This window comes from Tiliqua scincoides, chromosome 7 (assembly GCF_035046505.1).
Source record: "Tiliqua scincoides isolate rTilSci1 chromosome 7, rTilSci1.hap2, whole genome shotgun sequence".
Classification (NCBI taxonomy): Eukaryota; Metazoa; Chordata; class Lepidosauria; order Squamata; family Scincidae; genus Tiliqua; species Tiliqua scincoides.
The window spans coordinates 44,380,833-44,436,177 of record NC_089827.1 but is presented as its reverse complement, the minus strand read 5'-3'; the positions used below and the strand labels follow the sequence as shown (position 1 = coordinate 44,436,177).

Genomic DNA, 55,345 nt, shown 5'->3' with positions numbered 1-55,345 from the left:
TGTTAATGTTGCAAGTACAATAAAAACGCAGGAGGAGGCTAGTAGAATCAGCTTTTCTCTCTCTCTGCTTTGAATCCAAAAGTCTGTCTCTCGTCTCTTCCTTGGCTCCCTGATTCTTTCCTGCACTTATCCAGCAACCTAGCCTGGGGGCTTGGTTGCTCCCCCAAGGGTTACTGCAACACTGGACGCCACAGTTGTGAGATGAATGTAGCAATCTGCAAAATGGTGTTAGGGTCAGCGGTAGCTAATAGGTATTGCAGTATGACAGAGTCCTCAAAAAGGGAATTAAGATGGGGTTGAAGAACTAAGCATTTCCTCCTGGCCTCATTGTGGAGCGGACAATGAAAAAGAAGGTGGTCTAACGTTTCTACCACTCGCTGGGAGCAGGGACAAATTCTTTCCTGGGGAGGAGTACCATTAAATCTGCCCCAGAGAACAGCAGATGGAATAGAATCGCAACGGGCCATAGAAAAGGCCCTTCTGATTTTTGGGCATTCCAAAATGTATAAATAGTTGGGGATTTCCCCTTCTTTAACCAGTAAGTGAAAGTGTATTGGTGAACATATTTTATTAGCAGCAGATAGAATATTGAAAGTATGAATGTCCAGGAGTCTCCCTTTAATGAGCCTAAATGCCTCGTCTTGTGACAGATGGCCAAATAAGTCAGGCTGGACTCCCAATGGTTTTATTTTTGTGCTCCAAAATTTGTCTGTAAAATAAAATATTTTTTATGTGCTTCCCCCCTAAAGATGAACTTACTTCTGAGTAGACATGCATAGGATTGGGCTGTCAATCTCCACATCCCCTTCTCCCACATCCCCTTCTTCCACATCCCCTTCTCCCTAGCTACTTTTTCTACACACTGTACAAATACTGTACAGGTGCACTTGTAGCGTGTAGCATGTAGTGTGGCACTACCTCGAGGAGAGGAAGCAGTGAATGGATTCCAAAAAATGGCTTACATGAGTTCCATGTAGTAAAGTTACTCTAAGCAACTGTGGGAGTAAGAACAAAAAGGAATTCTTACACGAGAGGGGTCCTTAGGTGCACATAGAAACAGCTACGTTTGCAAACAAGTGATTAAATATGGTTTAATTCAGGTATCAGAATACTCTGCACCTGTGTCTTTGGGAAGGTGTTTGGCATGCAATTGTATGTTCTCTGCTGCCCTGAGTACAGTACAGTACTCTCAGACTCTCCAGCTGTGCATTGCTGGAGAGGAGCTGCAAACGCTGGCTGGTGGAGGGCATGCTTGTGGGGGAAGGACGAGGAGGATCTCTGGCAAGGCTGGACAGCATTGTACACATGCAGAATTCCTTTTCACCTGCCCTTAGCATGTGAAAACAGGTGCAGATATATATCTCTGCCAGGATTAAGAGCCCAATCCTAGGTATGTCTACTCTGAAGTAAGTCTCATTCTAGTCAATGGAGCTTACTCCCAGGAAAGTGCCTAGGATTGCAGCCTAAGAGCCCAATCCTATGCATGTCTACTCAGAAGTCCACTTTAGTGAATGGGGCTTACTGTGGATAGGACAGCAGCCTTAGAGTCCAATCCTGTGCCTGTCTACTCAGAAGTAAGTTCCATTATAGTGAATGGGGCTTACTGTGGATAGGATGGCAGCCTCAGGGCCCAATCCTGTGCCTGTCTACTCAGAAGTCAGTCCCATTAGAGTCAATGGGGCTTCCTCCCAGGAAAGTGTGGAGAGGAATGCAGCCTCAGAGCCCTTCCTCTGCCTGTCTACTCAGGCTGCAAGGCTATGACACTTTCCCAGGAGTAAGCCTCATTGAACACAATGGAACTTACTTCTGAGTAGACATGCATAGGCTTGGGCTCTCAGGCTGCAAGGCTATGCACCCTTTCCCAGGAGCAAGCCCCATTGAGCACAATGAGACTTACTTCTGAGTAGATACACCTAGACTGCAGATTGGCAAGGGGGCTGCACCAGACAGCTTCCTTCCCCTCCTCCTCTGCCAAGCCAGTACCTGGGTGTTCCGTGTGTGCCGCAGCCGTCTCCCTGGCTGGCTGGCTGGCTGGCTGTCCGTCCGTCCTCCTCCACGTCACCTGGAATGCCTCCGAAGGGGAGGGGCCCCTGCAAAAAGTTGCTGGAACTCCATCCCCCTTCGTTCCATAAGAAAAAAAGCCCTGCTTAGAAGTAAATCCCACTATATTCAATGGTCTTACTCTCAGGTAAGTGTGGATAGGATTGCAGCCAGGCAGCCAAATCCTGAGCTGCCACTGCATCCAGTGTGTCCCCAAAATGGCTGCTGCTACAGGAACATTCCACCCTTTCCCATGAGTAAAGTGAGTAGTAAAGCAGAATTTATAGCTTCTGTGTTGGGCAGACAGGCCTGGATGCCTTTGAAAGGGAACGATTTCTTTACCCAATCTGTGCTTGGTCTGTGGAACTCCTTGCCACAGGATGTGGTGATGGCGTCTGGACTGCATGCCCTGAAAAGGGGACAGTGTCAATTTCGTTACCCATCTTGTGCTTAGTCTGTGGAACTCCTTACCACAGGATGTGGTGATGGCACCAGACCTGGTTGCCTTGAAAAGGGTACTGTCAATTTCTTTACCTAGTGCGTAATTAACCTGTGGAACACCTTGCCACAGGATGTGGTGATGGCGCCTGGCCTGGATGCCTTGAAAAGGGGACAGTGTCAATTTCTTTACCCAGTGTGTATTAGTCTGTGGAACTCATTGCCACAGCATAAGTGATGGCGCCTGGCCTTGTGCCTTGGAAAGGGCACAGTGTCTTCACCCAGTGCGTATTAGCCTGTGGAACTCCTTGCCACAGCATGAGGGATGGCGCCTGGCCTTGTGCCTTGGAAAGGGGAAAGTGTCAATTTCTTTACGCAGTGCATATTAGTTTGTGGAACTCCTTGCCACAGCATAAGTAATGGCGCCTGGCCTTTGTGCCTTGGAATGGACACAGTGTCAATTTCTTTACCTAGTGCGTAAGATAACCTGTGGAACTCCTTGCCATAGGATGTGGTTATGGCGCCTGGCCTTCATGCCTTGGAAAGGGGACAGTGTCTTTACCCAGTGCGTATTAGCCTGTGGAACTCCTTGCCACAGCATAAGTGATGGCGCCTGGCCTTCGTGCCTTGGAAAGGGGACAGTGTCAATTTCTTTACCCAGTGCGTATTAGTGTGTGGAACTTCTTGCCACAGCATGAGGAATGGCGCCTGGCCTTCATGCCTTGGAAAGGGGACAATGTCAATTTCTTTACCAAATGCGTATTAGTCTGTGGAACTCCCTGCCACAGCATGAGGGATGGTGCTTGGCCTTGTCCCTTGGAAAGGGGATGGTGTCAATTTCTTTACGCAGTGCAGATTAGTCTGTGGAACCCCCTGCCACATCATGAGGGATGGCGCTGGCCTTGTGCCTTGGAAAGGGGACAGGGCAGACCGATGGAGGGAAGTTCACCAGAGGGGACCAGCCATGAGGGGATTGTGCAGCCTCCTGGTCTTAGAGGCAGGCTGTCTGAACGCCGTGTGCTCCCTGAGGCGGGTGCTGGGCCAGTGTGGGATGCAGGAGTCCGGACCAGGAGGGCCTCGCCTGATCCAGAGGCATAGGCGAGCCACGGCAAAAAACTACATCTCCCAGCGTGCTCCGCTCCGGCCTAGGGACGCTCTATGAACTCCAACTCCGCTTCCCTGAGTTCAGCGAAGATAGCGCGTTGTGAGAGGTGGCCGGACGCCGGCCTGTGCAGGCAAAGAAATGTAGGAGGGTCTCCGCGTCGCTGAGCGGGCCCGGGGCGGGCCCGGCCATGAGTCGCTTCAGCAGCGGTGGCGGAGCGGCCCTTCCCTCCCTCCTGGACCTGTGAGTGGCCGCTTCTCTGAGAGGCCTCCCTCGACCCCCCGCCGGGCCAGGAGCAGAGCAGAGCAGGCGCCCCCCTCGCCCAGCACCCCTCACGCCCCCTTGTTTCCCTGGCCCCGGTCAAGCCTTCAGCTGAGCCAGCGAGCAGCAGAACAAGGGCGCCTCTGAGCATGAGCAGAGAGCCGCCTCGCATCCCTCCCTTATGCAGCTGTCAGTTTCTCAGCTGGTGATGGTTGGGGTTACCAGATACAGAGGGGGGCAGTGCCCGTGATATGTGTGTCATATGTATCTATATATAATAGGCACTCTGTCACTTTTTAGATTGAGAATCTGTCAGGGCCCACCGGAAGTGATGTCATGACTGGAAGTGATATCATCAAGCAGGAAAATCTGTAACAATCCTAGGCTGCAATCCTATGCAAACTTACCCAGGAGTTAGTCCCATTGACTATCATTGTTAAAAGAATATACATAATAGCTTGTCAAATGTGCAGGTCTGTAACATTTCCCCAAATGCAGTCACATCCCACGATAGCATCAAGTCTAATATATTAAAAATAAAATATTGAAATAAATGGGGACCCATCTGAAATTGGCTCGCAACCCACCTAGTAGGTCCCGACCCACAGTTTGAGAAACACTGCTCTAGTGTGCCCACTGAAACCAAGACAGTCAGCTGGTCATGCTCCGCTGGGTCCACGGAAACCAAGAAGTTGGCTGTGCCGCTTTCAACACAAGAACTCTTCTGGCTGACTGCCCTGATACATGGTTGTCTGCTTATGCCAGAAATAGGGGAACGGAAAAATGCTTGCAGAATTAACCAATGAGCGAAGAGCAATGTAATCAACCAGAGAATGCTATATAAAAATGTGACCCTCCTTTTGTCTAGCGGCTGCTCACTAACCACACTGGAAGAGATGCCCCATTTGCAGCTTTTTAAACCCTTCCATGTGGAGCTGCACCTGACAAAATTCCCTCTTCTATACAATGGATAAAGGTTGAGGCACTCTGATATAAATACTGAGGCTTTCAGTATATGTGTGTGTATGTTTTATATAGGCCAGTGTATCTCAAACTGTGGGCAGGGACCCACTAGGTGGGTCGTGAGCCAATTTCAGGTGGGTTCCCATTTCAGTATTTTATTTTTAATATATCAGACTTGTTGCTCCCATGGGATGTAATTGCATTTTGAGAAATGGTACAGATCTGTACGTTTAACAGGCTACTTACTATGTGTATACTTTTAACAAAGGTAGTCAGTGAGGCTTACTCCTGCATAAGTGTAGGTAGGATTGCAGCCTAGGATAGCCAAAAATTTTCCTGTTTGATGATGTCACTTCTGGTCATGACATCACTTCCGGTGGGTCCTGACAGATTCTCATTCTAAAAAGTGAGTCCCAGTGCTAAAAGTTTGAGAACCACTGTAATGGGCACTCTGTCCCCCTTTGTACCTGGTAACACTAGTTATTGCAGCTGTGCCTCTTAACAATGTTCTGACTTGCAACTGACATTGCAAGTTCTGACACTGGTAGGTGATGAATGTTCATGTTTATGTTGTAAAAACCTGGCTTCTCATTGTTAAGCTGCTGTTCAAAGTGCAAGGCTGGACGAGGCTGGTGTTTTTCTGTTCATCTGCCAGCTGTACCCCTTCTCCGTGTCTGCAGGAACCCCATCTGGGAATAAGAGGCAGGAGTAGGTGGCTTTTAGAATCAAGTAGGATTGACCCCAGGGACTTTTTTGGTTAGAAATTGTGCTTCTGTGTTTTGCTCCATAACAGTTCCAGTTATGGCTTTCGGGGCTCAGTTCTGTGTGTAACTTCTTGGGAGTCAATCTAATAGAATCTGATGGGGCTTACTTCTGAATAAATAGGACTGGGCTACCAGTGGGTCTTCATCTCTCACCCCCACTTATTTTTACACTTCTGCAGGATTCTAATTCCTAATTACATTTACTGAGAAGTGCATGGCATTACTGTAGTTTATAGTTTGTTGTTACAGTACAGTATGTACTGTATCATAACAAGAGACAATCTTTTCAAGTAACAATATCAGATCACTGCGTGGGAAACCTATTCTGGGAAAATTGCCCATCCCTGCCCCTTGCCACTGCTTTTTTCCCTCCAAGGGACTGAAAAAAGACTTTCAAACATTTATCTGAAACACTTATCTCCCTATATTTCCACAAGCTTGCAAACTTAAGCAGCTCAGCTCCTTGCAGAGCGGTTAGCAGCTATCTTGCAAACTGCAGGAGCTGATCTCTTTGCAGGATAATTAGCAGCTAAAGTATCTGATTTTTGGATAGCCTCCAGGCTTGAGGCAATTGGTTATCTGATGTTTCCATCACCCTTTGGCAAGCCACCAAAACTCAGGTCACAACCCTCCAGTGGATCCTGACCCACAGTTTGGGAATCACTGCCCTTGGTCATTGATTATATTAGCCTAGCAACCAGCATTGGGGTTTTTTGACTCATATATATTAATTAGTAGTGCTTTTGCTCATGATACATTAGACCCACAGTTTTCAAACTCTCAGGGAGAGAGCACCTGCAGGGCTCCCCAGGTCAGGGAAAGTGAAACCGAAGCAATTGCACCCTGCTGCGCTAAACCGGAAGTGGGGTATGATCACTCCGGTTTCACTTTCCCTGACCTAGGGAGCCCTGCAGGCGCTCGCAAAGGGCTCCCCGCACCCCTAGGATGCTGCTGCAGGGACTGGTGAGTGCATCCCAGTCCCTGCAGCCCCATCAGAAGAGAAAGTGGCGCAATCGCACCCCACTTCCGGTTTAGCGGTGTGGGGTGCAATCACTCCGCTTTCACTTTCTCTGACCTGGGGAGCCCTGCAGAAGGTTGCGCAGGTCTCCCCACATCCCTGGGAGGCTGCAGGAGGCTGTGGTAAGTACAGCCAAGTCCTTGTAGCCCCTTGAGCCGTGCGATCCTAGGGATCGCGCCACTGCCTCCTCCCTGCCTCTGCCACTTAAGGGGAAAGAGGCCAGGGCCCTCAGGCTGGGCCCTCAGGCGACGCCCCAGTCTGAAAACCACTGCATTAGACCTATAGTATTTATTCATTTAAAAGATTTATTCCCTGCCTTTCCTCAGCCAGAGCAGATGCTCAATTTTAGATTTTAAACACGTAAACAACCACCGCAATATAAACAACAGTAAATGAAAACAAAATAAGGTCATACAGAGGAATAGGAGGGATACAGATGACATTTCACACACACAGACTAAACAGAAATGTTTTGAATTTTGGCAAATGCTTGCCAAAAAGCCATGAGGGAGGGGATAGTTCTTAGTTCCCCAGGTAGGGAATTCCATAGTTGTGGCACCACTACAGAGAAGGCTTGCCTCCATGCTGCCATCTCTGTAACTTGGGATAAAGCTGGTACATAAAGGAAAGCCCCCTCAGATGACCTTAGAGATTGAAGTGGAATGTATGGAAGAAGGCAGTTGCTCAGATAACCAGGACCCAAACCATGAAGGGTTCTAAAGGTCAATACCAGTATCTTGAATTGGGGCTGGAAACAAATGGTAGCAATGGTATAGTAGCAAAGGTTGAGGGATTTAAGATATTGAAAGGAATTTTGGGTACTTTCCAAGTGAGTGGAAAAATACTGCAAAAATAGAGAAGTTAGCCTAACAACCAGAACAGGGAAGTAGCTCACCACAGACTGTCTTCTGACAAACAGCTTTTTTCAGTTAGAAGATAGCCTTCTCCAACCCACCCCTGATATCCCTTTTAAGTATTTATATTCTCTTTCAACCAAAGAGTGACTTTCCTGTATTGTGTGATGAAATGCTACTATATAAACTCATGTTCCTATCATTCTGGGAGACTCACCCAGCTGCCTTGTGCCTGGTGCTTGGGCTCTCTTCTTATGACTTTTATTGAGAAATGGGTAGCCGATCCAATGCTGCCCTGGCAGCCCACACACTGCCCTGGCAATGGCTGTAGCAAAAGTGCTGCTAGTGGGCAACGAGCCGTGCCAGGCCTCTGTGCCAGCGGGATGCCAAAGAGGAGTGCACAGTGGTAAGCATCCCAGCCAAGCAGTGGGGAGGTGTTTTGGGATGAGAGGAAGGCAAGGGAAGGTGGAGAAGGCACGGAACAGGGTGGGGTAGGGCACGCCAGAGGGCAGTTCAGGCCTGGGACGGGAAAGGGGATGGCAGCAAAAGCTTCCGCTGCATCCTGTCACCCCTCCTGAGCCTTGAAGGTGCAGCTCCACAATTGGTGCAGCTCTGAGTATTTATTTATTTATACAGGTATTTATATACTGCCTTTCTTTGGTCATCAGATTTCTCCTCAGACTTTAATCCAAGGTGGTTTACATAGGCAGGCTGTTCTAAACCCCCGTAGGGATTTTTACATAGTCTTTCATAGAACTCCTCTTTCCAGCTGGATTCCTTCCCGGTCTGGTCTCTCTCTGGCCCTTCACCTCCCACGCTCCACTTGACGGCAACTCCTCTCTGCCACCGAGGGTCCGCTCATCAGTATATCAGCGTGTCGTCAGTTCTTGGGTACTTCCGGTTGTTTCGAACTGGCAGATCTTCAGGCATGCAAGGCAGCAGCTCTGCCAACTGAGCCAGACCTCCTGCCCCTAAAATTGATGAGTAGACCCATCAAGGTTGCCGGATTTTTACATGGGTAAGGGAACCAATATTCCCTTATGCCGAGGAGACTTCTGGCTGTTTCTCTGGCCTCTCAGGATACAGTGGTGGCTGTCTCTGCACCACTGTACCACATGGTGCCAGGGCAGCATAGGACTGGGCCCACAGTCTCTTGTGGAGGGTGCTGCAAAACAAGTGTGAGTTCTTTTTCTTCCATACATACTTTCTTGTGACCGTATGTCACTAGGAAACTTGTCTGCTGCTTGTGATCTTTCCAATAGGAAGTCTGTGATAAGTGTCCAACCCAGTGTTTCCTGGAGCACAGCTTGACTATCACTGGTCTACAGAATTATTTCATGTAACCCATTCAGAACGCATTTTAAACATTTTTTTAATTAGAACAGATTTGAAGTCATTTCAATCCATGATGGATTGATTTTGCTGGGGAGACCCACTGGGTCCCCTGTCTTTCTATATACTGAAAAAGCCTCATTTTTTGTGCTAGGTGGGAAATGATACATCCCTGCCTGTTACTTACAATCTAAGAACTTGTGCTTGTGTAATTGACCCTACAAATGGTGCTATCTTATGAGTACTTTCTATTGTTCCTTCTCTCCCCCCCCCCAAGATGTCTTCAATGCATAACAAGGAACATTTCCAGATATGCTGCTGATCTTAAGCCTCTGCCTCCCAACATCAAAGATAAGCTGATTAAATCTCTGAGCGTTCACGGATGGATAACTGATTCAAATATTAGTACGGTAAGATCCTGTGGAGACATTCTTTTGCTATGCTCCCACTATAGTGATTTAAAATGGGACATACATTATTCTTTCCTGCCATCTAACCTCAAGCTTCAACTAAGCTTCAACTAAGGCAACTTGTAAAATCTGTGTGTAAGCCCTGGGGGGAGATACCTACTGGCCCAAAGGTAGCTAGACAGTTTTGGCATCCTTCAGTCTCAGAAGACTATGGTATCGCGCTCTGAATAGTGATTCTGGAACAGAGTGTCCTCTCCAGAGTGCGAAGCCTGGTAAAGTAGATATGGAGGATAGACTGTTTCCCATGCAGCAAGTCCCCCCTCTCCACATCGCTGAAATGGTCCAATGGAAAGGCAGAGGCCAATATGGTTGGTTCCAGCGGCATCGCAGGTGTTGCCTCGAGGTTGACTTCTGAAGCCTTTTCTATAACTAGATGTAGCCACAAGGCAGTGGAGGTTTGGGATCAGAGTTTTCCTTCTCTCAGTTGAGCTGCCTTCCCAGGCTGATGAGTCCCATCTACCCAGTGGCTTTTTAGTCACCTCTTATGACAAGTACAGCCAAACTGAGGGCCTATTCTTATCCCCAGCCCCCAGGGGAAGCTAGACACCAAAGCTTTTAAAAAGACTGTGAGATCTGGCTGTCTTAATCTGGAAGACAACAGCTTCTGTTATCTGTTAATCTGTTGTCTGTTGTCTGTCTGTTGTCTGTTGCTTCTATTGTCTGTTGCTTCTGTTAATCCGGAAGACAACTGCTTCTGCTTCTGTTGAACAAAGGGGAACGACTTAGTTAATGTTTCAAGATGCTAACAATGATGTTGCCAGTGTTTATCTGCATTATACAGATTATGTGCTCTCAGCTTGGGGATGCTTTAATGAAGTAGTTGTCAAAACCCTGCCTTCTCTAAGAAGCTTTCATTGGAGTCAGTTCAGAGTTACATACCTTCTAGATCAGGGGTAAACATAAGGCCCATAGGCCGAATCTGGCCCACCACCCAAAGTATTCTGGCACTCAGTCTCCAGACCATAACACAGCAACAGGTGGCACTTTTCCCCAGGAAGTGGCAGTGGCACTGGGACTCTGCGAGCCTGGGCAGGAGGCTCTGCTATTGGCTGTCTGGTATTCAGCAAATTGAATAGGAAGCTTTGCCACTCGTGCCTGCAATGGAGTACAACACGAGCACCATGCTAGGTGATGTGTGGTGAGCGGTGTGTGCTGGGGGAGGTGGCCTTGTGGGCTGTTGGGTGTGGTCCTGCTGTAGACTGAAAAAACCGGTATTTTGGCAAGCTGGATTGCTGCGTGGCACCCAATCTCCACCCATTTATCATCACTGTTCCCTTTAACATGAAGCCAATATCGATGTGGAGCTCAGTAACTCAGATGACATGATGATGTCATCAATGAATGTCTAGAACAGGGGTGCTCACACTTTTTTGGCTCGAGAGCTACTTTGAAACCCAGCAAGGCCTGGAGATCTACCAGAGTTTTTTTTACAATGTTCGCGCCATCATAACATATAACATTTATGTGTACAATGTATGTTGGTGTACCTTGAGCCCCACTGAGTATAACAGGACTTATACAGGAGTCTAACAGGAGTGACATGCCTAGGATTAGGCTGTGAGGCTGCAATCCTAGCCACACTTACCTGGGAGTAAGCCCCATTGAGTACAATGGGCCTTACTCCCGGCGTTTCCTCCCAGAGGCACCTGAAGGGGGGGTCGGCACTCCACGATCTACTCATTTTGCCTCGCGATCTACCGGTAGATCGCGATCCACCTATTGAGCACCCCTGGTCTAGAAGTTACGCCACAGCACAGTGGCCTGCCATCCACTTACAGACATGGCCTCTGGCCGCTGTGCCAAACAATGTTGCCAACCCTTGTTCTGGAGCATCAAAGGTACATTTCTCTCTCCACCCGCCTAATGGGTACATATAATGTATGTAATGTACCTCATGACTTCAGTCATTAACACCATTGTTTCTTTTTCGTCAGCAAATTGTGTTTATCTTGGTTTTCAGCAGCTAGGGGAATTTTAAAGTTCTTAAGATGATTTGTCTTCCATATTCAGACGTATTAGTAATAGCAAAGCTATTAAAATTGTCAAGCATAAATAAATCCTCAAAATGGCTGACTGGCTGTCCAAGGCAATGGCATAATTAACTACTCATAACTCCAGAATGGTATATGGTGGTTCCTTAAAACCTTGGAACTGGTGCTAGATTTTGCAGCAATAAATACATCCTTTGAAATAAAAAACAGCTCCTAAGAAGGTTCAAATTCGACACTTGCAAGTACTTCACTGGGTATATCGAGAATGAAAGTTGAGGTAACCTACCGGCATAAAATGTGTATTTTTATGTGTATTTCTGTGTATATTTTGTCTATTTTCAAATGTAGGAGCCAGCTTGGAACTCAGTCTGTGGTTCAGAGCTGAGATTCCATTGTTGATGGCTTACTGGAGTGAAAATGCATGTTGGGGGTTGAAGCAGTCTTCCAGGCAGAGATCAGGTGACATCATTACAACTGAGGATAAGACCCCAAGCAGAGAGAAGTCTCTCAGCAGCTCAAGAACCTCACTCAGTTTGCTTTTTGGAGTAGAGGCCCTTGGGGGGATGCAAGTGTAGCTAGTGGTTCCATCATCATAGGGACAAAAAGCAATATTCAGTGAGAAACTGTGAGGATTTTATTTTTATTTTAGTCTGTCTTCTCTCTGTGTTATAAGCTTATTACAAAGTCATTCCAAAAACTGGCTAGCTCTGAGTTAAGCTATTTCTGCCCAATATTGCATATATGCAATAGGGATCAAACATGTACACATGTGGGCTGGGCAGAAATGGGTTAAACCAGGCTTGTGTGGGATTCAGAAGCGTCTCAGCGCCATCTGTTGGCCATTTGTATGATTGTTGGACTGTCATTCTTGACTTTGCTCCAATATTCTTTATCCTTTTTTACAAATTCAGTTTTTCTGGTTCCTCTTCTTGTTCAATTGTTTCTGTTATATCTTTTTTTTCTTTTTGTCAGCATTTTAATCAGCTCTTTGCATATTATCCTGAGTATGCCTTGTTAAGGGAAAAATCAGTGATTGTCACATCTCCTCGCTCTGTAGGCGCTACTGTGAGAGTGATTTTGATAGAGACCCCTGAGGTCCAGTATTGTTCTAGGATAGGAGTTTTGCCCGGGGAGCTCCTCTAGCTAGTCTTTTTTAGGTTGGTGTCAGTGGATTCAGACTATCAAGGCTTTTCCCTGGTAAGCTGCATGTCCAAACAAGGGAAGAGAGGGGAATGGGAAGGAAGTGACTGTTAAGCCCTAGGTATACTGCCCTAGATCCAGTGTGTGGTCACTGGCAGCCACTCTGTGGACCCTGAAGCATACATTTTTGAAATTACAAATTATGACTTAAGTCTTAGAACAAGCTGGCAATTTGTGGGCTTGCTGGCTCCTTATTATTGTTCCTCCTTTGTGTGCCCCAGAAGAAGAAGAAGAGAGAGAGCCTTTGTTTTCTGTTTGTGGAGGCAGAATTTAAAGCCCAAAAATAAAAGTCATGACAAAATAGATTTATTTAAAGTAACATTGCTGAGAAAGAGCCCTGCTAACCAAACAAAGAGATGGTCAACAGAGATGGGCAGCCCAATTCTGAGCTCACATGGTACGCGGCTCAGCGGCATCAAAAATGGCTGCCGCTGCATCCTGCATGCCAACAGCAGCCAAAGACAGCACTTTGCGAAAAGGGAACTTTCGTCCCCTTCTCCCAGATAAGGGAAGTAGCCCTGTAATGGATCGGCAGTGAGGGAAAAGTGTTTGTGTCAGGCGCTGAGCCCTACACGAACACTCTGGATCCAGTGGAGCTGAGCTCCACCAGACCCATCTCCCTCCCTCCCCTCTCCCTGCCCCCAGCATGCCTCCTCCCTGCCTCCTCCTTCCCCGGAACACCTACTCCCCACCTCCCCCGCCCCCGCTTTCCCGGAACGCCTACTCCCCACCTCCCCCCGCCCCCGCTTTCCTCTCTGCGGCTCGGCGGTCCATGCGACCACCAAGTGGTGGAGGCCGGGCACCTGCCCGGCACTAGCCCAGCACCGGCCAGCGCTGCGCTAGCACGGGTGCTCACCTGGCAGTACGCCTTGCAAATGTGCCTTACGGCATGTTTGTGACACTGCGCACCAGCAGAAAGCCAGTGCATCGAGCCTAGGACTGGGCTCTGAGGCAGTCACAAGAAATATATCATGTTATATAGACAAGTTGCTTCTTTGTATAGGAAAGTACTGTTATGTTCTAGTTTTTGCACAACTAGCAGGAGGAAGTTACTGGTTTCTGTTACCTTTGTTACAGGAAAAATAGTCTTTCACTTCTATGCTGAGACTTCTTATGGAAAGCCCCCAAAAGCACAAACGTTTTGCAACACATGCACCAAGGCTTTTGTTCCTCTTACCATATATAACTTAGGCTAAACACGGTATTCTTTATACTATAAGAGCTAATGCCAAGCTTGATTAAATGAGGCTGCTTGCAGTCACTGGTTCAATTATTCAATTAAACTCAAAGCCCATCTTTTGCTCTTATAAGTTTCAAAAAGTTCATGATATTCGAACTCGGGGAACTGTATTTATTTTAATTGTAACTCTTTAAAACAAACTAGTTTCAAACAGTGGTTACAGATCCTTGTATTTTAATGCACTAAAGTTAAAGTAAACCACCATCAAGGCACAATAAGCAGGCTTCACTCTGAGTTCAAGAACACTCCATGAGAGTCTTTATTCAAAGACTGGCATCAGTTCAGTGGAGAACAGAAGCCGCAGACAGGGTATGTCTTGTCTGAATTCTCCTCCCAAAATGTCAGAAAGATATTTTATGCTTGTATTCAATGTCACATTGTACAAATATGCAAGCACACAAATTAATAGCTAGCTATTGGTTATTTAAAATGTTTTCATCTTACTTTTCCATGCCTCAAAACAGCATACAACATAATGTAAAATTACTAAAAACTGTGTAAAATACAATGTAATAACAAGTACTAACAGCAATACAATAGGAGCGGATTGATAATAAATAAAAAACGTAAAAATAGCATTTGGTAAAACAAACTCATAAACAGTTACTAAAATGGATCACCTGCAGAAATCATCCCTCCTCAAAGGTTAAGCAAAACAGATGTGTTTTTAAACCCCACCAGAAGCCACATAAAAAGGGGGCTCACCTGAGACCTTCTGATAGCTATTTCCATAGATATGGTTCTGTAACAGAGAAGGGCCTGCACCTTGTTGCCACCATCTTAAATGGTGGGTGCTGTCCTAAGCAGGGCCCTATTTGATTAATCGTAGGTGTTGGGCAGGATTATCTGAAAGAAGACAGTCCTTCAGATATCCTGGTCCCATGACACATAGGGTTTTGACAGTAATCACCAACATCTTGAATTATGCTTAGAACTGAATGAGCAACCAGCGCAGCACCGAATCAATGGCATGGCAGAATCAGACTGCCAAGCCCTGGTGACCACATGGGTTGCTGCATTCTGCACAACTGTACCTTCTGGACCATCTTCAAGGGCAGCCCCACATAGACTGTGTTACAGTAGTCTAGATGAGATGTCCCTTAGGGAGTGGACCATCTTAGCCAGATCTGACTATATCAGGTACAGTTGCAACCAGTGCACCAGCCGAAGTTGGGCAAAGGCCGCTCTGGCCACAGCCAATATCCAACAACATATGCAGATCCAGGAGGACTCCCACGCTGCACACCTGCTCTTTCAGAGGGGAGTGCAACCCCATCCAGAGCAAGTTGAGAATCTAATACTTGCATCACAGTCTTCTTGATCAGGGATACCTCTGTCTGGATTTAATTTCAGTTTATTACCCTCATGCAGGCTTCAATTGGTTCCAGACAGAGCTCCAAAATCTTTGCTGCCACCACTGCCATTGAGTAGGTGTTAAGTTGTGCTCTATACCGTGTTTGGTCAGATTCATAGCATGTCTTCCTCCACCATGCCTCTAGATCAGGGGTCTCCAAACTTTTTGGCTGAAGGGCCGCATCGAATATCTGGCACAGTGTCGCGGGCCAGAAAAAAAATGAAATATAAAATTTAAATAAATACATTAGAGATGGAACTTAGATGAATGACTGAAATGAATGAATGGGCTCAAATGTCCAGGATTTCTCCAAGCACCAACACAGCCCGAGAAATAAAGCGCACACACTTAAATGGACCCCCATTCCCCCACCCCACTAGCACAGCTCTGGTTGTGTTTGGTCAACTGGGCCAGAGGCTCTCAGGGGATCAGAGACTGGCCGCGGGCCGGATAGAGGCCCTCTGCGGGCCGCATCTGGCTCCCGGGCCGGGGTTTGGAGACCCCTGCTCTAGATGTCTGCCATGTCATTTCAACATCTTTATCTCTTCAAGGAGCCAACTGGACTCTGCAACTTGGCCAGGGTCACATGGGAGTGATTTGATCCACCACTCTAATGACTTCCCCATTCTGGAGGGTAAACAGAGCAGTGGGTGTATCGCCTTTGGGGGTAAACCATACTGCTTCCCCCCTGTGAAGTCATCACCAGCAGTCTACATCTCACCTAGAAATAAGTGGTTTCTTCATTATTGTGGACAAAAAAAAAAATGAATCTAAAAGGTCCATGAAAGTCTGTTTGACTGCAGAAAGTTAGACACAGGAAGCAAGATTCATAAATCTCTTAATTGTCCGGAGCACTTAACAATACAGGGGCAGCCCAAATCTCAAAACGACCAGCTACTCAAATATTTATTACAGTTTCATATATATGTTTTCAATCATTGACAGAGATGAGGATCAGATGGCTACTGCTTTGCCCAAAGATTCTTAAGCAATCGTCATATACATAAAACATATGTATATATAATAACATTCATACTATAAACTATATATAAACTATAGTTATAAACACTGTATACACATTATAGTTCAGGATCCAGGTACACATTGAAGCAATAATTGCACCTAGATTGTACACTCAATTATACACCCATTATATTCTCAGTACATTAAGAGTACATAATAATCATTTCTTGTAATGTTTCCTTAATCATTAATAGCGTGTTTTCCCATCACTTCAGCTACTTATGCCATCTAGTTATTATGCCATTAGTTTTGTTTCTCATTTGCCTACTTCCATTAATTAATTTGGCTTTTTGAATCCATCACCATGTCAAAAGAGAAACCTTAATCTCCTACAGCACCCACCCTCTGCTCAGAAGTGAAAATCAAGTCCAGTGTGTCCCCAGCCATGTGTATTGGAGCCACAACTAGCTGAGACAGGCCCATGGTTTCAAAGCAGCCATGAAATCCTGAGTTGGACCTGCACTTGGGACCTTGGCATGGACTTTGAAATCCTCCAGCACAATGGCACTTTCACGCCACCAGCAGGATCGCCCCTGCCAGCCCAGGCAGGGAGCCTGCTGAGCATCGAGGTGATCAGTGCACCAACAGAATCCCTGTCCTGTCTCACCCATTCAGCACCATGCTTAGGCACTCAGCTTCTTCATACTGCTGGACAGAGCACCCCAGTAGAACAGTGCAACACCACCTCTGACCCAGGAGTCATTGCAGGTGCACACAGAGAACACAGGTGCACAGAGGTGCAGTGGTGGGCACAGCTGGGTGAAATTAACCCCACCCACCTCATCTTACCAGGTCTCTGTGACATAGGCTGGGTCAGGTCCTTCCTCCATGATTAAATCCTGGATCAGGCTGGTCTTATTATTCACTGACTTGGCATTGAGAAACAGCAGCTTCAGGTGCATGCAGCAGCTGCTAGGGCCCACCGAGGGAAAAGGAAAGGCCAGAAAGAGGGACCATCTGTCTTTGACCAACTCCTTTTCTGGCCGGTATTTTCTGGTAAACAGAAATCTTGTTTACCAGTCACAAGAACAGGGCTGATACCAATGGAATATATTTGTGGTAGTCAACTTCCCTATTCCTGTGGTTAGGCCAATGTCAATGTTTCTAGGTGTTTTCCTACTCTCTCTCAGTCACCTTGCTCCACTTCCCATCTGCTCATTTTGCTGTCACGAGCCTATAATATCAAGGTTAAGATTTAATCAAATGCTAATAAGGCCAAAGCGTTCTTGTTTTGCTAAAGGTTGAAATATACCAGCTTGTAAAGCTTTATACTTCTACACCAGTGTTTCTCAAACTATGGGTTGACACCCACAACGTGGGTTGCGAGCCAATTTCAGGTGGGTCCCCATTCAGTTAAATTTGTATTTTATTTTTATTAGGCTTGATGGTATGTGACTACATTTGGGGAAAAGTTACAGATCTGTACTTTTAATAGGCTACTATGTATATGCTTTTAACAATAATAGTCAGTGAGGCTTCCTCTGGGGTCAGTGTGGATAGGATTGCAGCCTTTTGGATGTTTGGAGAATTGTTTTTAAAAAGATCAGCAACTGCTTGGGCAGGTTAGGAGGTTTCTTCTCCTATTTAAAAAAATTTAAATAATTTTTTTAAAAAATTTATTTAATTAATTTGATTTGATTCTGTCGAATGGGTGGTGTTAAATATTTTCCTTCTTGATGATGTCACGTGCAGCCAAGACATCACTTCCAAGTTAATGATGTCACTTCTGGTGAGTCCCGACAGATTGTCTTTCTAAAAAGTGCGTCCCAGTGACAAAAACTTTGAGAACCACTATTCTACAGCACACTGAACAGAGGATACTCTGTTCAGAAGCCAGATTTCCAAACACAACCTTGAAAGTAGATAGGCATCTAGCCTTGTAGTCTGTTTGGGTACTTTGAGTAACAACTCCTCCCAAATGTCAGAATGTTACTGTAAGGTTTTGTATCAATGTCAGGTACTTAATGAGGCCAAATAATTTCCAACTTCAATCTATGACTCAACCCAAGTGTGTTCTGCTGAAAAAATATTTCATTCTCAGGTGTCTAAGAGGGGACTTATGACAGATCCTGAAAGCCGTCTGTGATTTGGAGTAGTGCTTGTGCTACATCATGTAACGTTGGACTGCTTGGTTTATAGATTCTGCACCCTGGAGTGGAGGCCCTGGACCTTCGGGATTGCAACATTTCAGACAGTGCCCTGCACCAACTTTGTCACTGCAAGCAGCTTAAAAAAATTAACTTAAGTGTTTGGAAGGAAAACAGACCAACCATCACTTCTGAAGGTATGTTATATAACTGTCTGAGAGTGACTTCAAAGGTCACTGGGATAGACATTATATTCCATTTTTGTTTTTTATTCTTCAAGATTTTTTTCTTGAATTGTTCTTAGTAAATAAAAGAATTGCACAGAGGACAAGTGTTTTCCTGTATGGATGTTCTGGAGCTTGTACGCTTCTCCTTTTCTTTTTTTTAAAAATGGTTTCAAGCTTTTGCTTATGACATAAGAAACTGTTTTATGCTGCATCAGCCCACTGGGCCATCTAGCCCGGTATTGTCTGCCCTGAATGGCAGCAGGTCTCCAGGGTCTCTGACAGAGAGAAGTTTTTCCCAGCCCTGCTTCCTGAGATGTTTGAATTGGAGGAGGTGCCAGGGATTGACTAAGGAACCTTCTGTATTCAAAGGTGGACTCTACCAATGAGCTAACATCCTTCCCCATAGAGTTACTTTTAATTATTTAATCAGTTGGTGATGGCATCTGGCCTAGATGCTTTTAAAAGGGGTTTGGACAAATTTCTGGAGGAAAAATCCATTATGGGTTACAAGACATGATGTGTATGTGGAACCTCCTGATTTTAGAAATGGGCTATGTCAGAATGCCAATGCAAGGGAGGACACCAGGATGTAGGTCTCTTGTTATCTGGTTTGCTCCCTGGGGCATTTGGTGGGCCACTGTGGGATACAGGAAGTTGGACCAGATGGGCCTATGGTCTGAACCAGTGGGGCTGTTGTTATTTTCTTATGTTCAGTTAATAGTTTGTTAAAAACGTTTTGTATTAGAAGTGATGTACTAGAAGCACATATTCAAAATTCTGGATCTATTGTGATATCCTTCCCTCCAATTTCCCTGTTCTTAATGTAATAGGCCCTGAAAGCATTCGCAGACATTCTGAGCCTTCCTCTGGCCTTGTCCATCCCATCCCCTTTCTTATACTCTTTGCATTACACTTGGGGCACTCTCCTAACCTGCACTGGAACATGCAGGCCTACTGACCTGCGCTATATCCAGCGCGGGTTTGGTGCAGTCTGGGGCGCAACTCGGAGTAAGAGGATTTCCTTCCCCTTACCCCGAGCAATGCCCCAGACTGCCCTATAGGGCTACTTGGATCTGCACCCACGGTTTTGTGGCACAAATCCGAGCAGCCCAAATAACGCCGCTTGGGCTAGGGATGGTGTTGGGATCCCCAATCCGCTCTGGGACCCAATCTGCTCTTTGGCCGCCCCTCCAACCAGAAACACCCCCTTCCTGCCTTCATTCCTCCTTTCCACCACCCCCTCCTACCCCCTGTGCTGACCTGCCATGACTCACACAAACCTACCTCCTCCAGGAGCAGGGCTGGTTCCACAGGGCAAGTTCATGACTGTGCGCTGGCCTATCCTCCTCCCAAGTCATCACAAATGTGCTTTACAGCATGTTTGCAATAGCTGGGAGCTGGCACAAGGGACTTGTGCTGACTTTGGGGGTGGTGGTGGGGGTGGTGGTTAGGATTGTGCTGTTGATTACTAGTATCTCTTTTTGTTTTGTGATGCCCTGTTCATTTCTCTTGCTGTTCTTGCTGGGTCGGTAATACTGTGAGAGAGAGAAAAAGAACCCCAAGATTTAAAGTGTATAGACCAGCCCAGGCCCTGATCTAGGCCTGGTCATAGCTAAAGCATTCCTTGACCAAAGTCAAGGCCTGTGCTTTGTTGCTTATGCTAGAAAATATGCCCTTTAGGTGCTCTGTGTCGAAAGCAGACAGAAGGCAAGGTGTTGCCGACTTAGCTTAACCACAAAAGGTTCATCTAAACTGTATCTAGCTTGTTTTGACGAGCAGGTGGTCGGAAAGGGCAAAGAGATATTATGCAGGCCAGCTTAGCTGAAGATTATCTATAGGGGACTTTCCATAGAAATATATTTAGTAAAGATATGCTAAAGTGACCTTTTGTAACCTACTTGTGGCAGGGAAAGCCCCTCGTGTGTTATGCTGTTTGCCAATCAAGGATGTATCCAAGGCTCTGCAATTTGCATTCTGCCAATCAGAAGTCCAGCCAATGCTTTACAATGAAGATTTGTTTTGTATATCAACTCAGAGCCCGGAAAGAATCGGGGTCACAGACTTTGGAAATTATTCCTCTGTGACTATCAGCTGGCTGAAAGAAAGAAAGCTTGTTTTCCTTGAAATCCTCCTGGTGTCCAGTTTCATCCTTGCCTGTAACCTGCAACATTTCTTCCTACATCCACAGGCTGCTCAGATCTCATTTTGCTTCCCTTACCTCTGCTAGAATTGTTCCCATCATTCAAGCCTAGACTCAGTCCTTCATAATGACAGAGCGTGTTACTTACTGAATTCAGATTATCGGAGGAGACTGCACTTGAGATTTGGATGGAGTGGAATTTGGTCTGCAATTTGACTGCTTGCCCAGTGGGTGATCAAGCCATTGCTAGTGCCTTGTTCTTTAGCAAAGTAGTGCAGAGACTGCAAAAGGACTTAAGTCAAAAGCATTTTATTTCTTAAACAGGATAATCGCGGATGTTATGATGTTATGTTGCTAGCTAGAGGAAGAGGTGGGAGAATGGCAGTTCAGTCACTACCTCAAAGCTAGTCCTGTTGATCTTTGTCCAAGTGAACATTTAGATTTGTGGGAGAAATCTGACTTCTTTGTTTAATGTAAGTTTCGGTTACTGAGCTGAAATTTGGTGTTAGTAAAGAACTGTGGGGCTCAGCAAGCATCTGGTTCTCAAGGTCAGGCTGCATGGAAAGGGCCTACTTGTAAGATTAGAGGCAGCAAAAATTGCTTATCTGTGTATTCTGCTTTCTTAATTTGTGAATCCAATCTTTATTCTAATCCAATTTTTCTTCTAATATGTATTCGTGCACGTATTTTTATGTTATTATCTTTTGTTAGTATAACCATTATCCTTTATTATAGCAGCTGAATTATCTCTTCCCATTCCCAATTACGAATGATTGATGATTTCCTGTTGCTACACACAGGTCACAGGAATTGGATTTGTGTGGCAATGGACTTTTTTGTAATCATTTTATCTAATTGTTCTATATCTGGTAAAGAGCCTGTGGTATATCTCTGACTGGCCTTATCCCTCAAAGCTGATGCATATAAAAATCATGTATTCTGTGTGTATGTCAGGCGTCCTATCCACCTAAATGCTCAGAAAACAGCCACATTTCTATCTCTAGCCAAGAGTTTTAGATTTCTTTCTCTGCAAGACTGCCCAGGACAGCAGAGCCAGATGAGCAAAGGTCCCAGGCATGAATGTTCTGAAATATGAGAGATCTGTTGCAAAAGTGTTTTTTTTTAGGTGTCTAAAATTAACAGGCATTGAAAAATAAAGTAACAATAAGACAATTCTAGGTCTATCAGTTATGATAAAAAACAACAGGATGCATCAGGAAAGGGAATTAGGAGGTAGAGGGAAGAGGACTATAGCAGTAATAGTCACACAGTAATAACACACAGACTGTGTCCCACTTTTATAGGGAAAATCTCTCCACCCCCATACCTGGCCTATCAATCAATCAATGTCTGTTCCCAGGCCATGCATAAACAAGTAACGGGAAGTTTCTTTGTTTTTCACCCCTGAAACTTAATTAGTTCAGGAATGTTAAAAAAAAGGCCCTGATGATACTTGTTTTCACATCTGGAAAAAATATCCTATAACCGATCAAAAACAATTCCCATGTCACTCATTGATTAATTAAGCGGTTGTTCATCAATTTCTTTGTTTTTTCACCCCTGAAACTTAATTAGTTTAGGAATGTTAAAAACTTCTGAATCTCCCATGGATCTTTTTTATTTCACATCCCCCTTGTCTGCTCTGTACTAAGTATTAAAATACTTCTAAATTCACATGAAATAATGCATAACAAAATTTATTGTAAACAACAACCTGTATGTTCTTTTCACTAACACGCAAGTCCTGTAAAAATTTGATTATATCTGATTTTATTTCCATACAGCCACATATGACATTAATAAGCATCCCCTCACATGAACGTTAAAAAACTTCTGAATCTCCCATGGATCTTTTTTTTTATTTCACATTCCCCTTGTCTTCTCTGTACTAAGTATTAAAATACTTCTACATTCACATGAAATAATGCATAACAAAATTTATTGTAAACAACAACCAGTATGTTCTTTTCACTAACACGCAAGTCCTGTAAATATTTAATTGTAGTAGTAGTAGTAGTAGTAGTAGTAGTAGTAGTAGTAGTAGTAGTAGGCAACCTTCAGTCTCGAAAGACTATGGTATCGCGCTCTGAATGGTGGTTCTGGAACAGCGTCTAGTGTGGCTGAAAAGGCTGATTCGGGAGTGACAATCCCTTCCAAACTGGGAGCAAGTACAGTCTGTCTCTGGTCTGTGTCCCTGGCTATGGGCCTTCCTTCTTTGCCTCTTTGCCTCAGTCTGTTGGGCAAGTGTCTCTTTAAACTGGGAAAGGCCATGCTGCACAGCCTGCCTCCAAGCAGGCTGCTCAGAGGCCAGGGACAGACCTGTTGAGGTCCACCTGTTGAGGTCCACTCCTAAGGCCTTCAGATCCCTCTTGCAGATGTATCGCAGCTGTGGTCTACCTGTAGGGCGCTTTCCCTGCACGAGTTCTCCATAGAGGAGATCCTTTGGGATCCGGCCATCATCCATTCTCACGACATGACCGAGCGTCTCTGTTTCTCATGACCGAGCCAGGCGTCTCTGTTTCAGCAGTGCATACATGCTGGGGATTCCAGCTTGTTCCAGGACTGTGTTGTTTGGAACTTTGTCCTGCCAGGTGATGCTGAGGATGCGTCGGAGGCAGCGCATTTGGAAAATCCCAAACAAGGTTGGCACAAGAACACAGCCCTGCTTCACTCCGCTTTGGATGTCAAATATTTAATTTAATTATATCTGATTTTATCTGATTATATCTGATATTTAATATATATATATATATCTGATATATCTGATTATATCTGATATTTAATTATATCTGATTTTATTTCCATACAGTCACATATATCATTAATAAGCAACCCCCTCAGCACAGGTAAAACAAAAATGGCTTTGCCCTGACTACTCTTTCAACAGAAAACAAAAAAACACGATCTTCAAATCTGATAAACTTATCAGTTATTTTGTGGGGTTCAGAATCATTTTGTAATTGCTCCAGCATGCCCATCAGGTATTCTGGGAAATCTTGCTTAATTTCAAGACACCCCAGCGAAAACGCATACACAAGCTTGTATGGATAATGCAGCCAATATTTAATTTTTTCATAATCCTACACAATTTCTCTGTAATAAATTCATGAGTCCAGTCAAAACATTCATGAGCCTCCTGGGCAGGGGCACGAATACTGCATCCTTCACATGAATCCTCCAAGTGCTTGCTCACACAGTATTTCACAATGGCGTACAGGGTTGCTCTCAGCACACTTTTTGTGATTCTTTGGCATGTTTGTGATGTCAGATTGTTATGTCTGTCCGGCAGGAGAACACCCAGGATGTTACGTAAAATTTTGTAAGCGTCTTGACGTTGCTTCTCATCCTCTGGATTACCCTACAGAAAAAAACACCATTAAGTATTTTTTTTCCTTTACAGATCACTCAACACACGCACATGCACACGCATGCACTCACGCACACAGATTTTACCTTTGGCAATGGCTCATTCTCTGCTTCACTTTCATGAGGTACGGCCTCATCTTCCATTGCAAACTGGTAAACCAGGTTCAGAGATGGAAACGGTAACACATCTGAGCTTTCATCATCATCACGTTTGCATTTCTGCTGCTTCATAGGTGCTCGCGGTAGGCTTTGAGAATCAGTTGGTCTGACTGGGGTCTCCACCTCAGAAGGCTGCATGGTTTCTGGGCCTTCAGGGCTCTCCATCTTGAACAATTGCTGAGCGTGGCTTTCAGAATCGGAGGGCTTCTGGGGAGTCTCCATCCCAGAAGGCGAAGCAGGTGTGCTTTTCAGAGGGGACGCCATGGCTGCAGCAGGCTGTACGGCTTTCTCCCTTCCCTAAAGGCCAGAACCTTAAATACAGGGGCATGCCTGGGCCTGTTCCCATTTCCCTTTTCCCATTGGTTCCGTTCGGTGGTCCAAGAGCTACAAAACCTTCGCCTATTGGTTAGTGGCAACAGGAGCAGTTGTTTGAGGGGTCACATGAACCCCTTTCCAACACTTCATTGGCGGGCTCCTTTTCCCGCCATACCAAATATCCTGGCGCCACAAAACCCCTTCCTATTGGCTGGCGGTGACGGGAGGAGTAGTTTGAGGGGTCACATGAACCCCTCAAGGGGCGGGGTTTCCAGGAAAAAGGCGGGACTTCCGCTGTCAAGATAGTTTTGAAAAGAAGTATTTACTATTACTACTGACTATGTGAATACTTAAGTAGAGATGTAAAATTTCTGGAAATTTTGAAGTCTGGAGGGAGGAACTATTAGGTGGAGGTTTTTTATTGGGGACGGGGGAAATTGAACTATTTCCAGTAGCTATTTTCATAAGAACATAAGAACAGCCCCACTGGATCAGGCCATAGACCCATCTAGTCCAGCTTCCTGTATCTCACAGCGGCCCACCAAATGCCCCAGGGAGCACACCAGATAACAAGAGACCTCATCCTGGTGCCCTCCCTTGCATCTGGCATTCTGACATAACCCATTTCTAAAATCAGGAGGTTGCGCATACACATCATGGCTTGTACCCCATAATGGATTTTTCCTCCAGAAACTTGTCCAATCCCTTTTAAAGGCGTCCAGGCTAGACGCCAGCACCACATCCTGTGGCAAGGAGTTCCACAGACCGACCACACGCTGAGTAAATAAATATTTTCTTTTGTCTGTTCTAACTCTCCCAACACTCAATTTTAGTAGATGTCCCCTGGTTCTGGTGTTATGTGAGAGTGTAAAGAGCATCTCCCTATCCACTGTGTCCATCCCCTGCATAATTTTGTATGTCTCAATCATGTCCCCCCTCAGGCGTCTCTTTTCTAGGCTGAAGAGGCCCAAACGCCGTAGCCTTTCCTCATAAGGAAGGTGCCCCAGTCCCGTAATCATCTTAGTCGCTCTCTTTTGCACCTTTTCCATTTCCACTATGTTTTTTTTGAGATGCGGTGACCAGAACTGGACACAATACTCCAGGTGTGGCCTTACCATAGATTTGTACAACGGCATTATAATACTAACTGTTTTGTTCTCAATACCCTTCCTAATGATCCCAAGCATAGAATTGGCCTTCTTCACTGCCGCCGCACACTGGGTCGACACTTTCATCAACCTGTCCACCACCACCCCAAGATCTCTCTCCTGATCTGTCACAGACAGCTCAGAACCCATCAGCCTATATCTAAAGTTTTAATTTTTTGCCCCAATGTGCATGACTTTACACTTACTGACATTGAAGCGCATGTGCCATTTTGCTGCCCATTCTGCCAGTCTGGAGAGATCCTTCTGGAGCTCCTCACAATCACTTCTGGTCTTCACCGCTCAGAAAAGTTTGGTGTCGTCCGCAAACTTTGCAACCTCACTGCTCACCCCTGTCTCCAGGTCATTTATGAAGAGGTTGAAAAGCACCGGTCCCAGGACAGATCCTTGGGGCACACCGCTTTTCACCTCTCTCCATTGTGAAAATTGCCTAAACTTATTTTACAGTTTTAGTAGCATAAAATACATCATTTATAAGCATATATCTTTATTATTTGACATATGTATGACATTTAAAAGTATAAAAGCTTTACTTTTATGCATCCATAATTGCAAATATGCCCATAAGAGAGCTGTAAATTGCTGCACTCTATGCTACTCTTAGACGGGTGAGAACTACAAAGTTTCCTGATTGTCCTTCTGAGGCTTTTGGTATTTATTGATGGATTATACTTAAGTTACTAAAGTTATATGGGCCAGTGTTGCAACACTAAACTGTTTCCAATAGTAAAATGTTCTACCAACAGCTGTATTGCATAAGACAGTTTTGGCAGGGCAACTATAATATTTTGGAATGTCAAGATAAGACTAGAATGAGAAAAACAAATATAACAGGTCAAGATGACTGGGAATGTTTTCCATGAATATATCTCACATCTAATTGTGTATTGTTGTTATGTTGTTCAAGAGCTTTAATTGATTTTATGCTTCTTTATGCTTGAGCCAGAAGATGAATAAATTCTATGAGGACAGTGGAACTGGTCCCTAAAGACTGGAAACTGCTAGAATGTTTATTCCTTACCTTGGGGCTTCATTAGTGCTGGGAAGTTGGTTAGGATTAGGCTGTCAGTATACATGGCAGCTGTCAGATTCCTATAGTAATAAAAGGCAGTAATACCAAAGAAGCAAAGTTGGTTCTAGGATTGATCAGGGGTACTATTAATTGTTGGAAAGATTTTCAGATTCTTTTCACTGACGCAATGCCAAACAGTCACAGACCTTTTAAAAGGGTTTGAAGGCTTTATTTCTACAATAGTAAGTTACACACAAGCCAGTTGATTCAGTTTGGATACAAATGTTCACTCTTCATTTCTGTTCTTGTTTCTCAAAGAACCACACCCAGAAAATTACATTAAATAACGTGAGATAAATAAGTTACCCATGTGACACTGTATGTCATTTCCACCTCCTTATTGGGCATATCAGGACAGGTTTGGTGCATGGTCCCAGCTCTAATTAGGAGATCATTCTGCCCTGCATCTCAAAATGTTCCTGGCCCACACCAAGGGTTATGCAAGATCCTGGAATTTTGCCTTTGGGAAAGTTATGATCTACATGTTCTGCTAATCATGATCTTTTTAGGTCACTTTGACCCTCCTATCCTGTTTCTGAGGGGAACAACAGTCATTCTCTTGGCTCCAATTTCAGTTATTTTTCTTAAACTGGGGAAGTAACTCTCTAAAATCTCTATCATAATACAGATAGAAAGAGGAGATGATGGGAGCAGTTCCACAGGGTTAAGCTTATTCATGCCTATTCAAACCACCAGTCTTAAAAAAAACTCTGTATTGGGATGCAATCTTTATTAACTGAGCTTAATTTACATGTTAATAGTAGGATGATAGAAGCAGAAGCAAATTGGTCCAGCGTGTGATAGTAACAGACAGACATCATGCCCAAGGTATTAGTATTGCTACAGGTTTGACCATAATTGTATATATTCTGTTCTGAAAGGGCCCCTGTTTTTAAGGCAGTGATCAATTCTAATGCCCTCCCGCATTCAGACTTCTGGAAATAAAAACTCTTCTACCTGGAGAATGATTTTCTCTGTCTCTCCAACAGGAGTTGCAGCGCTGGCCTTGTCCTGCCGGTTTTTGCGCGAAGCCTCTTTTAAAAGATGCAGCAACCTTATGGATCACGGAGTCCTCACCCTTTCACTCAACTGCCCACTTCTGCAGATTCTCAACATTGGTGGCTGCTCCAGCATCACAGACTCGTCACTGCAAGCCCTGGGACAGAACTGCAGATACTTACACAGTGTGGATTTTTCCTCTACTCAGGTAAGCTCAACGGCAAGGAAAGTTCTTCTGGCAGCCCTTAAAAAGACAGTTTTCAGAGCTCACTTTTCAAATTAGCTGCATTGTTCTCAGTTTTGGGGATTTGTAACTAAAAGCATATGCAACAATAAAGTCAATCTGTACTATTGATGACACAGTTCACTTCTATCCTGAATTTTGGCTTTGGGCCAAATGACACAACCTGTTCAAGAGCCTTGATTGGAACACCTAACTTAATTTCTTCTTCTAAAAGCAGTCATAGTGACACCTGATTCACGGGGCGGGGGGGGGGGGGTCCCAAACCTTTCTTCCCAGGTTGTTTTCTCAGTTTAAGGCTGCAATCCTATTCACATTTACCTTGGAGTGGGCACCAACAAACTCAGTGGGATTTATATCTGAGTAGATATGCATCGGATTGCACTGTAAATTCCCTCCCAAAGCTGGCTGTGTCAATTAGGTCAAATTGACATCAGCCTGCAAGGGACATCAGTCTGCAGAAGCTCATGTCAGCAGTGTATATTGGGTAATAACTTGCTGGATGGAAAGCAAGCACTCCAGTTTTATTAGTATTTATTAATTGCACAGAACAGTTTTAAAAAAGTAGATATTTCGTTCCAAATTGGAGTGCTTCCTAATTGCTGATAAGTTGCAAATTTTAGGAGACAACCTGTCTACAGCAGCCTAAGCCAAGGGTGTTTCTGTTGTGCAGCCTCCTGCATTGCATAGTTGTGTAGATGGTTAGCAAGGATTGCAGAGGCATCAGCCCAGCATTTGGGAGGCTGATTAGTTGGTCAGTTAGTTTTAAAAGCTTATATACCATCCTTTACCCATAGGACCCAAGGTGGTCCCTGACATCAAATGCCATAATAATGAAATTGCCATAAAGAATAAAAATCATTATAAACAATCAAAACAAGTTCCTAAACAGTAACCAAAACAGCAATAAAAGGAAATCAGGAGACAGTGACAAAAAGACAGTCACATCAACCAGGACAGGCATCCTGGGCTATTACCTATCATCTCTCTAACAAAGAGATGGCTGAAACAGCAGTCTTACTATTTGTTTTTTTCTTGGTTATAAGCCTGAGGCTGCAATCCGAACCTCACTTTCCTGGGAGTAAGTCCCATTGAACACAATAGGACTTACTTCTGAGTAGACCAGGTTAGGATTGTGCCCCAAGACTGTTATCTGATAGACAGTATTTGGGGAATAAGAAACCAGAGTTTGAAAAGCTTAGAAGAAGAATAAAAAAGGTTGATTTCAATATAAAAAACGAACAAGTAAACATTTTCAATAGGCAGCTAATAGAATTATGATGGCTCATATGGTATTGGGAGTAAGGGTTTGCATGATTTCTATGACCTGCCAAAGGTAAATACAGTCCATTGTGATGTCTCACCACAGGCTATCTAAACCTCCTGCTTTGGCCACCGGCCTTAAATTGCAAATAGGGAGTTTACCAAAAGCCTTGCAGGTTGTCATATGTGACAAGGGCTACCTTTGGCATCATGGGTCAGGCATTGTGCTGAGCTGTGCTCATTATTGATTTGAAAAGCAAGGTTCAGACTGAAGTCGGATGTAAGATTGTTATGAGAGTCTTTCCAGAACTGTTTTCATATTTATGTGTACATTTGCTATGTTCATATTTGGTGTACCAACAAGACGCCTCTATTTTCCCACCCAGGTTACTGATGATGGTGTAGTAGCACTGGCTAGTGGAATGTGTTCCGAAAATTTAAAGGTAAATCTTCAGCATGCTCTAATTCAAAGCATGATTATTTGTAAATTTTTTAATGTCTCTTACTTTTTAATTGATTTAGTAAGTTTTATAAATTTCTGGTTTATCTGTAATAGTAGTTGATGTTAGTATTTGTTCTCATCAACAGGAGATCCACATGGAGCGATGTGTGAAACTGACAGATGTGGCTGTGGAAGCTGTTCTGACATACTGTCCCAAGATGTACATTCTTCTGTTCCACGGGTGCCCACTGATAACAGGTGAATTGAAGCATTGCTTGATGCAGGCATTTCTAGTGAAGGCAGTTCAGCAGCCCCTGCCCCCTGAGGGGGGAAGCTCAACTTTAAAGGGGATAAGGATACAGCAAGTTGGGAGTTCATTCAGGCCAAGACAACTCACTATACTTTGAATATGCTGCAAGTGACCTTCAGGTCTCTTGTCCACCAAGTTCTTGTCACTGGGGGTTCTAATGGAACAGGAAGTCTGGGGGGGGGGGGGAATGGCCAGGCCCATTGTGTTACCCCTTCAGGCTGGAACAGGTGAGTTGGAGGCCCACTGGAGCCAGTCGCTTGTTCCCTAGCTTTCCTGATGCTGTGGTGAACTTGGTTCTGGGTCTGCCAGTAGTGAGGGCCAGCAGCCCCCCTACACTTTCCCATCGCTTGTCTCTCCTGTCTTCCTGCCCCTCTTTGCTGCTCTGTTCCTTCTGCCTCTCTTTCCACTCTTAGCTTCTTTTCTGTCCTCATGGCCTCTGTTCCTCTCCCTTCTGCTGCTGCTTTTGTAACCAGCCACCTCTGCCAGCTCCATCCCTTCCTTACCAGCTGCCCTTACCAGCTTGGGTGATCCCCTGATGGCTTTGCAGTGCCCAGTGATGATGTCATCATCAGGCATCTTGAATCTAGCCGAGTGAGGTGCCAGAGAACTCCACTGCCAGACTAGCTCTACAGTGCAACAATATTTCTTGCTATGAGAATGACAAGATCAAGATGGAACATGTTCTACCTAGAGGTGAAGATTGTGTTACCTCAAGGGGTCAGAACTTATGCTTAAGGCCAGGCTATGGTGAGATGCATCTGCACCTAAGATGTGCATAAAGGAACCAGATGGGAGTGGACCAAAGAATGCAGTTCAGGATTCACAGAGCTCTGATGGGAGAAGCTTATGTCAAGACTTTGTGACCTGTAGACCTAACCTGTAGACCTAACCTGTAGACCTGTTGTGACCTAACAGACCTGTGATCTGTTATCTGAATCTCCCAGAAATGTTTGTGGTATTTCTGCATGATGAGGCCAGTGTGTGTTTTATTTTGGACACTTACTGCAGTTCGGGTATTCTAAATTGCCACTTTACCTGGTGACAATTACAATTTACAACATTATAAGGAACTAACAGGCCCCCCCCTCTGCCTCCACTGAAAGTGCACATGGGAAACCCTGTAACAGTGAATCAAAATGTTTTTTAAACCCCGTGATCTGTATCAATTCATGGTGTCTTAGCATCACTTCGATTCAGCTGTGTGCCTTCAGTTAGGAGGCAGACACAGAGGCCTCTATTTCTTTGGAATTTAACAGCTTTATGACGCTGAGGGGAAATAAAAATTCACTTATTTCTGTTAGAATGCCTGAAGTTGAAGGTTTATGGCACACTTGCCTAATGTTACATTTTGAGTATACTGGAATTTCTCAGGTATGAATTGCTTTCTGCTGTCTAGTTTCACTCTTGTCATCAGTAAAGCTTTCATTGCACTTGCTTTGATTACTCCACATTCTCCTGGAGGCCTATATCTTTTCAGTACAAAAGGATAGTGGCCTTTCCTCCTTTTCCACTTGTTCTTTCCTGCCCTCTGGCTCATAAGTCGCCTCCTGTCTTTTCTATCTTGACCAGCCCTGCTGAAGTTACTGATGTGGCTTGAACATGATCAGTGGCATGGATGGGAGACCTCTTGGGCTCCCATCTAAGAGCAGATGGGATATGTATATATGGGATTGATTTTATATATATACATATATAATCAATCAAATGCAGGGGGCCCACATATCCATCCAGAGGGGGTGGTGGGTCTTCCCCTGGCCTCCTAATGCCTTATAAGGCATTACAAAGTCACTTCCTATGACTCTGTGAAACTGGAAGTCACATGTTTTGAGCTGCTGAGCTCAGTCTGAGCTGTGCAGAGGCTGTGGACAGATGTCCGTGGCGTCTTCTGAACTTCGAGGACCCTCTGGAGGGGAGGGGAGCCAAACCCCCTCACCTCTGGAGGGTCCTGACCACGGGGACAGTTTGGCTATCCATGGGGGATTCAGGAAAGGAACCCCCGCAAATAAGGGGGCACACCTGTACCCTTTAACAAGAAAAAAGAGTGTACTGCCACTGGTTCTTAAACGCACATCTCTCTGTTTGGTAGGAAGACTGGATGGCAGAAAGGTAGGAGAGACTGCTGGAAAGGATATTAAAAAAGCAAGTAGATTCAGGGTTAGGTGTCGCAGCAGGTATTTGGAGATGCTGGAATTTCACTGTTTCCACTGTATCATGGATGCCCACCAATGAGTGACCAATAGAAGTTGTGAATGAATCAGTATATGATATGATTTTATTATATGGAATCAGTACTTATTATTGAATCAGTATATATTATTATATTATTATTTAGTGCATGGGTTATATTATATTATTATTTCAGTCCCATTTAACTGCCTTTCAGTCCCATTTAACCCGCTTACAAAATCATTTTAAAACCAACCAGCTCACCAATGAAAAATAACAGCCAAGCCACAAAGTTCAGCAGTAAACAGAAGCAGCAGTAATTGGGGGTTGGGGGGGGGAAGTATGTTGAGAGAAAAATGCCTTGACCTGCTTATGGAACACCAGGAGGGAAGGACTGCATGACAACAAAACATTCAGCCAGCAAACAAACAATGTATTGACCTGTTGCTTTTGTGGTGGCCTTGTGGAAAGACCTGACGTGGTATGGGAAAACCATTCCTCTTTCCCCTGACATTTTACCAGTTGCTTGTGTTACCCCCTGTGAACTTGTGTCGCAGCCATCAAGGTGAACGCAAAACAGGCAAGCCTCCTCCCCAGACGCTCCCCATCAATGCTGAGCATGCAGGTGTGAAGACACTGCCAACTTATTTATTTGGGCAAATGTCACCACTGAATACACATGCAGGCTAATTCAAAGTAGAAAAAAGTTTATTCATAAAAGCAAGGGAGAAAAACCTCCAACAGGGAAACAGCACTCCAATGGCTGGGAAGCAAGAGAGCTCTTCTAGGGTGTTTCCAAGAAATCATCTAGCTCTACTGGTTCCACTTTGAAGATTAAAACTAATAATCCAACTAGTGGTGCTGGCAGATGTCCATTTGAGCAGAGTACTTCACAGCAGTTGCCAAGTTGATTGAAGAACCACACGGGGTGTAGGTCCGAGGACCTGGATGTGCCTGAATGTCCAAACTCGCCCCCCTTTATATCACAACCTCCTTGACCCATAAAGGATCAGAGCCAATCAGTTACACCCAATTCTACTGAGTCAGTTACACCCTGTAATATTAACCAATCCAATTTCATGTCATGTACAAAGTGTTGGTCTGCCAGGTTTAAAACATCACACCCGTGTATCCTTGCTTCTTTCTACAGTTCTTATCTACCCACTCTCAAGGTCTCTACAGAGCCGGGCTGAATCTTTTACTCAGCGTTTAAAGACATATTAACCCCTTACTCACACAGAGGTGTTCAGTTATTATTTTCAGCCGATAACTGCACTCATTTCTCAATATTGCCCTAGTCACATTAGAAATTAAAACCCAAATAAGAAACTACCACCGTGACACACACATACCCACACACACACACCCAGCATTTTCTTGTTCTAAACAAAATAACAGATTGCAGGATAAGGTAATTCATTGTTCCAATTCCTTGTTTTGCAGATCGTTCTCGAGAAGCCCTGGAACAGATGGTTCGACCTGATAAATTTAAGCAGGTTTCTTGGACTGTTTACTGAACATGGTTTCAAGTTGCAAACAGTATGTCTTGTGCGGGGAAAGAAACCATCTCCAAGAAGGCTCATCCCCAGGAGATGAAGATAATACTAAGTAATGTAGCATTTCCCACTGAGGAGCACTGTTGCCGACGGAGTCCTTTCCAGGAATAGTTGTGTTACTGTTCTATCTGTTTTGTTGTTCTCACTAACAAACCAGTGCTTTTCTGCATTTGGGGGATTTCAGGTGGAAATCTGGTTGTGTTTGTAAAAGACAACCCTTGAGGGCTCTGATAAACATTCAGGGATCCTAATGTTCAAATCCTAGGTAGTAATGAATGCAGCTAGTGGCAGGAGCAAGTACAGGAGGAGGAGGGTTGTTCAATGCCACCTTATTCTACCATCCTCTTGGTGGAGACCAGTTATAGTTCCAGAAAAACCTTATAACAGGAAACATGTTTTACTTTATGCTGCATCTCACCGTGGAATAAAAGCTCTGAACTTCTTCAGGATTATTGCATTTTTTATTGTTATTGGCCAGAGGTAGACAGTGTATGTACTGTATATAGAACTAGGTGGCAGAGCCATATAGCCCAATGCTGACCTCTCGTGGTCAGAATAGCAAGTTCTAACCCAGGGAAAAACATAGTAACTGGTGACCAGCTGGATTACCATTAAGACTTGCTGGATTGATACTGTGAAGTTTTTGCCCAAGCATGTGTCTTTGTGCAGAATGTGTCTTGCCAAAGGGAACATTAAACCCTTTCCACAGAAACATCTTGAAGGAGATTTGTTCAGGGTGCTGTACAAGTGCAATGTGGTATTTCATAATGGGAAAAGGCATCTCTTCCCCTCTCCTCTCTGGAAGGTCACTAATTTTCACCACAAAGGTAAAATACAGTATATGCCAGGGATGGGAACTTGAGTCAGGTGACTCAAGTCCGAGTCACAAAACACGTGTTTTTTTACTTGAGTCTGGAGCCACTGACACTGCACTTGGTCCCCATGCATGAAGATTCGTCTGTATCTGGGTGTGCTTGCTTACTTTTTTTGCAGTGTGAAAGACCTTGTGGGGCCATCATTCAGACCTGGCAAACAGCAGGGAAGTTCCAGCAGGAGCAGGGAGCGGTTAATATTTTGCTTTTGCATCAAGCAGGAGGCAGGGAGGTGGGAGCGGGCTCTCTTGTCCATCACTGAAGGAATCTATGATCATTGAATGAGGGATGGGCGGTCTGATTTTTTTTCTGTGGATAGGCAGGACAAGGAGCCCAAGGGGGTTTTGACTTGGAATTGACTGAAGAAGCCCAAGAAGGGAGAGAAAGGAGGTGGGGAAGTCGGGGGAAGGTGGTGCGTAGCGATCATGCTTTCCAACCTCGTGGCTCCTTTGGTCTCTGTTGCTACTTGGGAGAAGGAAGCCTCATTGAATGACAGGTGCAAATGGGACTACTTCTGAGTAGAGCTGCAAAGGATTGGGTCGTACTGGTAAGCTTCCCAGATGCTGCGCATGATCCTAATCCCTCTTGCCACTTCTGTCCCTGCTGCCATGCAGTACATCCCATCCCCTCCCATCTTGTTTACAGATGGGATGAGGACATCAGGGGAGTGTTTAAAGAAAACTCTGAAACACACACACACCCTGGCAGCAGCTCCTTTTTTTTTCCACTGAGCTGTGGCTGGCTTTTTAAAGGGCAAAACTCTAGTCTTTTTGAATCGCCAAAATGTGCTGGATGACTCAGAAAGTCTGCCTGTTAGGACCCATTTTCAGGTTGCGGGGGGAGGGAAGCCTGATTACTTGACTCATGTCAAGCCGCAGTGGACTTGCCCATCCCTGATACACGCATATTACAATGATTCAGAGAGCCCTGTAAAAGCAAAAGAAGGAATATATGTGTACAAGACAGAAGGGCCTGGAGAGAGGAATGAGGGAAATGGATGGTGGCATGTGCACATATCACATGTGTGCACATACTGTCAGGAACAAAAAGGGAGACCTGTGCCAAATTCGTCTGCCTACCAGTGAGGGGAGGATCAAGAAGGTGATTGAGCTTCCCTCGCCCTCACCCCTTTAGTAAAGTCCTTTTCTCCCTCAAAGACAGATCAGTCAAGTCAGTTAAATCCAATTAAAGAGAGCTTTGTTGATTACGACATGTTCGCATGGTAGCTCCATACTATGTTCTGGTCCTAACATATGCACACACACATTCTCACAATCTCTCATCCTGGGGCTGGCCAAATCCCCTTGAAGTCTGCTGTGTCTAGATAAAGCAAGACCCACACAGATGAGGAAGAAGCAGAGAATGCAGAAGTAGTAGTTTGTCATTCATACTCCCCCCTCCCCCCCCCCCGTTTCCATCCTTCATCCCCTGGCAGGGGCCATGGAACATTCATTCTTCCCATGGATTCGGCTCTGTCCTCAGGGCCCCTCCTCTACTCTCACCTCCAGTCACTTGGTCTGGAGTCCTGAAATTGTCCTTGAATTTACCACTTCCTGTGACATCCACTTTTGGGGTGGGGTGATTTTTCTCTCCTTTAATTAGCATGCAACAACACCTTCTTATCAAAGGGCCAGCTGGTGTGGGGAGTTCGGAGCCTTTCCTTAGGCACGTCCTTGGTTTGCAGATAGCAGTTTGATGAGAACTCTCTGTTGTTCTTTGATGTCTTTGCAACTGAGGGGCCCTATCTTCTGCCAAGGTTGCTTGGGGAGGTAATAAAGTCGACTTCCTACCTTTCCTTATGTTTCAGCTTCCTCCCATTATCTGTCTGAGCCCTGATCAATCGCCCTCTCATGCATTCCTGCTCTAATTACAATCTCTGCAGAATCCTTCTGAAATGATGACTGTCTCTGACAGTTCAGGGAACTCCTTAATTAATGAAATTAATTTTTACAGTAATTAAAGCTTGAGGAAAAAATCTGTCATTCATCATAACTGACGCCCAGTTGCTCCAGGGCTAAAGAAAGTGATTGTCTAGTAATTGCAACTGGGCCTTGTTTTACTGGTGCTGGATGTTTGTACAGATAATTGAAAGGGGTGTGGAAGTGTCCAGACATCTACAGCTTGTTAAAGATTCATATGCAGTGTAGTTGCCAGTCATGAGAGAAGGGCAAAGAAATGAAGAGGAGATGATGGAGGAAGGAAAATCTATCACAAAATGAATGAGATGAAAAGCAACAGTTAAACACTGCTGTCTGCTTTAGTCAGGCTTTCAGAAAACAAATTTAATTAAAATATTATGACAGTACACAGGTCTGATCTCTGACTAATTTTTTAATGGAGCCATCAGTGAAATAAATCTTTCAGCCTTAGTGAAACAACATAGCTCATTCATCTAGCCATACCCAATATGGGGTGGGTTTTGGGGGGGATATATTAATTTTCAGTGTACCTCTTATCACAATTTGAATATTCCTAAAGCCTGTACATTGCTCATTCATATTTCTACAATGCATTTGTTCCAGGTAATGTAGTTACCTAACTACATTAGGTTTAAGTAATGAGTGATTATTGCTGTAGGCTTGTTTTAATTTGCAGACTAATCCTACTTATGTGTTACTTGCAAGGGAGTTCTATTAAGTTCAGTGGAATTTACTTTCTACTGACTGTGTTTAGAACTGCAGTCTTACATGTGATGTTGAGCTCATGTCTTCACTGCAGGGTCTCTGAGAGGAATTTTCTCTGAGAGGGTACAAAGTTGGGCCCCTTTGAAAACGGGGAGGGGTGAAAAGGGGGGAGGGGCAAAACAGTGGGGGAGGGTGATGACGGGTGAGCAGAATGGGGGCAAGGAGGGGCGAAACAGGGTGGGGGAGGGGGGAGACGGCTGGAAAAGTCTTTGAAGCTCAGGTCTACCCACTCATGTGGCATTGGCAGCTAGATACAGTAACCCAGAAAGCCAAACACACTCCTAAGTCTCTCTAAAATCTTTTAAATATAGAAAATCATGCAGAAAATTAGCATCATTATATCTGGGCTAACACTAGAATAGAAAGTATCCTGTGCGTACCAAAACTTGCTTCTGCAGCAGCTGTGTCCTTGAGCTCCTATACACTCTTTCATGGTAAGCAGAGGCCAGTTTCCTCCCAGATTTGACACTGTGTTAAGGAGTGTCACACATGCATTCCTCAACCCAGCATATGGCTTGCTATTAGCTGCCGCTGCACACTTGTGGTAGTGTCCCCAGCATCCCATTTGGGCGACAACACTTTAATTTACAGCACAATCCTATCTTGCGCTGGAACAGGCAGGCCAGGAGGCCTGCACTGCATTTAGTGCAAGATTGGGGCCATGAGTGGCTCAGCTAGAGGTAAGGAGAAACTCTTCCCCTTACCCCCTGGTAAGCCACCATGGCCCCAATGGGTCTCCTCAGACATGCGCTGCCACAGGAGGTAGCACAAGTCTGAGGAGAATGGAGCGACTTCAAGCTGCTCCAGGAATGGGGTTGGGATCAGTCCAGCCCCGCCTCCCACTCTCCACCTGCCCCTGGGACCGCCCTCTGCCCACCCTGGAACCCTCCCACCTCCTCCCCACCCTCCCCAGACCCCTGCATTGGCCGAGGCAACCCTCCCTTACCAAGTCTGCATGGAGGCTGGATACAGCCTCCGTGGGCTGGCACACGTCCCTTCACCGGCCCAGCTGATTCCCAAGGATGCGCAAATGTGCTTTACGACACATTTGCAACCCTCCTGGGCCAGCGCAAGGGATTTGCACTGGCCTAAGATGCTGTTAGGATTGTGCCCCTAATCTCAGAATATTATTCCCAAGCACAGTAAAACACATACCAAGGTACCTTTATAAACTACTGTTGCTTTAGGCCAGGGGTGCCCAAACCCCGGCCCTGGGGCCACTTGCAGCCCTCAAGGCCTCTCAATGCGGCCCTAAGGGAGCCCCTAGTCTCCAATGAGCCTCTGGCCCTCTGGAGATTTGTTGGAGCCCACACTGGCCCGAAGCAACTGCTCTCAGCGTGAGAGGGACTGTTTGACCTCTTGCGTGAGCTGTGGGATGAGGGCTCCCTCCAATGTTTGTTGTTTCATGTCTGTGATGCAGTAGCAGCAGCACAGGAAAGGCCAGTCTTGCTTTGTGCAAGGCCTTTTATAGGCCTTGAGCTATTGCAAGACCTTCATTCATTCATATAAGTTCATCTTTAATATATTAATTTATGTAAACTTATGTAAATTTATTCAAATTTTAAATGTAAATTAATTCTTTTTTTTCCCCCAGCCCCCGACACAGTGTCACAGAGATGATGTGGCCCTCCTGCCAAAAACTTTGGACACCCCTGCTTTAGGCTCTAGTGAGCACCATTCCTGACAGTGTAAACATAACAAAAAATCCCTAGGGAACTGTGGAGGTGAATTGTAGATTACAGACAGAAAGGAAAACCAGGGGTAAAGAACAATACAGTATAGGGCAGACCTGCAAATTTCAAAGGCAAGTGGGAAATTTTAAAAATTACGGTAGATGAACGTCTTGCTGAGCGAGTGGTTGGTTGATTCTATTGTAAACATTAAATAATGTATGAATAGCATTTCCTCTCAGATTCATAAATCATGGGAAAACCCCATTTGAATGCAATGGCAGGAAAGAGACCCCCCCAAATTGATTTGGGGGAAACTGCAAGATTGAAAGTAAAAAATGGGAAAGCATCATCAGATTATAAAGGGCAGAGCCTGAACCTGGCCCTGTGTACATGGAAGTTCCTCCTTCTAGGTTCAGTGGGGTACATGTGCATACATAGGACTGAAGCTATAAAAACATATTGGTTTTCAACCTAGTTCCAAGAGCCAAGAAAGCTTCCCACATTTCTTTTCAAAATGCCTTTATTAGAAACACTGATGCAGAAAAGCTGTTTCCAAGCAAAACTTAGGTTAATGATGAAATTAGTTTTTTGAAACTAATTATTCTGTGACCACAGGAGAGAAGCAAGGCTAGAAAAGCCAAACCTTAACTAATCCGTTAAGCAAAAATAACAAGCCACACAACAAGCCAGATGCAGGGGAGGGCACCAGGATGAGGTCTCTTGTTATCTGGTGTGCTCCCTGGGGCATTTGGTGGGCCACTGTGAGATACAGGAAGCTGGACTAGATGGGCCTATGGCCTGATCCAGTAGGGCTGTTCTTATGTTCTTAAGCTACAACAAGGTCATCAGCAGGGCAAACGGACATAAAGTACCAGCTGTATCCATTTACCTAAAGAAAACATTTCATCCTTGACTAGCTCTTCAATTCCCTCCCTTCTTGCAACTCCCTATTTCTTATCTCCAGGTATGTGACTGTCTTATTTATAACTTCTGGCAGATCCATTTGCTTCTTTAACATTAATGCCAACTACCTCTGTCTCAAGCGATAGAAAATTAAGAAGCACCATGGCCTGGAAAGGGCCATGTAATACAGCTTCTTGTTTCACACAGTGGCCAACCAGTTGCTTTGACGAAACATAACAGCAAATCACAAAGGGTAATAGTTTTCCACTGCTTTTGCCTCCAGCAACTAGTATTCAGAGGTATACTGCCCCTGAAACTGGAGGGTCAATTTAGCTGCCATGAACAATAATTACTGATAAACAACTCCTCCAAGAGGCCAAATGATTTTACTTTGTATATGTAAATCAGTTTTTGTTCATGCATCATCCTAAAGAATAAAACTTCAACCACATAAGAGAATACACAGGTTTTATTTTTGTTGACAAATGTGGGCTATAAGGCAAACTGGTGTGTTTTTTTTGTTTATTGTTATCTTTGCCCTAATTTGTGTAAACCCGATCTTCAGCTAGTGAAAATCCATGCTGAGACCTTGGAAGTTCACAAAGTCATATATATTGGTATTAGCCAGAATTTGAATGGCTAGAAATGGATTTCAGTGATTTGAGTAACGCAACAAACTAATCAAGGCCGGTAGTCCCAGACCATAGTACTAATTGAACCATTGTTATCTTGCTGCGTTGATTCAGTGAGTGCATACTCTTTGACTTTATGCAGCTGTCTCTGAATTTGGTGGCTGATGAAATGAGGTCTGCCAGGGTCCCCAATCAACACTTTAGTCCCATGGGCATGGATGCATTTCATCAACCACTGATGAAGACCATCTGCAAGCTGTTCCTCATAAAACATGTCCCCTAAGACAATAAGATCCCAGCAGTCCACCTTTGTACCAATTAGGTTCTCTGTGAGAATAGTGAAGGGATTAAGGTTGTTCAGTTCGCAGTTTAGCACCATGGCAGCTCCTGCAACTGAAATGGAAAGACACAAGGGAGATCAATGGAAAATTGATGTCAATTCATTACTTGAAATCCCACGTGGACAAATAAACAGTGGTTCACATGACTGTCCACAGCAGGTCTTCCCAACATGGTGCCCCCGACATGTACCAGTTAGCACCCGGAATCCCACCTACTGTCTCTGCCTCTGGCAGGGATGCCCTCCGCCATCCCGGTCACCACCTCAATCATTGCTCCTTCTCCTTCCTGGTTGGGCCAAGCTGGGCAGGCAAAGTGTAAGAAGTAGAAAAGGCTGGTGGCAGGAAGAGTGTGGGCAACAATGGCGGTGGCATCAGCAGCAAATTCCTTCTGGGTGGCAAAGTCAGCAGCTGCTGGTGTGTGCCTAGCCCCTGCCCTCAGCTTTATTCCCTTTGGGTTTGGCCACCCCACATCAGCATCCAGCCCACCATAAAGGCTGTGATATAATTCTGCTCAGTAACAGGCTTATATAGAGGGAACCATTCATAAGTGAGTTACATGCATAAGTTCAAACCACAGAGGAAAAGATGTTTTTTGAAACTTGTTCAGGATGTTGGGGCAGCCTACACAAGTGTCTAGAGGTTGTGTGGTCAAAGATATGGTGCACAATACCCATACCATGCTAATGGCTAGTCTGCGGTCCAGTGGAAAAAGATAAATCTCATAACCCCAGCTCAGCACCAAGCAACTGCCCATCCTGTTTTGAGGCAGTTACATGCATACGTGACCTGCCTGGTACCTTCAAGATGGAGGCAGACTTAGGTCATGTTTTCTACCACAGTTCCATTGTCAGCCTGACCCAGTTGGGATTTACTAAAATTATAAACATCTACGCCACAACTCCACAGAAGTGAAATATTACTAGCTTTAGGGTCACGTCATAAAAAAGGCTATGTAATTTAGAAGGAAAACATTACACCAATAGGCTATGCTTGAAGGCTGCTGATCATATAACATTACAGTGGCAGGAAGTTTATCATCATCTAGTCCAACCCCCTGCTCAGGCTAGGCAACTACTACAGTTCCTGACAGACGGCCACCCAGCCTCTGCTTGAAAGCCTCCAATGTGACTGAACTGTACTGTATAAGACAATTTCCATCCAAGATAGCTCTTACAAAGGTAGCAAATTCTTTCTTGCATCTAGCCTAAATCTACTTCTCAGTGGTTACAATCCATTAGTTCTAGTCCTCCCCTCAGGACTAGAAAAACCTGTTTAGAACAGCTTCCCATGCAGTTACCACTATACATAACCAGTCCTTGAAACTCTCCAGGGATAGGCCCTGCTTAAGAAGATATAGGCAGTTGCCAGCTGGCATCTTCAGCATGGATTGTAGGTAATGTGGAATGTGTTGTGTTACTATGGGAGGAGATGCAACAGGACATGCATGTTTCTTTTAAAGTTTCAGTGTACCTCCCTTGCAATCTTGCAACATGCTGTGGCTTCTGATGGTCCTCCCACCCTCTTGTTAGAATGAGACTGAAGCATCCACAGAAGGGAATGTCTTACTAGGGTCAGTATCGCTGGCAACAACCTGGGATGCTCCACTCATAACAGCGGCTATGGCTGTTGCTCCACAGCCACTTCCAAGATCTAGTACTTTCTTCATTCTGACAACGTTGGGGTTATCAAGAAGATATCTGGGCATATTTAGAGAAACAAAAATGGTAAAACATTCGTTATTACATTCGTTGTAGCTGCTGTTTCAACACTCTCAAACCAACTTTGGTAGATTCCATAAGTAACTATACAGTGCTTCAATGTCTAAAATGAGAGGCTCTGGCTTGTCTTGCGATCAGACTTCCCAACATGAAAGCAATGTTCCCTCACCTCATGAGAGATGATCACTATTAATTTATTTTTAGTTAGTTAGGCAGGAAGGGCACTCTGCATGTGCTCTAGTGTAGTCTCTCCATTAATATTCCACATGTGCCTAGTGCGGAAGAAATTTCAGAACCATTTTGTGTCTCCATTTTAGACTCTAAAATGGAGACTGATTATCTCAAACTACGAGTAACAAAGACTGACACTAGTTGGCTCTTCTCTTCACATCTAAACAAGTAAAGTATGTGACCTGTAAGTTGTTAATGGGCCATAATGCTAAGAAACAAACTAACAGATTCCACAAATACTTTGACATGATATAACAATATAAGACTTAACAAAGGGGATACATTCCCTTATCCCCTTTGTTATGCAATTAGGTCATTAAGTGAACATTCAGTCCAATCTATTGCCCTTGGTTGGGTAAACAGACACTCCCTGCCAGACACTAGCTGGCTGCACAGGCTACTGGAGTTAGTTTGCCTCTTCTTTGCATTAAGAGCCTCTCTTAATGTACCCTGCTGCAGGCTATGGGAGACACGGTTGCCTCATTAAGAGCATCTTTATCGTGCTTTGACCACCGTCATATATGCAATCCATCATTAAGCAAATGGTTGTTAAGTGACACATGCCTGTATAGGACAAGAATGAGAGGTGGTCCCCCTAATCTTGAAGAACACATGGCAGGACTGATGGATATTCTATTTTGTGTGTGAAGTTTTTTTCTTTCTTGAAAAGTGTATAAGCTGTTTGATTTCAGCCTGAAGACAGAGAGAACGCTATATGGTGCTTTCTTACTGGCTGTAAGAATCAATCAAGTTACTCTGTATTCTCTGCCAACCATGTGAAGATTTTTTTTCTTTGACACCAGAAAAAAATGGTTTAGATACAGACTACAAGTTGCATGACAAACACAAATTCAACAGGTGCAGTTTCCCCAAGCACAGTCAGAAGCGGCATGCGTTACATTTGTATGTGTTAAGCTGCTTTTAAAAGAGCAGAACTTATGACGGCCTTTTTTTGGACAGGTGGTTCTGCTCTGGATGGATGAATGGAGGATTCAGAAATGGCCAAATTTCACAGTATGTATGGCGACTTGAAATACATATGGGGTGAGAATAGGAAATCATGTACACTACCTTGCTAGATCCACGTACACATTACACTGCCTAAACAACTGTTTTTTAAAAAATGAAATAAGCAGCCTTTGCCGAGATGGGACCTGAAGTTCACTTCTTTTAAGAAGAGGTACCCAGGCTGGAGCCTTCCCTTTGGAGCTGCACTGAAATACCAGGAAGCTTGCTATTAGAAGTCTGAAAAGGACCTGTGGCACATACCCAGTTTTGCATGGCATATCCAAGGAAACTAAAACCAACACATTTGGAATGAAAATAAGCCCTGCTTCACACTCATACAGAAAGCCATTGCCCAATTGATGTTTTTAAAAAGAACTTTGAACCGGCTGTTACAGAGAAAGAGAAATGAGCCTTCAGTGGTTTTGGTTACACAGCATGTAAGTCTTCTGGTGCTCACTATGTTCCATACCTGGACAGCCCTTGGCCTCCTGGCCAGTAGAATGCCCAGTAGGGGTCCCCATATGGCCACAAGGAAGCTTTTGCGTTCCAGAATCGACTGCGCGGCGTCAGAAGGCGCAGCTTTATTTCTGGAGTCAGGTGCCCCCTGCTGGTGATTTCGGTTACCTCCTCCAGAAATGCTCTCAACTTTGGGTCGAGGGATCCTCCGGGAGTCCTCTGGTGGCAGCACCTCCAAAGCAAACAGCTGCTTTGATTCTTCGGCTTTCTGACTATCTTTCCGCCACAGAAGCGCATCAGCTGCCTCCAGCCCCAGAAAATCATGTTTCACACCCAGCCTCCAGCTTTGGCTACTTCCTTCCCAACTTCAGTTCACAGCCTTTTATTATTATTATCATCATCATCAGACATATTTGCCTGCAGCATAGGGTGGCAAGCTGGGAGAGTCAGGCAGCGGCTTTTGGTAGCAACGAGTGACTTATTCCTGGAAACAAAAGAACAGATGCTTCTACTCAACATGGAGTCATGAGTTAATTGCTGTGCACAAATTAATACTGAGGATGGAAGGCAGCCCACTTACAATGTTGCTGCTGGGTAACATTACTGTTTTCTGTCTTTTCCATAAATACCTCTCCTTGAATTATTTTATAAATAGATAAAAATAATGAACTGCCTTACACTGCATCCACTAAGCCCAGTACTACCCTGTTACACTAAGCTGAGTACTCTTCAAGATCCTTCCCCAGTCCTGCTGCCAGAAAGCCTTTCAGATGGCAATGCCAGGGACTGAACCAAGGAGTTTACATTTTGTCCCACTAAGTTATAAGCCCTCCCCAACAGTATGTACATGTACAGAAGTATAAAAGGTGACAGAATATAGATGGAGAACTAGACAAATGCATGTGTGTGTCTACTGAGTATATAGGCATGTGCACACATTTTATCTATTTCTTTCCACATACCTCACAAGTCATCCAAGACATTTAAGTTATTATTATGTTTGGCACCAGACCCTTAGTCAGGGTTATCACCTGAGCCTTCGTTTGCTGTGTGACATGCAGAAATTCACCAGGTGCAGCCTTCCATGGTGTGGTGATACCCTAAAGAGTTGCTCCTGCTGAATTTCCGCCTGATATGCAGTTGTCTAAGGCACAAATGATGCCCATCCAGGTGCCAACCCCTCACCTCAGTCCCTCTCCTGGAAGGGGATGATGGGTTTGGAAAAGCAGACTGGGGCAAGATTTGTCTTCACCGGATGGACCCCATCATGCTACAGCATCATAAAAATATTCCCCCCATGTCACGGGATATCTTTTGACACTGAAGTCTAGAATTTTGAAAGATTACACAGGCCAACACACATTTTGCTTCCTTAAATGTTACACCAATTCCTGGGTATATTTGGGGTGCCGATTCCAAAAATGGCTGTTTTGCCCTATCATGTCTAGTTTTGAAGACACGGCATAGCCTCTTTAGTGAATGGTTCAAGCAGCTTCTAATGAGGCTATACCATATCTCCAAAACTAGATGTGATAGGGCAAAACATGCCATTTTTGGAATTGGCACCCCAAATTCATATCAAACCACCACCATGAAGTTTGGGAAAAACTTTTCTGACCCTCAATTTTGTAGGCCTGTGTCATCTGTGAAAACTGAAACCTTAAGAGACTGTTGGAAAAACAACTGACTGAATGCTTGTTCACATGTTACGAAGGGGACGACTGTACAACTTGACAGCATTGCCCACACTATTTCTGGCAGGGTCCCTGTGCTTTCAACAGCTTCATACCAGGCAACACATCCAATAGGCAATGCCTTTCTAACATGGATGTACACACAGAAAAAGAACTGCATGATCTCAGACATTTCTGCCTGCCTCGACAGTCCTGAGTGAGCAGGTAACGTGGGGTGAACAGTACCTTGCCATCAAAGTAACCCTTGCTAGATGACTGCATTGGTTGGCAACCTTCAGTCTCGAAAGACTATGGTATAAGCCTACAGCACCCGGTATTCCCAGGCCGTCTCCCATCCAAGTACTAACCAGGCCTGACCCTGCTTAGCTTCCAAGATCCGACAAGATCAGGCATGTGCAGGGTAACAGGTCTGACTGCACTACGATTCATAATTAGGCTCAGATTAGCCCATATCCAGTATGTATTTATGAATAATTAAGTCCCACTGGAATTAGTTCATAAACATGGTTAACTATGTGCTGGTTTGTGGCCAAATCACCCAAACCAGCAATAGGAAGTGGGTTTTTCTATGAATTTTGCAGCAATGACAGCCTGATTGTTCAACACAGAATGCATACAGTAATTGCCAAGGAGGCAACTCACAACAGAAAGTGTGTACTATAATGATGGATGATATAACCTTCACAGTTTGGGTCCAGGTTTTCTGAGGGTCCACCTTCTCTGTTATAGTTCAACCTGATCTGTTAGGTCATCTGAGAGGGCTCTCCTTCAAGTGCCGCCTTTCTCCCAAGTTACAGTGTTGGCGGCACAGGGGAAACCTTCTTTGTAGTGGCTCCACAACTATGGAATTCCCTACCAGGGTAACGAAGAACTATCCCCCTCCATCATGGCATTTCAGCAATGGCTCAGAATGTTTCTGTTCAGTCCTGTGTGTGAGAGAGAGATGTGTTGTCTTTCTGCCCCCTGTGTAATGCCCTTATTTTGTTTATACAGTAGAACCTCTTTACCCAAGTTGACCACCCAAGGGACTGGAGGAATTGGTCAACATATGGAAAAAAGGCTCTAGAAAATTAGGTCTAGAAAAACCCAAGGCTCTAGAAAATTAGGTCAACTTAAGGAGGTGGTCATTATAGAGAAGTGGTCAACTTTGAAGGTTCTACTGTATTTGTTTTATTATTGTTATATCAAGGTGTTTGTTTTTGTTTAAAGTCTAAAATTGTAAGTTGCCTGGGCAGCTGCTTTGGCAGAAGAATGGCAGAGTATAAATCTTTTAAATAATAATGATTATTCACTCACAATATCTGTGCTTCCCTTTCCAATCATACAGTAATTAATTTTGAACTTCCAGCATGAAGAAGAGGATTTTGAATGCCAGTTCATTCAGTTGTGTTTGCTTCTTCATGCTTAAAAACTCCATCAAACATCAACACAGCATTAATCTGTGTTTTTGCACATTTATATCCCATTCCAGAGAAACCTCAAGGCAGTTTGCAATGGTTAAAAATAATAATTATTATTATTAATATTAACAGTATTTATATACCGCTTTTCAACTAAAAGTTCACAAAGCGGTATACAGAGAAAAATCAAACAACTAATAATAAATCTGATACAAATGAAAAATAATAATCAAGGGACATATCCTACAGCGCAGGTTTGTGTATGCTTCCTAGAAGTAAGACCTACTGGGGTTTACTCCCTAAGCAGGGATATGAAGTGGGTGGGGAGGCAGGTGAGGCAGAGCCACCCCACTGAAATCCTTTGAAAAGTGCCAATGCTGTGGGAGGTGTGCAAGCACTCACAACCACAGTGAGTGCTTATATACCACCCATGGCTGTAGTGCTTTTCGAAGGACTCCGGTAGGGAGGCTCTGCCTCACCTGCCTCCCCACCCACTGCATGTCTCTGCTTAGGGAGTTAACCCAATTCAGTGGAGCATGTGGGTTCTGCATGTCCCTGCTCCTTAGTAAGTGAATTTAAGGTTGCAAGGGCATAAGAACATAAGAAGAGCCCCACTGGATCAGGCCAAAGGCCCATCTAATCCAGCTTCCTGTATCCCACAGTGGCCCACCAGATGCCCCAGGGAGCACACAAGACAACAGACACAACCTGTGTCCTGGTGCCCTCTCCTGCATCTGGCAATCAGAGGCAGCCTGCCTCTAAAACCAAGAGCTTGCACATACCTATTATGCCTTGTAACCCGTAATGAACTTTTCCTCCAGAAATGTGTCCAATCCCCTCTTAAAGTCATCCAGGCAAGATGCCATCACTACTTCTTGTGGCAAGGAGTTCCACAAATTAATTACACACTGGGTAAAGAAATATTTTCTTCTGTCTAACTCTCCCAACACTCAACTTTTGTGGATGTCCCCTGGTTATGTGAGAGGGAAAAGATTATAGTCTATCTACTGTGTCCATCCCCTGCATGATTTTGTATGTCTCAATCATGTCCCCCCTCAGGCACCTCTTTTCAAGACTGAAGAGGCCCAAATGCTGTAGCCTTTCCTCATAGGGAAGGTGTCCCAGCCCAGCAATCATCTTAGTCACTCTCTTTTGCACCTTTTCCATCTCCACTATATCCTTTTTGAGATGCAGCGACCAGAACTGGACACAATACTCCAGGTGGGGCCAGGTGTGACATTGGGGGGGGGGAGCAGCAGGGAATCCTTAACTAGAGGGGGACAGAGTGTCTTTACCTTTATCCATTGCATAGAAGAGGGAATTTGGGCAGGTGCAGCTGAACTTGGAAAGGTTTGAAAAGGTGCACCTGCCCAAATTCCTTCTTCTGTACAGTGGCTAAAGGTAGAGGCACTCTGTCCCCCTTTGTATCTTGTAAGTAACCTTATAGTTAACAATGTTTCTTTCCCCCTCTGGCTGGGAAGTAGTATCCATGTCTAGTAGTAGACCAATCTGAAGACACAATGTACCTTTGCTTCCTTGGGAACCAATGAACCCATTGACAAAGCCAAGGCTCACCTTACTGTGCTGAAAGGCAGCTTGCATTTAGAGAGCTATCGATGACACCAATCGGCCGTTCCTCTTAGGAATCCGCTTCCTGCTACACACAATGACGTTACCATGAGGTGGGCTTGGCTCACTCATAGAGGTTAAAGAAGAAGACACACATCCTGCACTACCGGTTTCGTTTCAACGCTGCCCTATGCCTAGGTAGGGGCACAATTGAGAAACCACTCTGCTGCTGCTGAATCTCTATGGAGCTTTCTCTGTGCAAGGCCTGTGAATTAGTTGCAGGGTGTCCTGCACGTTGAAATTGCTCTGTTGAGCTATAGCTAGGGTGTGTGTGTGTGCGCATTGAGAGAGAGTGAGTTAAAAACTCATAAAAACACTGCCTTTTTGGTGTTAAAATATCCAAATAAAAAACACAAAACACTGCATTTTGTGGTTTTAAGATATTTTCCAGAAATTAAAACAAATGATTTTCCAGTTAAAAATAATACTGTGGCTACATCTGCTGTCACTGTATCACTTACCTAGTTCATTTTTAAAGCTATTATAATTTATAATTATAATTTATTAAAATGCTCCCTTGGAATAAAAACACAGAACATCAAAATTGGCTATTCTAATCAAGAAATTTGGGCAAAAAATATATCACCCCTCCCCCCCAACACACCCCTAGCTGAAGCTTCCAAGCACAATTCCAATTTGTACCTGTTTGTACTTTATTTCCAAGCCAAGTCTTTTGTCATATGCTAGGATTTTTCTCCTTTTAAACGTGGGCTCTGGTCCTGCTCTGTTAACTGCCCACTGGCACAGGCATTTCGTGGATGAAGCTTTTCCTGGAATAGGTGTGAGGAAAAAGCTTCACCTGTTAAATGACTGGTAGCGCAATCCCATACATGGCTACTCAGAAGTAAGTACCATTGTATTCAAAGGGACTGACTCCCAGGAGAGCATGTCTAGGACTGCAGCCTGTGTGTGCCAGGCTGTGGTTTAAAGCAGGGGTCTCCAAACTCCGGCCCGGGGGCCAGATGCAGCCCGCAGTGAGCCTCTATCCAGCCTGCGGCCAGGCTCTTGTCCCCTGAAAGCCTCTGGCCCACTTGACTGAACATGACCAGAGTTGTGCTCTGAATGCATCTGGAGGGTGTTCTGAGGGCCAGAGTGGCTGAGTGAATGAGCCCACTCATTCATTTATTCATGCATCTAAGTTCCATCTCTAATTTATTTATTTAAATTTTATATTTAATTTTTTTCCGGCCCTCAGCACTGTGCCGGATATTTCATGCGCCCCTCTGGCCAAAAAGTTTGGAGACCCTGGTTTAAAGGCATATGAGTAAGGCAGGTAGAGAAGACTGCAATCTTATTTTTGCTCAGCATCTGAAAGGTGGATGCATGGAATGATTGTGTGTGAATTAGGGTTGCCACCTTTTGTAACTGGCTGTGTACCTGTGCTTTTTGCAGCAGCTTGCCTCAGAAATGATTATTTTCTTGGCACAGAAAGAAAGTGGCTGGCAAACTTTGCATGTTTTAATTTTGCATACCAAGTTGCAGTTAAAGGCACAGTAGTAGGAATCACTTTTAAAAGTTGGTAATTCTGGCTTTGCCTTCTCTAATCATGATTTCTCCATCTAGCAATAAGGTGCCACCAAAAAGCAGCACATCACAATTTGACATATGTATTGTACTAGCAACAGACTCTGATGGGTGAGTGCCTTTCAGTTTGTAGGCAGAATGGGGCTACTGCAGACAAGGTAGAGGTTCCTTCATATTCAGGATATCCCCTAGGTACTCAGTAGCAGATATGGTTGTCAATTAGAAGAACCTAAAAGAAGCCTGATGTAGACTGAATGTTCAATGGTCCATGACAGGAGCAAAAGAATGTTGAAGTGACACTCCCAAAACCCTTCAGCAGCACACACAATCAGAAGTGGTCCATGCAGAGAAATGATGGCTAAAGAGGATCATAAGAACTTGCACATTTGACTTGATCAGCATTTCTTAAACTGTGGGTTAGGACCCACTTGAGGGGTTATGATTCAATTTCAGGTGGGTCCCACCTAGCCTCCAGTGAAAGCAAGGTTGATGGAAAGATCATATAACTAATGGACTCCAGACTTGAGGCTATTTAGAAATCAGATAGCTGCTAATTGCCCCTCAAAGAGCTGAGTTCCTACAATTTGCAAGCTTGTGTAAATAAAGGGAGATAAATGAGGCCCAAATTCTAACCCACTTTCCACAGCACTGGCATAGCTGTGTCAATGGGAAGTGTGCTGCATCCTGCAGTTGGGTGGCACTCATGGAGGCCTCCTCAAAGTAAGGGTATGGTTGTTCCCTTACTTCGGAGCTGCATTGCCCTCATGGTGATATTGGAAAGTGGGTTAGGATTGCACCCTGAGTGTCTTTTTTCTGGTGTGTTTTTTTCCCCAAGTCAGTCAATGACAGGTAGCAGGAGGAGGGGGAAGCTAAAGGCTAGGTCATATAACTGAACCCCTCAAGGCTTGAGGCTATTCATTAGGGCTGTGTCATTACAAGAAATGGAGGTTTTTGCAACTAAGGAGATAAAATATTACTTGTAAATAAATAAAAATATAATTCCTTTCTAGATCACCTTTTATAAATGTCTTGGAAAGGTAGGTGGGTCCTGGTAAGAATATCTTTTTTAAAAGTGGCTCCCAGTGCTAAAGTGTTTGAGAATCACTGGACCTGATTATTGGTAGAATCCCATACAGGATACATTATGTAAAAATAAGTATAGGAAGTAACCTTCTGGATCAGAACCGGCTCCTTTCAGTCCAGAATGCTAATTGCCACAGTGGCTGTCCAGTGCCTTCCAAAATCCCAGAAGAACAGGGCAAGAAGGCAGCTGTCACCATCTCATGTGCTGTTTCTCCTGAACGAGTGGTAGGGAGCTCCTTCTCTGAACCTGGAGGTAGCAAACAGAAATTGTGATGAAGAGCTACAGAATGATCCTCTATGACCTGGCATATAGAGCTGCAATCCTGTACACACTTACCTTGAACTGAGCCTTGCTGAACTCAGTGGGACTTACTCCCAAGTAGACATGTATAGGATTGCACTGCATGAGGAGATACATACAACAAAGTTCCAATGTTGTTAATAGTTTAAAGGAATTTGGGCTTCTCTCACCTGCACGCCAAGCAACACCTGCCAACATTCACTCTTCTACCTAACTATTGAAGGTATCTTTCACAGCACCCATAAAATAATATAGCTGTTATGACCAGGCAGGGCTCTAAACACAGTGAGAAAGGTTTTGAATTTTTGAGAACTGCTCCTCAGGCTGGATGTTTGAAGAAATGTCCTTTGCATCTCATTGACATAGCATGGTTTGGTATGTGACAACCCAGTTTATCCCAAGGCATGACAGCTGTCACAAGTGGAAATTTTTAAAGACTGAAATATGCTCAGGGCTGAAAATTAGGATTGCCAGTATTTTTACTGGCTCTGCTCCTCTGTATCTGGCATACAGAAACTGACCTGGAGCCTGTTCTCACTTTTTAACCAATCCAGAGAAAAAGCATCACCTGCTCAGTGTTTGCAGATCAAGTGGCTGTTAAATACACAGGAGCACCAATAAAAGTAAAGATGACCATTGTTATGGAAATAGGGTTAATGACAGGCAGTAGCTCTTCTCAGGTGTGGGCCAAGTCAGGTCAGCAATCATCAGGGGGATCAACTGGCTGGGCCAACTGTGAACCCTTCATATCAGTGGTAGTGCTCAATGTCCACCAGGGGGCAGAAAGGAGCACTCTGGGGGGAAGGTTCTAGGGACCCCAGCAACCTGGAACCTGCATTGGCTGTCCTTACGTAAAAGGTATTCATCCCTGTGATAGGTCAATGCACAGGTAATGACAGCTGCATTTCCCAATCTGCAGGAAAGGAATTGCTGACCTAGTTCATACAATGACCTTTCCATTGCCAAAGCAACAGGAATTGCACATTCTAGAACCTACCACTGTGAAGTGTGAAGTTCAACAGCCAAGCTGGGGGGGGGGGGGAAATCAAAAATCCTTGTATGTGGCACAAAAGGGCAGCTTCTTGGATCCTAAAATCCTGCTACAGAAGTGTTTCTCAAACTGTGGGTTGGGACCCACTAGATGGGCCATGAGCCAATTTCAGGTGGCTCCCCATTCATTTCAATATTTTATTTTTAATATGTTAGACTTGATACACCCATGGTATGTGACTGCATTTGGGGAAATGTTACAGACCTGTACTTCTAACAAGTTACTCTGTATATTCTTTTAACAATGTTAGTAAATGGGACTTGCTCCTGGTAAGTGTGCATAGGATTGCAGCCTAGGATTGTTAAAAATTTCCCTGCTTAAGAACATAAGAACAGCCCCACTGGATCAGGCCATAGGCCCATCTAGTCCAGCTTCCTGTATCTCACAGCGGCCCACCAAATGCCCCAGGGAGCACACCAGATAACAAGAGACCTCATCCTGGTGCCCTCCCTTGCATCTGGCATTCTGACATAACCCATTTCTAAAATCAGGAGGTTGCGCATACAGATCATGGCTTGTACCCCATAATGGATTTTTCCTCCAGAAACTTATCCAATCCCCTTTTAAAGGCGTCTAGGCTAGACGCCAGCACCACATCCTGTGGCAAGGACTTCCACAGACTGACCACACGCTGAGTAGCTCTCTTTTGCACCTTTTCCATCTTTTGTCATCTCAGTCGCTCTCTTTTGCACCTTTTCCATTTCCACTATGTCTTTTTTGAGATGCGGTGACCAGAACTGGACACAATACTCCAGGTGTGGCCTTACCATAGATTTGTACAACGGCATTATAATACTAGCTGTTTTGTTCTCAATACCTTTCCTAATGATCCCAAGCATAGAATTAGCCTTCTTCACTGCCGCCGCACATTGGGTCAACACTTTCATCGACCTGTCCACCACCAGCCCAAGATCTCTCTCCTGATCTGTCACAGACAGCTCAGAACCCATCAGCCTATATGTGAAATTTTGATTTTTTGCCCCAATGTGCATGACTTTACACTTACTGACATTGAAGCGCATATGCCATTTTGCTGCCCATTCTGCCAGTCTGGAGAGACCCTTCTGGAGCTCCTCACAATCACTTCTGGTCTTTACCACTCGGAAAAGTTTGGTGTCGTCTGCAAACTTAGCCACTTCACTGCTCAACCCTGTCTCCAGGTCATTTATGAAGAGGTTGAAAAGCACCGGTCCCAGGACAGATCCTTGGGGCACACTGCTTTTCACCTCTCTCCATTGTGAAAATTGCCCATTGACACCCACTCTCTGCTTCCTGGCCTCCAACCAGTTCTCAATCCACGAGAGGACCTGTCCTCTAATTCCCTGACTGCGGAGTTTTTTCAGTAGCCTTTGGTGAGGGACCATGTCAAACGCCTTCTGAAAGTCCAGATATATAATGTCCACGGGTTCTCCCGCATCCACATGCCTGTTGACCTTTTCAAAGAATTCTATAAGGTTCATGAGGCAAGACTTACCCTTACAGAAGCCATGCTGACTCTCCCTCAGCAAGGCCTGTTCGTCTATGTGTTTTGAGATCCTATCTTTGATGAGGCATTCCACCATCTTACCCGGTATGGATGTTAGGCTGACCGGCCTATAGTTTCCCGGGTCCCCCCTCTTTCCCTTTTTAAAAATAGGCGTGACATTTGCTATCCTCCAATCTTCTGGCACCGTGGCCATTTTGAGGGACAAGTTGCATACCTTAGTCAAGAGATCTGCAACTTCATTCTTCAATTCCTTAATAACTCTTGGGTGGATGCCATCAGGGCCCGGTCACTTATTGATCTTTAATTTATCAAAATTTAAAATATTTTTCCAAGCCTTACAGTGGCATAGAACAAAATGGAGAGTGTATTTCCTGATCGCATGTTCTCTAGACTACCATACTGTAGTCTTGCAAAAAAAAAAAAAGAAGTCTGAACGCTACTGTAAAAACATGGTGGTGGAATCAGGATTACATATATAATGGGCCATCCGTATCTTCTCTTTTAACCTCTATCTGACTTAATTCCTCGGTCAGGAGGGGCCATTCGGGCAGCGGTATCTGCCCGAGGTCTTCTGCCGTGAAGACAGATGCAAAGAACTCATTTAATTTCTCTGCCATCTCTAAGTCTCCTTTTATCTCCCCTTTCCCTCCCTCACCATCCAGAGGGCCAACCACTTCTCTGGCGGGTTTCCTGCTTCTAACATATTTGAAGCTTTTATTATTCCCCTTAATGATGCTGGCCATGCGTTCCTTATAGTCTCGCTTGGCCTCCCGTATCACCTTCTTACATTTCTTTTGCCACAGTTTATGTTCCTTTTTATTCTCCTCATTAGGGCAAGACTTTCATTTACGGAAGGAAGCTTCCTTGCCCTTCACAGCCTCTCTAACTTGGCTGGTTAGCCATGCGGGCACCCTCCTGGATTTAGTGGAACCCTTCTTTCTTTGCGGTATACACCTCTGCTGGGCCTCTATTACTGTTGTTTTAAGCAGCCTCCATGCACTCTGGAGAGACTGGAATCTTTTTACCCTCCCTTTCAACCGCCTTCTAACCAGCCTCCTCATTTGAGGGAAGTCTGCCCGTAGGAAGTCAAGGGTTTTTGT

At 44.6% G+C, this 55,345-nt stretch overlaps 2 protein-coding genes across 3 annotated transcripts; one reads left to right on the top strand and one right to left on the bottom strand.

Moving 5' to 3' along the window:
• Positions 1–3,647: 3,647 nt before the first annotated feature.
• Positions 3,648–34,001, top strand: AMN1 (antagonist of mitotic exit network 1 homolog). Of its 2 annotated transcripts, none has more exons than XM_066633998.1 (7): positions 3,648–3,823; positions 9,050–9,182; positions 18,190–18,334; positions 27,572–27,789; positions 29,472–29,528; positions 29,674–29,785; positions 30,311–30,447. In XM_066633998.1, exons 1-7 carry the CDS (start codon positions 3,771–3,773, stop codon positions 30,430–30,432), a joined length of 840 nt encoding a protein of 279 aa, XP_066490095.1. In that variant the 5' UTR covers positions 3,648–3,770; the 3' UTR covers positions 30,433–30,447. The 2 variants fall into 2 exon arrangements, with proteins under 2 accessions (XP_066490095.1, XP_066490096.1); XM_066633999.1 differs by lacking the exon at positions 30,311–30,447 and adding an exon at positions 33,447–34,001 and having other exon boundaries at positions 3,649–3,823.
• Positions 34,002–39,290: 5,289 nt separating this feature from the next.
• Positions 39,291–48,843, bottom strand: ETFBKMT (electron transfer flavoprotein subunit beta lysine methyltransferase). Its single transcript, XM_066634414.1, has 4 exons — positions 48,747–48,843; positions 44,091–44,561; positions 42,231–42,361; positions 39,291–40,716 (listed from the first exon to the last, which is right to left on the bottom strand). The coding sequence occupies exons 2-4, from the start codon at positions 44,399–44,401 to the stop codon at positions 40,373–40,375; spliced, it is 786 nt and encodes a 261-aa protein (XP_066490511.1). The 5' UTR covers positions 44,402–44,561; positions 48,747–48,843; the 3' UTR covers positions 39,291–40,372.
• Positions 48,844–55,345: the final 6,502 nt, after the last annotated feature.

Bases quoted from the DNA above. Each gene is read 5' to 3' on its own strand.
- AMN1 (XM_066633998.1), top strand. From the start codon at position 3,771: ATGAGTCGCTTCAGCAGCGGTGGCGGAGCGGCCCTTCCCTCCCTCCTG. The intron at 18,335-27,571 runs GTATGTTATATA...TCTCTCCAACAG, and splicing joins ACCAACCATCACTTCTGAAG to GAGTTGCAGCGCTGGCCTTG. The intron at 29,786-30,310 runs GTGAATTGAAGC...TTTTGTAACCAG, and splicing joins CGGGTGCCCACTGATAACAG to CCACCTCTGCCAGCTCCATC.
- ETFBKMT (XM_066634414.1), bottom strand. From the start codon at position 44,401: ATGATTTTCTGGGGCTGGAGGCAGCTGATGCGCTTCTGTGGCGGAAAG. The intron at 42,362-44,090 runs GTATGGAACATA...AAATATGCCCAG, and splicing joins GGAGGCCAAGGGCTGTCCAG to ATATCTTCTTGATAACCCCA. The intron at 40,717-42,230 runs GTAAGACATTCC...TTTCCATTTCAG, and splicing joins TGCCAGCGATACTGACCCTA to TTGCAGGAGCTGCCATGGTG.